Source organism: Epinephelus fuscoguttatus, linkage group LG9 (assembly GCF_011397635.1).
Source record: "Epinephelus fuscoguttatus linkage group LG9, E.fuscoguttatus.final_Chr_v1".
NCBI lineage: Eukaryota > Metazoa > Chordata > Actinopteri > Perciformes > Serranidae > Epinephelus > Epinephelus fuscoguttatus.
In genome coordinates, this window is record NC_064760.1 from 33,066,776 (window position 1) to 33,133,736 (window position 66,961).

Consider the following 66,961-nt stretch of genomic DNA (forward strand, 5'->3'; position numbering starts at 1 on the left):
CTGTTACCATAGCAGTTTTGGGGCTATATGTGTGTGTGTGTGTGTCAGCCTGTGCTTTATGTATGGCTTGGGAGCACTGAAAGGGACAAAGTCATTTGTCACTTGCGGCTTCACATGTCTGGTATTGAAATTGATGACAAATCTATGAGGTGTGTGTCTGTGCGTGTGTTCATATTTGTTGGCTTATGTGTGGGTGATGTCATGCATGAGAGCTTCTTTTTCTCACACTTTATGAAACCAGCCATGCCCCTGTAGACTCTCTCAGTTTGCTGACATTGCATGCAAGGAGTGTGTGTGTTTGCGTCTACATGTGCATGTGTGTATTTTTATTGCTTTTGTTGGACATTTGCTGCAGACCACAGGGAAACACTGGCATTCAAACTCCATCATGCACGCCTGCCATCCACCATTATGACGCCTGCTGCCTCTGTGTGCCTGTGCACAAAAACATGGGTGTCCATTTGGGTATGTTTTGCTCTTTTCAGCCTGAGACACACAGAAATTCTACCTAGCAGGCTTGTTAGAAAGTTTGAGACGTAAACTGGATGGACGGCAAGTTTAATCTGCCGTTAATCAGCTCCTCGGAAAACTCACTCAAGCATCAGACACTGCAGATTGCTCTGCCTCTCCCTGTAACTCCCTCTCTGTTTTTCCCAGTCATCACTTTACTCTCCCCCAGAATCACTCCATTACACCCCCACCTGCCTCCTCGCTTCTCTCCCAAATCATCCCTTGTTTCCCTCTGGAACGAGAGTGCGGTTGCCTCCTGGCCCCCTCCTCAGCTTTTTTTCCTCTTCCTCTCTTGTGTGTGATGCTGAGAAGCCCTCAGGATTAAATCTAAGTCTTTTGTTTATCATCTCAGCTATTACTGCTAATGCTGGCTCTCCTTCTCTCTTGCTGCGTGTGTGTGCGTGTGTGTCCACGCATGCATGTGTGGGCAAGCTCTCAGATCAAACACAGCGTAAGACGAGCCCATAAACAAGCCTTCAGGACCACTTAGGGTTTTCAGGCAGAGTCAGTTTGGGGGGGTAGGCGGAGGGGGAGTTAGGTACAGAAATCAGCTGCTCTGTTTATGTACCTTTCAGTGGTGATTACCGGTCCAATCTGTCTGTTTAACAGAGGAAATATCATAGCCTCACAGAGTGCGTGTGTGCTTATGTGTGTGTTTGTGGGACTGGGAGATGCATATGGTACAGTTGCAGCACAGAGGGCTGGAGAGATGCCACAGAGTTGCGTGGAATTAGAGCGCTGGTGCAGCAGTAAGTGTTTATTTACTCATACATACAACCTTAAACGAGTCAGGAGAGTGAAAGCAGAGGAAGCAGAGGACCACCACAGACCAGAGGATTGAGGATATGTGTCAGACATACAGTATAGCCTTGGCACTGGGTTGTGTTTCCACACAGTACAGTGAAGGCGGCGTACTGTGTGTGTCAGTGTGAGTGGGCAGACACACTGGCAGGTAGTGCCCGGCCTGTAGGAGGGGATATATTTACAGAGTCAGTTTACAGAGTGGAATATTCACGGAGATGAATGGGCTACTTTATACACTCCAAATATTATTTTCATTACATTATAGTGCAGTCAGTGCAAAATTGAGTCATTTTGTGTCATGTGCTGTACAGAGCACAGCAGGTAAAGGGAGACAAGCTTAAATTAAAGTGTAAATAATTCAAGTCTTGTGGTATTAAGTTCAGTCTAATCATGAGTGTTGTGATGGGCAGCATTTTCAGTACACTAAAATATAGGTAACTTCCACCTGTGGCCACTAGATAGCGCCAAAGCTACACAATGCAACTCTCAAGAGAGGCTACTGGGGCAATAAATGAGGCAATAAACGGTTTTAGTGGTTACAGTCAAACCAATAGCCTAGTAACACTCTTCTAAATTATCGCAGGCGTCATCTGTTTATATATTTTATGTAGCTTGAAGTTTAAGTTGTTTCTCCAGCTTCCGTTTCGGATGTCATCCTAATCCCCTCCAGTGACCGGAAGCTCTAGATAAAGCCGAGGTTGCAAAGTGCGTCATAGCGCGGAGCTGCTGAGAGTAACCGAGCCTGCAGCCCAGCACCGACACTCTCTCCCTTCTTCTGTTTGCACAAGAAACCTGAGCTGACGTTTTCCACTCCAGCATGGTCAAGATTGCTTTTAACTCGGCCCTGGCGCAGAAGGCGCTGGGCAAGGAGGTGCCAGCCGCTGTGAAGGTGAGCTAACGGGCTTCAGTGCGGCGTCTGAGCCCGGTGTCCGCTGGTAGCAGGCCTGCACCGGCCGCAGGCACTCAGCTGCGACCGTGGACTTCATCTCTTTGTGATTTATACAATCTTTATGTGTCCTCTTGCATTTTGCACATTTGATATATGAAGAGATTCGCGGTGATTTTCGCCAAAAGGCACAAAGAGCCATATTGCACCTGATGCAGCGCACAGCGGGACCGCCCATCTTCTGAGCATCACACAGCTGTTCTGCAGAGGCCAAACACACTGCAAAATCGCAGCTGTATGACTTGAATGTTGATTTTAAATGCATGCATCATGATGATTCACAGACGTGCTAACAGCATTGCTTCGATGTGCATGTGTGTGTGTTTAGGATCCTGAGCTGGCCATTGCCCCGGCGGGCAACGAGGGCTCCACAGGTCGCTGTCTGCTCACCCTGCTGGGCATCGCCTTCATCCTCAGCGGGCTCATCGTTGGGGGAGCATGTCTCTATCGGTATTTCACCCCAAAGGTAAATATGTGTTAGCTTGTGTTTTTGGACATTGGTGGAATCAGCATTACCACTTAGGGCTGCAGCCAATGAGTATTTTCATTATTGAATAATCTGCTGATTATTTTCCGGATTCATCAATTAAATGTTGGGATTATAAAAGAAAACAGTGAAAATGTTATGTTTCTCAAAGTCCAAGGTGATGGTCAGTGCAAAACCCAGAGAAATTTAATATGAGAGAAAATAGAGAAAAGCAGGAAATCATCATATTTGAGATGCTGAGAACAGCATGTTCGGCCATTTTTACATGGAAGTACCTTAACAATTCATCAATTATCTAAACACTTGACAACTATTTTTGTGTTGATCAGCTTATCGTTTAGCAGACTCATCACTGCAGCTGTATTTACATTGCTATGCTACTAACCTATAGGACTTATTGGAGGAGTTTACCTGACAACTTTATCAAACAACTATATTCCATGTGCCACAGGTTATGTCATATTATCCATATAGCCTACTGTTCACACAATCTGTACAGTATCTGTACAGGCTGCATCATGGTTTAAATTGACATCACAAATCGCTTCTCATTGTTTCATATGCATTTCAGTCAGCATCAGAATACACCTAGATGGACAATCATGGGATATAAGTATCATTTTTTCCATTAAAGTAATAGCAGCAGGTCAGGAAATTGATATTGTGTCATATACACTTCCGTATGCAGCAAAGTTCAGGGTTTGACTCCAGCTGGGGACCTCGTCCGATGTTTCCTGTCTGTATCTGCACTGTCTCTGTGTAATAGGGGCAAAACGCCAAAACATAATCTTAAAAAAGAGCCCTGTTTTGAAATGTGAAGAAATACATTAAAGCTGATGTTTCACAGACCCTCTGGCTGGATTTTTCCAAACATAGCACAATGCAAAGTATGTGGTTTCATTAGGCCATGAGAGCGAACCAGTTGCTTCCACGAGTCACCCTCCCAACGTTTTCTATAGCCGGAGTGAAACTGTTTCAGATGCTGATACTCTCGGTCACTTAGAGCAGAGACACGTGCAGGCGGAGACGGGCGGAGGGGTGTTATTTGAGTTTGGGAGGAATTACTAAAGCTGCTTGTGCCTGCTGAGGGGACACTCTTGCCTCGGTGGGAAACTAGAGTGCTGACTCTTGCTCACTTCCATCTTAAGAGAAAGTGCAGACTTCACCTTTTCTTGAATTTTCCTGTGTTGTCAGCATGAGGGTCTAACATTCAGAATAGTATCTCAGTGCTCAAAGGGGTTTCTTCTCTTATGCAAATGAAGCAAAAAATCACTTCTTAGAGTATTAATACAATGCATAAACACTTCTTAGTTAAAAAAAATTAAGCTTTGTTTGGGAAATTCATGCTACTTACACATTGTGACATTTAAGACTTCTTAATGGATCAAATTCTGATTTATTCCTATATCCTCTGTCTTGTTCAATTTTTTTTTCAGCAACAATTTTGATATTTTTCTAAAAATCATATCACATTAGTCCCATTAATTTGATTCAGATCAGTCAACAAGGTTATGTCTTCTGGTCGCTCTCAGCTCATTATTTTGGTTTGGTCTCAGGATAGCACTCTACACACCCCAGTGATAGAGCGACAATCTCAGTCGATGGTCAATGACTCGAACATCTGGCAAGCTTTTCTATTTCTGTCACAAAACAATATAAGCATGACATACCTGCATAAACATACACGGTTACAAAAAAAACTATAGATACTTTTTTTAAAAAGTAGGAAACACTACACAGTATTGAGTGTACGCTCTGCCCCCTAGTGGTCGAAAAACATGCAATAAAGCTTTAAGCTTCATTAGCAAGTGCTGACTCTTTACTGTCTTATGATTCATAAATCTTAAACATACACTGAACTGTTGCCACCCATGAGCAAACTGTGCTTTATTAATTCTTAGGAAAGACTGGCTCAGTTTGTTTGCAGAGCAAACAGGTAGACAGTGCAGGAAAACCACTGGCTGTGCAAATCAAGAATGTAGGTGCAGTTGAGGCACTTGTGGTTACAGATCCAAAGACCTACCTCACCACGTGTTAAAAACAACAGTGTACCTTGGTGGCATGTGTTGTTTTTGTTCGTGTATGCAAACGTTGCCATGTGACACCTCAGTGGAAATATTTCCAATGTTGCTGATTTTCCAAAGCTTGAAATACAAGTAGTTGAAAGGGGAGAACGTAAGGACATTAAAAGACATAAATTAAAATGTTTCATCGCAATAATAATACATTTGTCAGCTGTGAAGTCATGATATCGAAAAATGTGCTTGTATTTTTATTTTTTTGTGCGCAAAGTGATTCACTTTGCTGCTTGTTCGTGTCCTCCAGAGGCTGTATCACGGTGCGATGCAGTTCAGCGACGTATCAACTGGAGCTGGAGGAGAGAGCCAGCCATACTACCTGCCCCGGGTGGAGGAGGAGGTGGAGATCTCTGACAGCATGGCCGTCATCAGCGTCCCCCCTCCCCGCTTCAGACCTGGAGACCCTGCTTACATCCTCCATGATTTCAACAGGGTAACACACTGAATACTCCAAATACAGCACTGTAGAGGCTAGTACTCTCCTGTTAGTGTGGTTTAAATTCCTCCCTGATTACTTCATATGTGTGTGTGAGTAGAAGCTCACGGCATATCTGGACCTGACCCTGAGGACCTGCTTCGTGATTCCTCTGAACACCTCGGTGGTGCTCCCCCCTCAGGACCTCATCGACCTCTTCTCACAGCTGATGGTGAGTAGTGATCAGGATCTCAGGATGCAGCTGCCAGTAGGAGCGACCTGTGCAGTGCTCTCACTCATGCTCATGCATAAGCCCTAATATGAAGAGCTAAATATTACCTGGGGAAATCCAGGGGTTTAAAATAATTCCAGAGATTGTCCGTGCTTTAATCCTGTGCAAATCTGTCATGTCTGTCATTTGTAAAGTAAAAATTTCCAGATCACATCATCTTCCACATCCCAGACATCCTGCATTACTAACACTGTGTGAGTAATCTCCACCAGAATTTAGTCCTCATGTTTTCTTCCCTCTTTCATTGTCGTTAAATATGTGATAGGACAAAAGGTTTCAGTAAAACACTAAATTAAATCTGTAGTGGATGACTTTTAATGTGTTTTCTTTGCTAAATCATAAAGACAAAAAAGTCAACAGCCATGCTAGTGGCTCTGTGAGGCTACTTTGGCACAGTGGTGCTTGGAGCTAAATGCTAACATCAGCATGCTCACAATGACAGTGCTAATGTGCTGATGTTAAGCAGCAGGGTGCAACTAATGATTACTTTCACTATGGATTATTCTGCCCATTGTTTTCTTGATTAATAGTTTCATCAATAAAATGCCAGGAAACAATGAAATGTATAATTTTCCAGAGCAGAAGGGGACATCTTCAAATGGTATGTTTTTTTCCACCAACAGTCAAAAAATCCAGAGCTGTTTAAAGGGCGGCTCCATTGATTATTATTATTAATTGTTATTATTATTTTTATGAGGTATTTATATCATTCTGTAGCTTTCCCGTTATGTTCCTGATGTATTCAAATCCATAAATTCACACTTTGCTCAAGCCCTTCCAAAAACTTTCCCACATGACCTGAAGTAGCTTTCTGCACAGTGCCGTTGCCACATATAAACTGATGCTGTGAACACCACGGCAGTCAGTTCTGAAAGTCACACAGTAATAAACAAACTGAGTAACAGAAGCAGTGGGTAGACCAGTGACTTTAATGTGCTTTAAGTAAAAGTTGCTGTTTCTGTCAATGGAGTCTTGTGGAGCTGAAGAGAGCATAGCTAACAGTTTCAGTTCCCTGTTGGAAAGGGCTGTTTGACTGTAAAGTTAAGTGGTAAAAATAATCTAAGTATAACTGATGTTGAATATTGGGTGGTCCTTTTTTTAGGAGGCTAATATACATTTAGCTGCTGCTCCCGTCCTCAGCCACCAGACACCTTTGACAGAAGCAGTCATTTTACTTTGCCCATTTTTACCCATGAGTATTTGTTGACTAATAAAATTTTCACCTGATGATGGTGCTAGATGAAAGGTTAAGGAAACAGTCATTTCCATCAGTAGAGACATGTTGCTAGTGCAACTAGACATGATCACACTTTGATCATGGACAGTTATTTCTTCAGGAAATGTAGTAATTGAAAATACTTATGGTGTTTTTTTGACCTGGTAAAATATTTTATCTGTCTAAACAATAGCTGAACAATAGTATTGTTTGTTTTTAAAGTGATGAGTTTCAGTAAGACTGGAACACGGTCAGTAAGACCCTGTTTGAGAACAGTCAGGCTGAGTGTATGTAGGCACTGAGAGTTTAGTTGCTTTCAAAAAAATATTTTTTTCGCTGAGTCCTCCACCGTGACATGCTGTACAGCATTTGGCGTCTGGTGGGTGGTGGTGCAATCAGCGAATTTCATTATCTGATGTGGAAATGTTTCATAAAATGCAGAAGTTTGGGGATGATTCATTAATTAGACAAAGTCCTTCCCACTCTTGGCTTCACACTTGGCTGCAGTCCTGTTCACTGAGCTGCTTTTCTTCTCCTCAGAGTGGTTTAGAGATGCATAATGATTCCATTATGATCCCTTCTTTTTGTCCCAGTCTGGCTCCTACCGCAGCTACTTGGTGCACGAGGACCTGGTGGTGACGGAGCGTATTGATGACATCAAGCCTCTGGGCTTCTACATCCGCCGGCTGTGTGATGGAAAGGAAACATACAGAATGCAGCGCCGCTCCAGCCTGCCAGGTCTGGATGTACTGTATAGCTAAAACTGTCATTTTGTCATGTTTGTAAAGCTTCATTCACATTTTTGTTTTATGCTTCCATCATTCTGTCCTAGTTGATAGACGTCTCAAATGGTGGATAAATCATTTTTAACAAAACGCTGCTCTGTCTTAAAGACCCCCTCTGGTGAAAATCAAGTTTTTAACCTTGTTAACATGACCATATGGTGTTTGTCATATGCTAGCAGACATATCATCAACTGCAAAACAAGCAGTTGACAACCATGGCTGAGTATTTCTGCCTTGGAACTGTACTGAACCAACACCAGTCTCAAAAACACAAATTCAGACAGCCAGGGTTTGTTACATCACATAACTCAGGAATCAGTCCTGTCGATTTGTGGGGTGAAGCTTTCCATATCATTAGCATAACAGTACAGCAAAGTGAGGGGTATCAGAGGAAAAGCAGGTGTCGCCTTGTAGCTATGGAGATGTGGAGCAAAGTTTATCTAACATTAGCAACAAGCGGACGGCTCACATTATCTATGACTGTTATATTTATAATGTGGATAGCGATGAGCAGAGTCAAAGGTGAGCAGGTACGCTTGAGCTGCAGGCGAGCAGCTGAGGGGTGAGACTTATTTGCATATTCGTTGATCTGCACTCACAAAATGACGTAAAGGTGCACAGTTACATCTAAGACATTTTAAGGCATGAGGGGATGTCTCTCATTGTAAAAACAAAAACAAAAAAAACAAACATCTGATATATAATTTTGATGAACAGAGATGAGTTTAATCAGTGTTCAGAGAGGAACTTAAAAGTGAAACTGAAATTGGAATACTGCTGCTATTGTTCAAAAGTGGATTTATTTATATACATGGTGTCTAATCTTCAAGTTTTTGCAAGGTGGCTGACTTCACACGGTTAATCTATTACTAACACAACTATACTCGGTGCAGCTAATTTAAATGGAGCTAACTGTTTTTATCCACTGTTGTCTCACTTGTTAAGGTTTTGCTTCCTCTTCCGAAAAACCACAAACGTAGCTAGTTTAGATTTTGATAGAACTATTTACAGTATCTGCTCACACAGATGTTGAACAAATCACATTGCCAGTACAAACAATGTTAGTTACGCCCCCTGCAGAACACTAATGTAGAGGGGGCGATAAGAATACCCAGTATGTACTGATTTCTGAACAAAACTGAATTCTAATTTCAGTTTGACTTGAAAAGATCAACATGCAGTAGCTTCAGCATTCAGGCCTAATGTTTGTGTGTCTTTGTGTCTGTCAGGTGGAGGCATCCAGAAGCGCTCTGCAGACAACTGCTTCACCATCCACCACTTCGAGAACAAGTTTGTGACGGAGACCAAGATCTGTAAGGCTTGATGGGAAAGCACGAGCGTAGGTCAGAAAGCGAGTGATAGGGAATGATAGTGAGCCAGAGTGACAGAGAGAGAGTAGGAGGGAGTAGGCGAAGGAGGGAACAGCTTTCAGCAGAGAGTAACTTTTGTATAAAACTCTAACTCCAGTTTTTGCCTCCCTTGCTTTAACCCCAGTGATAAGTGAATTTAAGTTACAGCGTTCTATAGCCTAACACCCCTCCTATGCTGTGTTCCCCTGAACCTTTATGAGTCATAGCTCTCTTGCTCAAGTATTCACTAGCTAGTCTTGTACTAATAACCAGCGGCAGCCTGCTTACTAACAATACACTAAGTTTCATTTGTTATGTTGGTCTCTGTTCTGTTGCTGTAGCTTCCTGCTGAATTATCTTATCGTTGTTACTGTATTACAACATCCAGTCACCTCCCGAGACGAGAGTTGTTAGTCCTACTGAATACCTTAGTGATACTGAGAAGTCATTCATATCAGACCTGTCTGTGTGTCAGCCTACTGTTCCCACTCTTAATGGGGTTTATAGAGCAGCCTTGACAAGATATACTACATGTTATAGTGTGATATAGCACAAGTCACCCAGGAAATGTATGGTACAGTACAGTTACAGTACACATGTAACATGGTTGTCCATGTCTGTTATGGATGGTACTTTTTGTAGATATTTCCCAGAGTGCCCTGCTGCTCCCAGGGGCCTCTGCCGTGTGATAATTTTATGTAACCAATGGTGGCGAGCAGTCCAGCACCCTATATGACAAGTGTTTGTGTTTGTGTTGAAACCTCATTTGTGACGATAAACTTGAAGGATGGTCGATAAGCTAAAGAAGTGAATGTGCTAAAGGGAAAATTTTTACCAAATTTAAAAACACTTATTCTTTTCGTCACTTTTAAATTCTTATTTATGAATTGGAGGTAGCTGCGTTAAATAGCTCACTAGGTGGCTGCAAGTTTTGCAGAATGCAATAAATTTAAAATTCTCACAAGAAGAATATGTTTTGTAAAAATCCTTCAATAAATCTGCATAAAACGATTGTCCTTGATTTTGAGAGCCCCTAAAGAAAAGCTTGAACATATGAAAAAATGGCCGTTTGCCAAATGACTTGAAGTGATTTTCAATTGTTTCCCACTCGATGCCTGCACAGAGAGACAATCAGACAGGAAGTGTGTGTGTAAAAATGTGTTTCTGTCTCAGCTTTTTAACAATACTAGAAGATTAGATGAAAAACCAATGTTGTGTGCAGCTACTGAAATGAATTCACTTTGTTGCTGAATAAAGTTTCTTTACCTACTGAATATTTAGGCTGTTTGCTTTTTATTACAGTGACAATAAAAGCCGCACATACACATCCTGCACTGTTCGTATGAATACCTTACCCACAAAAAGTAATGCACCTGGTGTGCCAGTACCAGTTCGCAAAGTTTTTCCTCATATAAATGGGTGTGTGCCGCACACCCCCATTTATATGACAGTTCTAGTGCCCTGCACTCTAATAAAATAGCAGCACTAGCTAGCTACAGCAGTACTAGCTAGCCGGAATGTACCGGTGACTCTGCTATCCCCTATTGCGCGAGCGATGTATTGCATTTCAAGTGTCCCCTGTATCGCTTGCGTTCAATGTGTTGACTATGAAAGGAAGTGCATTGCTTGCGTAGCTTGCTCGCGTTGTGTGCGTCGACTGTGAAACGGCCCTAAAAGTGTCTGCAGTGTTATTTATATGCAGATTCTGATCTCTGTCTGTATTTTCTCACCATGCCTTCAAAGTGGTGACAGCCGTGGAAGGAGGCATTACATTTTCAGATTTTGTGTCCGTCTATCCCATTGTCTTGAACGCGGCATCATAAGAACTCCTTGAGGAAATTTCTTCAAATTTGGCAGAAACGTCCACTTGGACTCAAGAATGAACTGATTAGAATTAATGGTCAAAGGTCAAAGGTAAAGGTAACAACAAAAAGGTAGCAACAAGGTTCCAGACAATAGGCAACAAGCATCCAAGAGACACAGTGCTGAAAAAACTCAAATATAGCAAGGTGGAACAAGTTGGAATAAGCGCAGCTGGAGCAGCTACATAACCAGCCCTGTGGCTACATGATTTGCCCACCATAACCTACACATCAGTCCATGATCAGCTCCCTTTGCTCCTTGGCCTGGAAGAGGTAATCTTGATGAAACTGCTAAGCTAGCAATTAGCTAGCTATGAGGTATTACATCAAAAGACAGGTGGTTATGGTTGGGATAAGGGTAATGGGAAGGCTTCATCTCATTACCTATGCTAAAACTAAATTAGCAGTTAGCTAGGTTTGATGTATTACATTAAAAGAGAAGTGGTTCAACTTAGGATAAGGGTAATGGGAAGGCTACATCGTGTTACTTATGCTAAAACTAAGTTAGCGATTAGCTTGCTATGATGTATTACATTACAAGAGAGGTAGTTTAAGTTAGAATAAGAATAATGAAAACGGTTTCATTTCAGTACTCATGTGAATCACGTCTTCATGTATTATGAGTTGTAAAGTGGATTATTGCCACATTTGGTCTCATTTATTCACCACAGTGACATTGTAGCAGGGTTCAGATAACCGTAGTGTTCGTACATGTGGCTTGTGCCAGTGGTGTGCGCGGTTTGTAGAGGCATGTTGTAACGAATTGTATTTGCAGCTATACATGTCTCAGGTGGAACACCAAATGAGAATAAATCTTGGGTTGGCTTTTACTTTCACTGGCAAAAGCATTTGCACTTGAATCTTTCCTTTGCAAGAAGGACGTTTTTGTTTTTTTGTCGACCGGATATGGAAAGAGTGTAATCTACGGGTTAGCTCCGCTGGTAGCTAAGCTCTGGATACGTCACCCCGTGTATTGTTCTGATTGGTCGTAGTGTTATCCAATTATGTGCAGTGATATTTTCAAATGTATGCTTGGTGCCGCCCCTCGAGTTGGGCCATTTGCATTACTCATAGCCAGACCCTAAATCTTTCTAGATTTGGGTCTGGATTTCCAGACTACCTGTGAAGCATCTTAAGAACTCCTTGAGGAAATTTCTTCAAATTTGGCACAAACGTCCACATTTACGACAAATACTAACCCACAATCCTGCGTAGTCCACCTTTAATTACATGTAACCAGTTACTCCCCAACATTGTTCGTGTATAACCCACATTCGTGGAAAGACTTTCTCAAGGTGAAGGGTGTTAAGAACCCTGTGAAACTGAGTGAACTGTCAGTTATTTATTTAAGGTACGTCATCACCACAATTCTTTTCCTAAACCTAACCTAAGTAACTTTGCTTGCCTGATAAAATCTAACCTACGTAATTTAATGTTAAGTTTGTAACGTCACTCATGGGACGCTAACTCGTTAGATATCATACAAACCATTCTATGAGGATATGTTCAGCTGTTAGCTTCTCATTAAATTGAATCTATAAGCAAGTTTAGGCAATTTCCTGTATTCTGTATTTCCTAATGCTTATTAGAGATGTTGACACTGATAACATGTTCATTCTTCGTAACAGGAACAGCTGATTTGCCACCAGCGTCATACAAATGTAGAAAGAACAGTTTAATTTTTTATTAAAATATAAATAGAAAAAAAATCACAGTTTAAAACGTACACTCATATTTTCAAATACTAGTTTGCATGTAAGTTACATTTCCCTGGTTTGTGCATAGTCTTTATGCTTAGTGGTTATGATTAAACTGTTCAGCCTTCCTTCGGCAAGAGAGCTTCGAGGTACTTCAGTCCTCCTCTGTGTCCTCTCCTCCAGTTATACATGACAAGCGTCTGCTGAATGCCATGCTCTGTGGTATCTCTGGCTTGCTCAGTCGCCTCCTGAATTCATCCGTTGTGAAATAGTACATGAGGGGGTCAAGGCTGCAGTTCAGGCTGGCCAGGCAGAGCGTGACAGGGTGACATCTCAGAATCAGGTCCCTGAAGGTGCAGCTGCTCACAGCATTGGCTTTAACCAGGAAGTCCAGGGGCATTGTGACATGGTAAGGAACGAAGCACACTAGGAAGACCACAGCACAGCTTAGCACCATCCTTAACGCCCTCCGCTTTTCCCCTCGGTCAGGAATTGCCCCTGCTGTCGGCTTCTGGAGACTCCCTGCGGTCAGACAGGTGCAGGCTAACACCAGGATGAGGGGGATGATGAAGCCCATCAGCTCGGCTAGGGCCAGAAGGGCCCAGGCTGCTGGGATACTGACAGTCCTCATGGGCAGCTCTGAGAAACACACCAGGTCATCTGCAGTGGGGGTGGCGCTGCCCCCTGAGGTGGGAAAACTTGAATGAGAGTCTGATCCACTGCTGGGGTTCCTCAGCAGAGGGAAGGGCAGGCAGCACAGGCAGACTAACAGCCAGCCAAGGGCACATATGAGCAAGTCCCCTTTTCTCTTGGAGGAGTTATACCTCAACGGACACATGATGAGCTCACAGCGACGCACGCTGACACACACCAGGAAGTAGATGGACGCGTACATGTTGACGTACTTCAGGTAGAAGCAGATCATGCAGAGAGGGTGGCCAAAGGGCCAGGTGTTGTTCAGGTAGTAGTAGATCCGCAGAGGCAGAGAAAGAACCTGAAGGGAACAGAGAACATCAGGATGGTTGTAGAGGAACTACAAACAATGTGGTAGATGCCCACTTGATATGGATAATGACCACTGAAACTTAATTTTTGTTTAGACTGAACTTTCGAATGCATTTGCACACAGCTTCTCAAAATCATTGGACATTAAATACCCTTGCAGTTTGAACTGTAGGTCGAACAAAAGAAGCAACCTGATGATGTCGCTCACAACTTTGGCTTGCAATTGGCATTTTCCGTATTTTTTTTACATTTAGGTTAAACATTATCACTTCATTTTAACCCTTTAAACAGAATATAAACAGTCGAATAAGGTTTATGACATAACATACGTTAATGTAGTTGGGGCTTATTGTCTGAAAAATTCTAAGACCAGTATGTAGCTGCTGAGATAGTGGGCACGTCACAGGTTGTATTAAATCAAAGAACACTTGGTGGTTGGCTGCAAGCAAAACCATACAAATAATCATTTTTCTCTCGATCTGGGTACAAAAAGAGTCAAAGAACTGTTGGTACCACTGGATACTGGGTTATTTCTGTTGATACCTTAAGGGTTTTGAATACTGATACCCAGTCCTAAGGCCTATATAAAGGCATTTTAAGTGTTTATTAATGTAGTTTTCAGCACCTATAACTCCTGTGAAGTACCCTGGAAATCCAGAGTTCTCACGAGAGCACAATTTGAATTTGCTCAGCTAGTCATTCTGGCAATCAGTAATGATGCTCATTACCCATGCCCTTGGAGCCGAGCTGCACCAATCACATCGGTGTATCTGATATAGGCGAGCCAGAGGTGAGCTAAACAGATGACGACAGCGCTGCGACATCGAAGTCCGAAATCAGTCAGTAAACATTGCAAGATGGCTACGGATGAACACCAGTTGTTTGAAACGGCTTTGGCCTCTACAATGAACGAGTTAGACTTAACTTTTTCTCTTAAAGAGGAACAGAAGACGGCGCTTGAATCTTTCCTTTGCAAGAAGGACATTTTTGTTTTTTTGTCGACCGGATATGGCAAGAGTGTAATCTACGGGTTAGCTCCGCTGGTAGCTAAGCTCTGAATACGTCACCCCGTGTATTGTTCTGATTGGTCGTAGTGTTATCCAATTACGTGCAGTGATATTTTCAAATGTATGCTTGGTGCCGCCCCTCGAGTTGGGCCATTTGCATTACTCATAGCCAGACCCTAAATCTTTCTAGATTTGGGTCTGGATTTCCAGACTACCTGTGAAGCATCTTAACTGGTGTATAAACAAATAATAAATTATCTAAAATATGACACAGTTGTAATGGTCATAAATATTTCTTTGACAACTGAGCAAATTCCATCTGCAGATGAAAGCCATGAAATATGGCTGAAAGCTCTGCCAGAATTCTAGTATGTGGGGCTTTGGTGAAGATGTCTTGATTTGCACACGTGTGAACAGTTGACAGATGTTTAAATATCTAGTACAGAGGTGTCAATCATACGGCCCGTGGGCCAAAACTAGCCAGCCAGAGGGTCCACTCTGGCCCGCTGGATGACTCTGCACACCTTATATTGGTGCATTTGCATAGGATAAGATGTGCAAGGTTTGCTGCTGCTTCAGAAGCTTTTTCACTTGGACCAGAATACACATCTCTAAAACAACACTGAATACTTATTGTGGTCATATTTAGAGATATTAAACATTGTTCAAAATGTTGTCAATAAGCAGCCTCAGTAGGCCACAAAAGAATCTGTATCAAACTTCCATCTTAAAACAATATTGTAGAAACCCTATTGCGAAGGCTCAACCAAAACGTTTGATTGGTAAATGGTTTATAAGGCAGAGGATAACTTAACCTGCTTCCTTAAAGCTGCCACCTTTGTTTGATGTGGTGATGTTAGCATCACTGCACAGTGGAAATACATGGAAAAAAAATTACATGTTTATGAACTTGTACTTCTTTACATTAAAAAAAAGGGAAACATTTGGAGGTGTTGTTATTTTTGGATCATTCTACAATGGTTTTACTGTTCTGGCCCACTGGAGATCAAGCTGGGCTGTACGTGGCCCATGAACTAAAATTAATTTGACACCCCTGGTCTAGTATATAGGTTTAAGTAACAGTGAGGTTGCAAAACTGAAACTCCTCCTGTGTGCCAAGCATGTAGGAGACATTCGGTGGTCAACATGAAAACACAAAAACACAAATGCCCCATATAGCACCAGTGTTTTATTTTTCACTCGGTGTAAGAGGACCTGCTCTGCATGTAGATATATATATAGCTCATGCTAAAGTAATGAAAACACACTGATTCTCACTTTCAGGTGATTCTACACTGATGGAAACATAGTTATGAATGTTAAACATCATCTCCTATGCACTGGGCCTCTAATATACAAAGTAGAGCGGTTTTTCAATTGTGTTTGTTCATATATCATTAAATGTCATTACAGCCGAGTCATCAAACATTCATTAACTGTTTACACACCAGTTATGGATGCTTCATAGAGAGGAGGTTATAATTGTTGACAAATGCATTACACACTTAAAAATGTGCTTATATCTGCTTGCAATTGCATTATAGTGTGTTATAAACAATCTAGGAAGTGATACTTCTTATAAATGCTTATTAGGGCAGTTAAAGTAAAGTGTGACCAGTTTAGATAGACAGAAAGATAGAAAGATAGATAGATAGATAGATAGATAGATAGATAGATAGATAGATAGATAGATAGATAGAAGTCATGAGAGGCTTTTTACCTGCAGGAGGTCGGCCACAGCCAGGTTCATCATGAACACCACAGCCTTCTTGGTTTCTTTGATATAAACCTTGAACACCCATAGTGCCAGCACGTTTCCCAGCAGGCCCGGCGCTAAGATCACACTGTACACCACCGCATACACACGGTGCTGGTACAACTGGAGATCTTCACTGCTTTGACAGCTGTGGTTGGCAAAGTTCATTTTAAGCGTGTAACGGTTAAGACAAGCTGCCTTGTGAACCAACAGGAAGCTTGAATTAGTAGTAGAGCCGCTTGTAGTTCGGTGACGGGTTTGTTTTAGCGTCCATGCTGTCCAGTGTTGAGAGGAGTAGTTTGTGCTTCTTTAAGTTAAAGTGTGTGTCCAGCACTGGGAAACGGTTGATGTGTCAGACCACAGTCAGTCCGAGGAACACAGCATCCTGACAGAGCACAAAGAAAGAGTCAACAGGATGATATTACTGTCACTGTAAATTCACTTTTAATGACAGCATGTTTTGCATGTTGCACGGATAGATATCAGGTTTTAAGAAAGAACCTTTCTCTATCAGACACACACGATATTGTACAGCGCTCAGTCACATACACACATGCAAACACACCCACACCTGTCAGCCAGGCCCGCAGCTTGTTATACTATCTGTTTTAACAGTGCATGACATATAAAGTCATTTGCGTGTGATTGCAGCTTTTGCAGTGGCATTTACAGTAAATATGCAAACCCACAGAGAAGTTGATGCTACAGTCTCCCACGTAATGTATCTCCACCTGCAGGGCAGCCAGCAATAAGCCAGCGTGCACCGCCTCGGAGCAAGGCATCACTGAAACTGGCGTGGTTAGCATAGTCAGACCAGGCGTGTGGTTAACGGACCAGACAATATGAAGAATGAAATGTTATGTGGTGATTTTACAGTTTCCAAATAAGTGACACCTACATTACTATTTCTTTGTCACAAGAGCTCAAAATGAAAGCAATGTAAGAAGATTTTAAAAAGCCCTAAACCCTGATCAGCTTCAGATATTGATTGTAACTTTGAATGGAAACGCACAGTAATGTCTGGAGCTGAGTTTCCAGCTTGTAGGTGTCATCCACCCACTGTTGTAAACAGTAGTAGGTGTATGCCGGTTCAGCACGGGGTTCCTCGCTTTTATTTTTAAGAACACACAGCGAGCTTTGAAGATTCGTCCTTGCTCTAACAGTTTTGTCTCTTTTTATTTTCCAATTTGACTTTGACTAAACATTTACTAGCTAATTATGGAACAGGAAGAGGAGAGATTGTTTAGTTTTCATTGTTCAGGTCTTTCACACATACAGTATTTTGACAGACATGCCTTTAAATCTTTTGTCATCACAGGAGAGTTAATTTAACATGTTAGAGCGTTGTCACTTAGGGAAGTTTGATGAGCAGCAAGGGAACAAAGTGACGTAAATAGTATCTGTTCAACATCTGTCTAAACCCTTTTGCGGATGTACTTTTAACAGAGTCAGTACGTTACTGTTTTAAGTATTTTAAGGGAATTGACACTAACTACACCCAGGATGAGGTTTTTACTATTTATAAGTTTATTAACACAACGCCCTCTTTACAAGCTAAGTACACAGATCCTTCGCTTAAGTAAAAGTATCAGTACAACAATGTGAAGATACAAGTGAAAGTCCTGCATTAAAAAGTAAAAGTGCAGAAGTATTGTTAGTAAAATGTACTTAATATATCAAAGGCAGAGTAGTCATTCTGCAGAGTGATGTTGCCTTATATATGACATCATTGGATTGTTAAAACTGATCTGCTGACCTGTTGCTAACTCATATCTATGACACTTACTGTATCATCATTGATAACAGCCATTCAATGGCCTGATAACAGCCAAATCAGCCGTGAATCATTTGTTAGCAGCATTTTATTGTTATAGCTGGTGACCTCACTACCTCATATGTTAGGTAGTTAAGTCAGGTGGTTTCAACCAAGGGGTTGGGCTCCTTCAAAGGGTCACAAGATAATTCTAAGAGGTCATGAGATGATTTATGGGGGAGGAAAGGGGAGCATATCTATGTTTCCAGGGTTCTATGTTCCCCACTTAACCCTGCAAAAAAGCTTCTATGTTTCCCGCTCAACCAAGCGGGAAACATAGAACCCTTTTTGTGTAAGCGGGAAACATAGAAGCTTTTTTGCAGGGTTAAGTGGGGAACATAGAACCCTGGAAACATAGGGATGACCCCGAGGAAAGTAGGAAAAAAAGTTCTGCTGCATAAATTCATATAAAGTTTTTGAACTTTTGACATGAAAAGGAGCCTGGCTAGTCACTTTGTGAAGAGGCCACAAACCAAAAAGCTTGGGAACCACAAAAGACAACTTTGCAAACGTCTCAAAGACTTTAAATTTGGATGAAAAATTAAAGGTGAAAAAAATCTTTTTTAGGTTGTAGATAAAACAACTTTTAAAACCATAACAGGACATCTTGATTGGATTTTCATACAGAGGTCATTCAACGCCTCAATGTTTGCTGGGTTCCTACAAATGTGATGTGATTTTCATGGCTGTTTTGGGTTATACATGGTCCAAAACAGGTGTCCACCATGGGCTAAATATTGGGACAACACATAAAAAATAAAAGAAGTAAAATGTTATTCTGGAAAGTAACTATAGCTGTAAAATAAATATAGTGAAGTAAGAAGTAAAATATTAACTCTTGAAATGTGGTGGGATGGAAAGTATAAAGTAGCATGAAATCGAAAAACACTCGTGTAAAATAAAATGCAGACACAACAGTACTCAAGTACTGTACTTCCTGCAGGGGACATTAACCATAGACTGTATGGACCTGGCTACCATGATGTCGCCCACTGGATTGTTGAGTGCCGTTTTGAGGCCTTAAGTTCGGCATTTCGACCGTCACCGCCTTGATTTTTTGAAACCAGAAGTGACCCTATCTGGACAAGAGGGTGGAGGTGTGGAGGAGCGAGGGGTGGATCTGACTCATAGGCTGTAGCAACACCACAAGCGGCCCTACCCTTAAATATGCAGAACTTTAAGACTTGATAAAATGTAAACAGGTGAGTTACATAAAAATTCAACCCCCCCTTACAGTTGTCATGAATGGGGAAAATAGCCATAAAGACCAAAATTGTTTTTTTATACCAGCCTGTAAACATGTTTATTTCTGCTAAAAAGTTGGGCAATTTAACATTGAGGTCTATAGGGAGTGACTTGTTCCTGGAGCCAGCCTCAAATGGCCATTCAAGAAACTGGAGTTTTTGGCACTTCACTTTGACTTCATTTTTCAGCCCTGGAGGGTGCAGCTTGACGTTAACAAGCAGAAGAATTTTGGAAAACTAAAGAGGGGATTTTTTTTTTTTAAGAGATAGAAATTCTTCCACAGCACTCTGGCCTCTGCCTCTGTCTGCCTTTTATCCCACTTAATAGCACTGAGAAAGATCTCCCAGTGGACCCTCAGTCCCCAGGCTTCCTTTTAGCCTCACTGACCTTTGATCCATGTTAGACTGTTTTAGTGTGAATCTTCCCTCATTACTCTCACTTTTGCACGTACGATATGTGTCTCTCAGAGGCTGTCTAAATGGTCTCTGTGATGACCAATCACTGTTCTTTCATTTCCTTCTTCCAGCTTATTGCAGTGGTGTTATATGCACAGTGATGGCCTATCAAAACCAGCCCTTATGTGATGTCCAGTAACTACACAACAACATTGTATGCCTTTTGATCTTGTTGATATAAGAGTTATATGAACGTTCTGTGTTTTGACAAAGAGCTGCAGCCCTACCTTAGGATTCAGCAGTTTTACTCATCAGATCTTGCCAATGGAAACACATTATTTTATCCGCTGTGATTCATCCTTTTGTGGGTTTGTTGGCGCCTTATAGCTTTTCCGCTCAGACACGACATCTTGCCTCGTGTATCAGCACCCAAAATGTTAGTGGCCTGCACCCGGGTCCCTCACGTGCACTGTGCCAACACACAAAAACATGTCATGATCTTCCGTCCCAGATACACGGACAGATACAGGAACACCCTGACGCTGGCCTACAGACACACATTCACACCCTCAACATAACAGGCATTCCACACATTGGAGAAACATGCAAGATCACCCATGAGGCTACACGCTGAAGGCTTCCCGCTGCTAAAGCCTCCCACACAAAGCAGCTTAAACTCACTGTCTTCTGAAAGGAATGGACAATTAATATCTCACCTCTGTGTTCAAGCTTGAGGGTGCGTCGCGTCAAAAAGCCAGAGGGTGAAGCATCAGCCGACACACATGCCATCCCCTCCCTCCTCCCCCATAACAATATTCACTTTCTCTGTCCCACCCCCTCTTTTCCTCACTCGTTTTTCTTGCTGTTTTGCTTCGTGTATCTAATTTCTACTGATTCTTCCTTCTCTCATCTAAAGTTATTTCCTGTTTTAATTTTTCATTGTGGTCTCTCTGTGCATCTGTATGTCTATCTGTCTTTGCTTCTCCGCTGTACTGGGGGTTTCAGCACACACACACAGAGCTTCCTGTGAGTGTGGGGGTGTGGTTTACAAGAATTTTTGACACCATGACTTCTGCTATTATGACTATTTTCTCTCTTATGAGCAACATTGATCGGCTGTCCGCTTCTTTTGATGACAGTTGAAAACTTAATATAATATCAGGACTGAGAATCAGTACTAAAAGTAGAAACAGAGAGGTACATTTGGGGTCTTTTTTTTTTAACTGTTGTTGGTTTCTTTTTCTCACATATTCAACTCTGAGATCCTGAGATCACTCAACACAGTATTGTCAGTAGCTTGATAGCAGATAAAGTTTAATGCAATGCTGGTGGTATGACAGGGAGAAGTGGGTACATTTTGGTGGGCGGATCAGACAACTGGCAGTTCTTCCTAAGGTGGGCAGCACACATCTGCTCGGTGGTGGGGGTAGCCTCAGAGTTGGCACAGACTTAGATTTAGCAGATGCAAGAGGAGGTGGGTGGGGGGAGATGACTTTTCGGTTTGAAAGCCGACCTCAGAGCCTGGCAGTTACAAAGCTGCTGCAACTGCTGCCAACTGTCTTCACTACTTTGCATTGTGAGAGGAAGTACAGCCAAAATGAGTTGGCACCTGTTTTCATTCGATGTCACCCAAAGGAAACCTCACTATGAAGCTGCACAAACAACACAGCACCAGATAAAACAGATAGCGCTTTTATTTACAGAACATTTACATACAGCATTGACATTTATGATGTAGCTTATTTAAAGTTGTTGTATTTTTATAGTAAGATAAACAACCAGCTGTAGCTTATGTACACAAGGCCACTGTGATGATGTTCACATAGATATTACTGTACACACACTCATGAAACACATCCGTTCAGTTGCTGATTGATGATTTGTTTGTTCTAAAGCGGTGTTGTCTGGGAAGTCTTCATGCTGGGGTCAAAGCTCTTCGGTCAGTTTGTATTCAGACAGCTGTAACATGTGAAATCATCTCATCCAACTTGGATCTTGTCAGTCTGTTTACAAGAGTGCACTATCTGTCATCTTTAGCCGTGTCATTCTCCTTAGGAAAAAACAAATTAGCATCTGAATAATGCTGCTCCCTGTCTGAGCAGCTACTCTCCATGCTCGTCATTCTGTGCTGTGTGGGACGCTGGATCGGGGAGCTGATCGGGGAGGAGAGGAGCGAGGCGGTGAAGGAGGAGGTGCGCCTGGTGAGGTGCAATCTGAACTCTGCATTCAGAAAGTAATAAAGCAGAGGGTTGAGGCAGCAGCTCAGGCTCGCAAGGCACAGAGACACCGGGTGGAACTGACGCACAGCCAGCCTCGTTGCACAGTGGGACACTACGTCCTGCGACACCATCAGGTAGAGCAGGAAGTTGAGATGGTAGGGGGCAAAGCAGAACAAGAAGAGGGCAGAGCAGCTCAGCACCATCCGTAGAGCGCGCCGCTTCTCAGCGTTTATCTGCTTTTCGTGGTATTTATCTGTGTGACCATTGGAGGTGACTGACTGGATTCGGCTGCGTGCTGAGGAGTTGAGTGTGGTTGAGTTTGCATTCTCATTTTTTTGGTTGAGGGAGCGGGTGATGCGGATTGAGCTAAAAGTGATGCAGGCCAGAGGAATAATGAAACCAAACAGCTCAGCAAGAGTTATCATGGTGACAGCCAGAGAGAGGGACAGACGACGCATGGGCAAATCCTTAAAACAGCTGACTTTGGTAGAGCTAGGACTTGAGCCTGGCCCGAGGCTGCTGGGGCTCATACTTGTAGGTGGCACATGAAGCTTGGTGTAACCTACCTGCTGGGTAGAACTGGCATACAGAGAATAGGACATGTTATAGACTGTCTGTGTACTAATGCTAGGACTGGTGGAGCTGTTACTGCTGCTGCTCCGCATCAGGATGAAAGGTGAGCAAGCCAGACCGACCACCACCCACACTATAAGACTGATCAACAGGTCATAGCGCCGCCTCCACCGGCGAGCTGAGAATGGGTCAAGCAGGAAGACACATCTCTGCACGCTGATACACACCTGGAAACAGAAAAAAAAGTTGCATGAAAATTCTCAGCCACATTCAGAGCCACATGAGGTAAATTTGTTCCAAGAACAGAGAAGAAGGGAGGCTTAGACATGAAGGACTTCCTGTTATAAATTAACATTTGACTCCTTTTAAATAGATGAATTAGCTGTGGTTTGAGTTCCCATGCTCCCTCTAGTGTCCTCACAGAATTTAAGCATTACTTTTCCTTTACTGCCTGCTTACCAAAAACACTATAGCAGCGTACATGTTGAGGTATTTGAGGTAGAAGCAGAACAAGCAGATGCCTCGTCCGAAGGGCCAGGTGTGTGTGAAGTAATAATATATCCTGAGGGGCAGAGAGAGGATGTGGGCCAGGTCTGCTAGTGCCAGGTTTATCATGAAGATCACAGCCTTGGTCTTCTTACTGTGGAGCAACATGCAGAAGAGTTAGCCATGTGCAGACCCGTCTGTGTGTGTGTACTTGTACTTATGACATAGTGGGGACAGGACCACATATTTAACAAACAGTGTGAGGACATTTTTGGAGACTGAGGACATTTAAAGTGAAGACATTTTGGCCTGTCCTCACTTCTTCAAAGGCCATTTAGAGGGTTAAGAATCGGTTTTAAGGTTCAGGTTACAATTAGGGGGCCACATCAGGGGCCCGGGCCCAGATCAGGGTACACTTGAACCCATTGTCCTGTTTGTTTGATTAGTGTCAACACTGTGTATTTTACCCAGGCACAGTATGCCACTCTGTGCCCAAGTCTGCTTGAAAAAGGGGTCTGGAGTACAGTACGGTGTTTGGCAGGCATCAGATGTAAACATCAACTATACCAAAACACGGAAGTGGACTGCTTTTAAAACAACTTCAAGGAGTTTTAAACTGGTTATAAACCAGTCTCAGTTCAATACGGATGCCTATTCATCAGAGGGCAGTGAAGCTGGGGAAAAGGGCGGAAAGCTCAGAGCCCGACAGCAGTGGCTCCTCATCTGACCATGAGTAGAGCTTCCCCTTGCTGGTCAGCTGGTCCCCACAGATGACAGTCTCTGCAGCAGTGTCTGTTTGTGGCGCCCTTTTAGAAAATGTAGCACAACAAAAATGTTATGAAGATGATGACGCAAGTTTTCTTTGGGTACGAAACAACATCAGTAGGGTGAGAGCTGAGTGGCGTGTGAGTGGAGAGGAGTAGCGAATCGTACTTGGACATGATATGAATCAACTGTACCTAATACGAAAATGGCAATGCCCTAGTTTGGAGTTAGGGTTAGCCATTTAGATGTGGAGATAAGGGGTTAGGGTAAGGGGCTAGGAATGAATTAATGAATTATGTGTGTGTGTGTGTGTGTGTGTGTGTGTGTGTTTACCTAATGTGTCTGCAGAGGACCCAGAGAGCAGTGGTGTTGAGCAGCAGCCCAGGGATGAAGAGCAGCAGGTAGAAGTAGGTGTACATCTTATCCATGCGCTGGTCCCAGCTGGTCATGTTGTGTCCACAGGAGGAGTTGGCCGGGGATGCTCCAGACATATTCAGAGTCATTTCCTGCCTCATACAAACACTGATGGCATAACTTAACAGCAATTTCCTGTGATCAGTCCTTCATCATGTCACTCACACACCCTGAACACCTGAAAGAGAATAAGGAGAGATGATTGGTAGTGGAATGGATACTACTGCATAAGCATTATTTTCTAACATAATATTTCCAGAAAATCCCAATTTGTTGCCACCATTTGTTAATAAGATCCCCCTTTGCAAAGAATGTATATGTTATAACTAATGGCCTTTTAACACAATTTAATAATGGTTTGTGGATTGGTTATAAGCTATTAATAAGGACATTTGGGTTGCTAGGTTGTGAAGAAACTCTCTTGGTCTCACATAGGGTCCATCAGTAGCTGTTCTGGAGCTTTTGGTTGTGCGCCATGATCCTCCTCAGCACATGAAGTTTGTCCAATTGTCACTGAATTGAATAATAATAAAATGTCCATTTTTTCTGAGTATTGTAAGAACTGCTTAAAAAGCTGGAATTGAAAGTTCATTTTTTAAAATTGGAAACAGCAGTCTGCAAAACAGTCTCTACAGCCAACTGCTTCCCAATTTCAAAAATTAACTTTGAGTCTCATTTTTGGGTAGTTTCCTCCTGTGGTATAACACTTTTTTTTTTTTTTTTTTTTTTTTTAGCTTGCTCTTTAGTTCATCCCCCCCAATGGTCTGTTGGACTACTAACCTTCTGGAAAAAGGCTGCAGGGCATCTGGACCACAATCTGTTTTTAACATCTTATTAACATTTACAAATGCAGACAGAATGTTTTTGGATTCCTTACTTTCTAAAGAAAAAACACTGTTATGTTTGCAGTTTCAAATGAAACCACTATTAGAGGGGCATGAGTTTCACTTTCTTATAAGCCACCTGATCTACTTATATAGATAGTCATATACAAAACTGATATCAAAGTTGTAAGACTGCAGAAGCTTTGCGTGTAAGTGATCAGAAATGTGCTCTGCTAATAGTAAGTATAAAATATCTACAGTTATTTATTTTTTACATCATCAAAGGGATGCCACTCAACCCTTAATAACGTTTTTTTTTTTTTTTTTTTTTTAAATATTTCATCAAGTCTGCAGTTGTAAATGTTGATATGTAACCTAGTTCATAAATGTATTTCAGCCAATATGCAGCCTTTTCCAAGATGGTAAGTGGTCCTAAAGTCTATTGGAGTGATTTCCCTGATGCACTGAAGAGCTAGCAGCAAACAAAGAGCAGGTAATCATGCTGGTGGAGGATAAACAGCAGCCAATGAGATTTACAAAACCTGGCAACCCAAACGTTGATGTGATGGCTCACAGTTGAATGATTTGTCAGATATTAATCAAGCCATTAGTTGAAACTAACTGCCTTATTATAAAACGGTGCTAAAATATCACATGAAATATGTTATAGGAAACAAATTAAACATCAAATTCACATAGTTCACAAAATTTAACAGGAGTATGCAGAAAGCTGAGGTGCCACAGTTCTGGTATGTATCATCTGGCTGAATCATGGCTTGGCTTTCTTAAAGTATGACAGTGTTTGTTTTTGTCTGTGCCATGTATTTACTGGGTGCCAAATGAAACAGGGTTATGAAAAAAACTGATAGAAAGTGTAGTAAATCAGAAATGTCTCTTGCCAAAGATTGCAGCAGGAAATGTGTGGAAACAAGACAGACCATTTTCTCTTCTTATCACCGAAGTATCACCCTTCCTTCTGCCATCAAGACCACACCACACCCTTCCTTTGCCAGCCCTAACCCTAACCCCTAACAGTTTGTTTTTTAACTGCTTCACATTAATTTTCACCACTTCTGACTCCTTGTGTCATTTTGGCTGTTGGGTCTGTCAGTGTGACGCAGTCAGCCAACAGATTGCCCCACGTTACCTACTCAGTTTGAGTTGTGCAACAGTGAGCCCACAAACTTGAATTTCAGGAAGTAATACGCAGGTTTGAGGGAACTTGAGAGGATAAATTGGTGACTTGCATTTTCTCAGCGTTGTTGCGTGATGAAAAATTTGTCAATTTTAAAATTCATTTGTTCAGTTTTTCAAACTTTATGTTTCATTCTTTAAGTCAAATCACTGATGAAACCACCAGATAGTGCCGCAGTGATATGATTTAGTCTGCATGACAACAAGACAAAAATTCTTTTTTTTAACTTTTTTTTTTTTTACCTAATTCGAGTTTAATAATGCCTGTAACATGAAGCTCGTAATATGTGCACACTGATACATTTTGATATGCTGTGAAGTGAAAGAGGATTTAATACCAAACCTCCTATCATCAGCAAAATGTGAAGCATGACATTGACCACAAATGCTCAGACAAAGCACAGAAGTGCGACTGCTTCACAGACATTATGTCTCTGAACAAACACTGTGTATTTACCTTTTGCTTCTCTGTCATCTCCCTAAATGATCAGCATGGATGGAGGGGAGAGGTGAAAGCCGGGAGTGACCACCAGTGACCGCATGCTCCAGCAGCTTCACGTTTCTCTGCAAACAGCAGCCTGATGCACAAACGCACTCTCCTCCTCGTGCTGTACAGTAGCAAACGAGGTCAACGGCAAACCTTCCTGTCGCACCAAAAGCAGCAGAGACCTTTCTGTCAGTGTGTTGATGTGAACAAGTCAGCTTTTACGCGCCACTGATGTGGTTTCTGCTTGAATGCACAACATGATGGCGTCTGCTGTGGGCTGTTCTCGGTTTGTTATGTATGGTGATGAGGGGAAGGGGAAGCTCTGCCCTCATGCATGTGAGTGTTTTTCTACCGTTTGTGACGTCACTCCGCCCCTAGCAACTCAGCCAAAACTAAAGATGCACACAGTATTGGGCAGGCGGAGGGTAAGTGAGAAAGAAAACAAGATGACAGCAGTTACTGGTAGAGACATTGATGTTAAAGAAGACAGATGGACAGGAAGGAAGATGTTAGTTCCTCGTATCTCTGAAGTTTTAAAAATGCAGGTGACTTGGTCAGTGGACACAGCTTAGTCTGGGGACATGCAGTTTATAGGTACGCATCTACACTGTTATGTGGTACTACAGGTTAAATTTAGTCTCACTTGCATGCTGCAGTGTTTGGAGATAAAAAAATGCAGCCACCCACTTCCCCTATCAGATGCTACACTTCCTTTTTTAAAGCTGTTGTTTATCAGAGTGTGATTTTGTAAGGTAGATCTGTCAGGATGTTTCATTTGTGCTTTAGTCCTCTGAAACCTTCCCTGAGGTCACTGACAGCAGCAAGTAGCGATTTGCCCTCTCGTGATACATGTATGGTTTCAGTTGTGTGTCATGTAGAAAGATTAAGTTTTCACATGTATCTGAAATGCAAAACCACAGTCCCACAAAATGGCAGCAGTTTAATCATCCTGTTAGTTTCACACCGCCCTGTACGCATGAAGTCACGCCCAGAGAAAATGACTTACTGACAGGTTCCCAGGCCTGTGCCAGGCACATGCACATCGTGTCTGTGCAGTTCAATATAGAGCCAGGACAGACAAGGTGATAATCAGCACACATGCTGAAGGCAGAGGAACATAGTTAACAGCTGGTAGAGTCTAATCTGGTGCTAAACTTTCTGTCCTCACTTATGGCCACTAGATGTCAGAACAGGCCAGTACTCAAGAGTTAAGTCAGAGTATGCATTTTTTTCCCCTTACAATCACAAGAGCAGATTGCTCCATTAAAGGACACATTTAAGAGCTGAGTGCCTTCTGTTGCAATATTTCAGTACATTCTTGACATGAACCACTTGATGGGTAAAGGCCAGTTCTTTAATATTTTTCTACCCTCCCACTTTCCTTACTGTCCTCTCTACAGTACTTCTCCCCACTCCAGTGTATTAGTCGTCCTCTCTGCTACCCTTGACCTCAAAATCCCAGAGGAGTCTATCTACTGTTGTCTCTCTGTCTCTGTTGCTGGATACACATGGTCACATCACTCACACTACCAGAGAGCACTACTAGAATTACTAGTTTTTTTCTCTCTCTCTTAAACACTCTATACATACTGCTGCTGGAGGTATAGGGGCGTATGACATTTCCAAGTAAGGCCACGAATCTCTAACTATGCATGGCTCTATGAAAGTATGGATAAACAACTTGTAACAACATCGTCTTGTATAATGTCCCAGTCAAAAAAAAAAAAAAAAAGGTTTCCTTTCCAGTGGGAGTCTTTAGTATGTATACAGAAACCTATAGACACTCCTGCTGCTGGCCCTTATGGCAGCTCAATTCACTGTCACTGTTAAAGGCTAACACACAAGCAAGCCAAGAACATGCTAGTGACAGACCTAAAAGCTCCCTGGGCTTCTTTTGCTTTCTGTGTAGTCAGTTAGCCAGCTTGTTAGCTCAGCTGCTGATGGGAAAGATCTTAGTTTATTAAAAAGTATTTGTACCATTGACACCTGTCTCACAGCTGTGTGTTATTGCTCTCTCTGAGAATGGTTAAAGGAATACTTCACCCACAAAACAATCATTTGTATATATTAATTACTACCCTTTACTTACAGTAAACAAAGAATCAAAAATCCTAGAAAATTTGATGAATTTAGGCAAAAGTAGGCCACTTTTAACAACAGCAAAACTATATCAAAACATGCAATTACAAACTCTCACACAACTTGTGCAGTATAATCCAAGTCTCTCTTGGACTCTCCAGCTCTCTTAACATTCAAAGCAGAATCCAGTAGTCTGCTATCGGTAAACAAATTTGCATGTCAGAGTTCACCAAAGTTGAAGTAGGTGTGAAAGCAAAGACAATGCCCATTACAATTAATTTGATTTAACTGTGATTTTGCCATTTTAGTAATAGAAGTTTATGTACTGATGACATACTCAAAGCCTTTTGGATAAAAGTATTCACCACTCATCCCACAAATTCATACACGCGAACTCAGCAAACAGTAAGATTTGCTGACATTAGTGTTTTGCTCTACGTGCAGTGTTAACACCAAGATTTTGGGTATTTAGTCAACAGTGTTCACCCGTACTTTGGAGTGTGTGGCCATTGCTGTGTGTAAGAGACTTTGAGCAGATCTGCAGTCTAAGGCCAGATTAAGACAGAGAGACCTCATTCAGAAGCAAACAATGGACCATTGCTCCAGTCATAATAAGCATTTGGCCTGTGACACAGCACACAGGCCAAGGTTCTCCACTGGATCAGAGCTGTCCTCTGCTCCAAGAACAAGATCGCACTGATCTGCTCCATGAAAATGAAGAGCCGGAGTAGAAAAACTCATCCATGAGTTCAAACCTACAGTCATGCTAACAAAAGCCAGGTCAGACTCTGTTTGACCGCACCAACGGGCACAAGGCTGTGGACAGAAATAATAAATGTGGCCATGAAAGGGATTCAAAACAGACATTTAATGGCCTCAAACGTCAACATGAGACACATTTAACTCAGTAGGTCAGCGCGCTGCTGTGTTATAATAACAATGGGTCTCACCACACTAAAAGTGACATAACATTAATGTCTAACATGATATAATGTGCTGTGGAAGCTTGAACTTTATGACAATAACACTTAAGGGCTCAGTGTGTTACAAAAGAACTAAACAGCATATTTCAACAATGTGGACGGAAACCTCCATTCTGTCCACAATCCAGTGCATTTGTGAGTGTTTGTGTGTGTTAAGCCTGAGTGATAATGTGTTGCAGTCTCTTTTAGAGGCTCTGCGTGTCTCTGGACAATAGTCCTGGTGTGGCTGGGTCTCTGATCCCTGTAGTGTTCACTCATAATAAACACACACAGATACATTCCTCTGCTCTCCAGTGGTGGATTAATCCGTAAAGCCCAGGCCATACCTCAGGACTTACCTCAGGACTTAACTAATCTGCTGAGTTATGTGTTTGTCACTTCCAGGACCAAACAGCTGATTGCTTTATTTTTCAAATTCAGGGCTCCCGTCAAACCCAAACTGTCCTTCTTTACCTTCCTTCTCTCCTGCTGAGTCAGAACTGACTCTCAGACGTCTTTGACTCTTTCCCATTGCTGGCCAGAGTGTGTGTGTCTCTAGGGAGAGTGTTTCCTGTGTCTTGGGTCTCAGTGTCGCTGCGGGGGATACTCTCAGGCCGGGAGCCTGTCCCTTTGCCTCCCATGGTCAAGCTTTTCTGGAAGCTCTCTGATGTGAAGTAGTAGACAACAGGGTCCAGGCAGCAGTTGAGGCTGGCCAGGCACAGAGTGATGGGGTAAAGAGTTCGGGCAAAGCGCTCCACAGCGCAGTTAGCCAGGGCCTGGGTCCGCACCAGGGCATACAGGAAGAGGATTGAGTTATAGGGGACGAAGCAGATGATGAAGATGCCCAGATGGACCAAAATCATCCGTAGGACACGTCTCTTGCTGTTACAGCCGTGACCAACAGTCATTGGACGCCGCAGCGTCCGCAGAACAAGCGAGGAACATACCAAGTTGGCCAAGAGGGGGAGGAGGAAGCCCACAATCTGTGAAATAAATAAATTGCATAAGAAAACTTTATGTAAATGTGGAACATCTCTACTATGTTTCTGGTTTCCTTAATAAAAGAAGTGTATAAATGGTGTATAAGGTAAAATGTGAGACTCTCAGAGTCTGTCTCTCCTCACTCACCTCGATGAAGATGGTGATTTTGGATAGGTAGGTCCTCCAGGTGCTCTTGGAGAAGCCCTCAAAGCAAGTGGTGGCTCTGTTTGTGCTGTTAATGGTGGAGAAGAAGGTCACTGATATTCCTCCCCCTACGATGGTCAGCCACACAGCGGCACACACCAGCGCCGCGTTCCTGCGTGTGCGGATGGAGCGGGAGCGGAAAGGGTAGACTATCGCCAGGAAGCGGTCTACACTGATGCAGGTGAGGAAGAGCATGCTGCCGTAGATGTTGGTGATGAAGGCTGTTCCTGATACCTTACACAATCCATCTCCGAATGGCCAGTGGCGGTTAACGTTGTAAAAGACCTTGAATGGCAGCGTAAAAACAAATACCAAATCTGATAACGCTAAGTTAGTCATAAACATTGTGGTCTCGTTTCGCATCTTCATCCGGAAGCAGAACACAAAGAGGGCCGCGCAGTTGGTTATCAGGCCCAAGACAAAGACCACACTGTAAACCACCGAGTACAAGTTGTACTTGAAGGAGTCGTCAATGCCACAGTCCTCCATTCCGGTCTCGTTGAGCACCAGGCTAGCCATGCTGACGGCTTAGACAGGGAGGGGGGCTCTACGAAAAAAGGGTGCACCAAAGCTGTAAGGAAAGGGGGGGAGTTGGGCGGATATCTGAGGACAGGAGGTGTCAGCAGGGGATCCACCAGTCAAGTCTCCTCCAAGTCATCATGGACATTCAGACACACAAATGGAGGCAGACAGTCAGGATGCACGGTTGCAGGGCTGGTCAGTCATCCTGTGGAGAGAATAGGAAAAGCACACGGTCACTTCCTCACTATAAAAGTTACAGCAAAGCAAACAACTCCAGTTGTCCATAGGATGAAGCATATGGTCTATGCACACGCCTTATGCCATTATACCTAAGGTATACCTTTGTTACATTATTCTTTATAACAGTAATCAGTGTGTCTAACATCCTTTACAGTGAAGTAAAGTAAAGCAGCATTCAATCTAAATCAGTTGTAGAGAGGACAGAAATATTAGAGACGCTTGAAAAAACACTTTTTAGCTTGTTATTGGTAAAAATTTCAATGTTTTTCACAGCTGTAACATTCAGTGTATCCGCATAGCTGTGAGCGTGTGCGTGCATTTTTGCAGTTCATGTCTTATCTGTCAGTATAAATAAAGTCCCATCTGTCCACAGGGGTTTAGTTCACATGGTAGTGTGGCACGGGGCCCTCAGGCTGTCATCAGGACTATGAGTGGTAAATGACAGCCAGATACAGAGACATGTACTGTAGATTAGGAGGTAAAACACACTTCATCTTCTTTCAATCATGAGCTAATGTTAAAGAGCTCAATGTAAAATCCACTTTAAACCACAAAAGTATCTGAGACTAACTCCAACTAGAGAAAGCAGCAGGAAATCGTCAGCCTGTTGGTACAAGAGCAGAGCTGCTCCCACCACCACAGAGCAGTGTTGTCATGAAACACAATAGATTTGCTGTCAAACATGAACAATTAGAGGGATTTGACATTGTGAAAGACAATTCATTTTCTAGTTATTTACTCAAAACAAGATGTGTTTGTGAGCGTGTGATGTCAAAACAGGAACTAGATTGTTTTGAATGTGTTGAGTTTGAGCGCTAACTATCTTATTTGTCACAGTGTTATATGAACACACTTGATATTCTACATCCACAATAAAGTTAATTGTTTTATTGCAGAAGTGATGCCCAAAGATTTGTTGATCACCTCATAAAAATGCACATTGTGTGTTTCATAATGAGCACTTCTTCATGTTTCAAATCATCACATCTGAACTTTTTCAGGGCTATAGGCAAAATAAGACACAGCTGTTCTGAGTCTGTTCTAAATCAATATGTCTTCTCAATAGTGCCCAACATCGTAGTTTGTTGTACTTTGCTCTGCTCCACTCTTAAAACTCTAGCAAAACAGGTATGTTGGCATGACTACGCATCTGTGTGGACTTAATAAGACGTTAGATTCAGGCAGATACGTTGGTCTCTAGTGACTCGTTAGAAGAAATCGGTTGGAGTGGACACAATGTCACACTGAAGATGGAAAAAGAGAGTAACAAGATGACAATTCCTTCTGATTTCAGGCAATACTTCTCAAATTTGTTGCTTACATTCACATAAAAACTTTAACTTGATTGATTGAGATTACACAGCTAAGTACACAGTATATCACACCAACTATTTTTAGATTTGTGTTTTAATAGGGCAACAGTAGGGCTGCGTAGGTCTTTGAGTGTTGCAACATACCATTATATATGAGGCATTGTGGAACCACAGAGGTGCACCCACCTACAAATCATATTTGACACATAAGGGATCATGCTTGTTTGCTACCTCAGCAAAAATCTCATCATCATATTTATGTGTATGTGTGTGTGGGGTGGGGTGGGGGGGTTCAGTGTAAATTATATGCAAAACTTACTATCCTCACTAAAATTGCGACTCATATCGCAATTACAATATTTTTCAAAATAATCGCAGTGTGATATTTTAGGGGTTTTTTTGCATATCATGCAGCAGCTCTAGGCCCCAAAAAAGCCGACATGTAGAATCCTTGCGACTATAGCATCTTTCAATTCCTGAACACGTCAATGACTCCCAGCCAAAACAGAAGTGAAGTAACACCTCTCTCAATCTAAAAAGGAAATTCAACACATCTATTTCAGTGGTCAGGCTCTGCACAGCATGTAAACAGTTTGTTTTCTGTGGCCCTGGACAGAGGTTTCACCCTAGGATAAGTTTCCTAACAAATCCTGCATTAAAAACTGAAGATCTGGAGTTGAAAACATGGCTTTTAACCAGGCATGGAGAAGGTGGGATGAAAAACTTTTTTTGGAGCCTGACTGGTGTTACACACTAAAACCTCCAGACATCTCGGCCTGTGCTGAATTGATTTTGACCCTTCTTTTATCTTTCTTTTAAAATCTCTCTCCCAAGTCCTCCAGCTTTATGGGAGTGCAACTCTAAATTGCTACAGCACCGGATTTAACAAGCTAAACTGGCCTTATCTTGGGTTATGCAACAGAGCTAAAGCGGCAGCGAGGTGGTCGGCCCTTTGGCATCGAGTGTAAAAATCCTGAGTACCCCTGGAAAGATTCACTCTATCGGTCTTTTCACCACACAGACACACACAAACACACACAAAGGCAATGCTGTGAGTGTAAGCAGTCCATCAGCCCTGTCCTGTGCCAGCTGCAGTGTGACATCTTTACTGCGTTTTCACACGCCTCCCAGAAAGCCTCCACCAGCCCTCACAATGCCCTCACTGTACCCATCTGCACCAAACACACACTTACATATGCACAAGTCTCCACACGTGCACACACAAGCAGGCAAACACTTACATGTGCCAGTCCTCACACACACACACACACACACACACACACACACACTGTAGGGTTTTGTGTACCGTGGCTCAGTCCCAGGACCTCTGACAGTGCTGGCTTCATATTCAGCTGATGTTGTTTCTGCAGGGAGCCAAGTCTATAGAACATTGGCTGCTATACAGTTTATGTGTAAGGAAACAAGAACCGCCTCAACTTCAGAGCTGTAGCAGAGATACATTCAAGCTTGTTGTGGATTTCTAGGAGTCCTGCCGTGGGATTTTAGACCTGATTGTGTGTGTGTGTGTGTGTGTGTGTGTGTGTGTGTGTATGGATTTCATGTACAGGTCGTGGACAGCTGCACAGTTAAAGGGTTTCCCCCCGCAGTCGGCCGTGGCAGTGACAGAAACAGGCCTCTGGGACCCGCTGATCTGAACGGATCGAGTTCAGGCTCAGCTCACATCCAGCTGTTCCTTTCTCTCACATGCAAGGAGGAAGAAGACAGGGAGAGGGAGAGGTGGACGACGACCAGGCGTACAGTGTGCGAGAGGACGTCTGCGCTGCTTACAGAGCGAATGGAGATGGTGTAGAGAGTAAGGTTTGTTAAAATTAGTCTGAAATTACATCACAATCCACCAATATTTCAATGAATATGAAGTCTTACAAATACTACTTTATAAGGTTTATAATGTTGAGTTTTACTGGAGTTGGTTCAAGAACAGAATTGTCAAAAAATATATATGATTTTTGTACAGACTGTGGAGAAAATTTAGATGCTGACTGGAATGGGATTAAATCAGCACCTAATACTTGAGGCCATTTGGAGTGATGTTATCATCAATTTACATAAACCTCAGAGGTGTTGCTCTGTGCTTTAACCTGGTGATTCATATTAAATCTACAATATCCCTTATATGTATCAATTTTTAGCAAAAACAAAAAGTTAAGTTCTTGAAGGAGCTCTCTAGAGATCATATAATATGTGTAGTAAATTGCATTAGCCTGTATTGAAAGCTGTTTATGTTATATGTAACCACAGCAGCCTTCCTACAGCCTGCAGCTACATTTTGTCAGCTGTATACAACTGGTATAATTGGGTTTTGTGGCTGAACCAGCACATTAGTTCTCCTATGTGGACAGCAGCTATTCAGAGTTTTTCTTCAGCTAAAAACAAAACATGTTTTTGTCAGCTCTACACAAAAAAGTTATTGTCTAAAGACAAAGCAGAGTGGACTTACTGGCGGCTGACTGGATGGTGACAGCTCACCTCCTGGTCACTGATGTTTGTCAGTCTGGCAGCAGAGCAGCTGTCAAAGGAAAAACTCCATACTTTCTTCTCCCCAGTGTCTTGGTGCTGCTCAGCCTGCTTGGCTCCGAGTTTCCAACTGTCCCGAGTCAAACTGGACCAAACTAAAACGAACAAGTCATAAAACCGCTTTTCAGCCAGTTAGCGACAGCAAACTGTGAGAGTTCTCCCATTGAATCCTGACGACTCGCTCCGTCCGTCCGCTACTAATGGGACCTCATCACATCCACCGCGCCTGCTCACCCGGGGGGTTTGTGCGTATGCGCGTGCGTGTACGCGGAGAGCTGCTCGCACGGCCACAGGAAACGAGACAATAGCACCTCGGCTGGGCAGCAGGGAGGGGGAGGAGGAGGAGGGGAGTGTGAATAGGGGATTGTGGAGAGGGAGGGAAGGACAGAGGGGAGAGAGAGAGGGGGGACACACAGGCTGGTGTCATCAGCTGGAGAGCTCACAGCTTAGTAAGACCACCACAAATAACATCAAAGTATATTAATATGATAATGAGCTTCTCTGCTGTGTCAGTGACCAGTGGTCAAAGTAACTTTACTCAAGTACTTCAGTAACACACTGAGGTACTTGCATTGCACTTCAACATTTCCATTATATTACTTTCTACAGCTTTAGTTACTAGTTTCTCAGATCAGACTTAAGTAAGTAGCAACACCACAGTGTCAAAATACTTTGTTACCAGTAAAAGTCCTGCATTCAAAATCTTACTCGAGTAAAATTACAAAAGCATTAAATGTAATTAAAGTAGCAAAAGTGAAAGAAGACTATTTTTTCTGCAGAATGGCCCATTTCAGAGTCATATTTATATATGATATGAGTGCATTGTAGTAGCTGATGCATTACTGTGTTCATCACTTTAATGTTAAAGCTGGTACAGGTAGGACTCATTTTAATTACTTCATATCTTGCTTATTTATCAGTCAAATTGTATTTTGTATAGATAATAATAATGTCTGCAAAACAACTTGTAACTAAAGCTGTCAAAAACATGTTGCCATGATTTGAATTAGTGGTTAAGTCCTCATTTCATCACTGTATGTTAGGGCTTATGTGCTTTTGTATGGTACGTTTTCCTTTATGTGCTTTGGTTTTATGGTGATGTCACTGTTTTGCTAATTGTGTTCGTGTGCTATTGTCCTTGTGTATGTGCTCTTGTGTGTTTGTTTGTGGCCATGTGCTTTAATCTATGCTGTGTTTTATGCTGGACTTTTGTATAGTACATTCTTAATGTTTTAGGTTACATGGTTAGGTCATTGTTTTATTAATAGTGCTTATGTCTTGCTTTTTTTTACCTATGTGCCTTGCTATGGTTATATGCTTGCTCTGTGCTCATGTGCCCTTCTATGGGCATGCCATTAATCTGTTTTTATCTATGCTTATGTATCTCTGCATGTGTATGTTATTTTGTCTTTTTCTTATATACACTTACACCATCAACCTGCCAGGGACTGCAAATTAAAATTAGCCTGCATGGCTAAATCTGACACATTGACGTGACTTAAACGATCATGTTCATCAGTGTGCAATGTCCCTTTCTAAATAAACACAAACATAAAAGAATGGTCAGGCAGTAAAAAGGTACAATATTTGCTGCCAAAGTGTAGTGGAGCAGGCCTGTAAGTATGAAGTAGTATAAAATGGAAATACTCAAATGACGTAGCCTGAAAGTACATCTAAATTGCACAGTGCCTGAGTAATTGTTCTCAGTGACATTCCATCATGGATTTTACATAGTGCAAAACAAATGATCGACATATACAATTTGATGTATCGTACGTTAACACATTTTATAGTATAGAGTATATATAGACTCAACCAGTTACATTTAAATGCTGCTTTAACACTATTAACAATAATAATACAACTATGAACATTACATTTTTGTATTACCACTTTATTTAAGTAAAGGATCTTGTGGGCTACTTTCCAGCCTCAAAGGGTTCATAAACTCTATCTGACAAATAGTAAAAAAAAAAAAAAAGTTGAGAGTAAGTGCATGTTTACATCAGAGAATAACTGAGTCACATCCGATCATATGAATGTATAAACAATAACCCACAGTGAAATAAAGAGGATGACACTATAATTAAAGTTCAAAATTGGGGTGTGACATCTTCAGAGTCTCACAGCAGCCAAAAATACTCTTAACTGTGATGGGTGATACCTTGCAAAAACAGTATAATGCTATTTTTGCTGATCAAAGTCCTGCCAGACCATTGTTACAATACATTCTTCATGTCTGAGGCTACCGCAATGGCTATTTTTAGTCAGGTGACAGGGCGGTGTTGGACAGGTTCCCATTGTGTTCAGGCTGGCATGGGACTATGAGTGTGTGTGTGTATGTGTGTGGGTGTGTGGGTGAGTGACAGAGAGAGAGAAAGAGGCACTTGACAGAGGGGAAGTGGTCTTTGGGGGTAGCGTCTGGCTGGCTGACCACTCCACAATAGCAGCCGGGAGGACAGGACATCCTGCTTACTGCATAGGCTGCCACACACACATGTGCATGCACAAACACACTCACGCTCAACATGCAGACACGCAATCCATTACACATCACCAGATGTCTTTAACCTCTGTATTGTTAGTGTTGAGGTGCCTGTGTTTAAAGATGCATGAGTCACGCATCGTGATAAAAACATGTTTCCTTGATGATGTTTCATAACATGTATCCAGGACTTTCCTTCATTTAGTCAGCTGTTACTTCATAGTCATTACCTGCCACGACAATATTGTGACGGCTGTTTTTCACCAGTCTGTGTGTGTGTGTGTGTTATCATGGCAAAATGTGGTCCTGGTGACAACAATTGCAGCGAGAACAACAACAGAAGTACTTGCCAAGTGTTTTAATGTCTGTCTATGGAGTCGCAACTATGCAAGATGCAGTCACAAAACTTTACAGGTGTGTATTTGAGGTCAAAATGAAGGTCAAGTTTGAAGACGGATGTTGTCTGAGCAAAGGAAGCTGGGAGTAGGGGGGTAGGAAGTTGGGAAGGGGCCATTGGTCACCCCACTTCATGCCCCTGGCCGACATTTGTTTTAAGTAGCAGATTGTTGTATGAAAGCTGGATCCCATCGCAAGATGGTCTCTAGTTTTCAAATCTTTTTAAAGAGCTTACTGGTTGGGTTTGGAAAAGACATCATTTCGGCAGCAGTGACCCAGTATGCCCATTATGGGGGAACCGGCAATGGAGTTAGGGGGTAAAGTGTAATATTCATATTCACATGTAAAATAAGACAATATTTTCATTTCAGAATCCATAAAAGGCTCCAGTTTAATAATTTTCTATGCAATCAGTATTTTCCCCACTCGCACTTCCGTCACCTTACCTTTCAGTGTTGTCCTGCCATGTTTCCCCCAATACCGTCAGACACCCTTAAACAATAATGGCGACTGGCCGCATATGATGATGACATGAAAGGACAGTTATTTTCATCAATGTCTGACACCAGAAAAAGCGTCAGTTTTTTGACGACCTTGGAGTGAGACCAGGTTGGTGCAAGTGCACGTTCAAGAGCTTTCCAAGATGGAACACGAGTTACATTAGTGTTGTACAGATCATGTGAGTTACTACTTTAAATTGGCACTATCCAGTCATGCTAACATAATGTCACATGTGCCCAATATCATTTGCCATGAAAATACTGCACAGAATGTATTGGCTAGTTAATTATACATCATTACAACATGAGATCAGTTTATTCAATGCACATCAAGTATCGAGGCATACAGAATACATACTATCTATGCCACCCTATAATTTGTATATTAGGTCTTACGGCTATGTAGGCCCACATGGAAACTGCCTCAGATACCTGTTTGGCATGATGCCAGATACTATTGATATCAGAAAATAGAACCCTCCCATCTGAGTAAATTTTTGTTGCTAGATATAATTGAGTCCATCTAAATTCAATATATTTAGGACTATTTAGTTTCACAAATTTTCCAGTGTAACATTATGATGGTTGTTTTGAATTTAACAGCAGTCAGGTAAGTCATTTGAATATCTGCAGGTGGATGTGGTCACAGTTGGCAGCCATGCCAGCAACACAATGAGCAAAGATCTAAGATGTATCTTTGTGAATCAGTTATCGCAAAAAATAAATAAATAAATTAAAAAATCTCTGTTTGAAGTTACAGTTAAGTGTAAGATCTAATCTTTGGGATCAGGAAAAGATAAGGGAAATAAACAGCTTTTTAGGGTACAGTTTTGCTAGCTTATCCCAAAAGTAACGAGACAACCAGAAGCGAATTGACAAGGGCACGTATCACGCACACAACACTCAGGCAGTGCCCCCGCACATGTTTTTAGGGAGTCATGACTTAAACTCAGTGATACTTTAAGTCAAATGCTAATGTCGGAATGTTGGCATGCTCACAGTGACATTGCTAACATGTCAATGTTTTGCAGGTCTAATGTTTACCATATTCAACATTTTAGTTTGGCCTGCTAGCATGCTAACATTTACTAATTAGCATTAAACACAAAGCACAGCTGAGGCTGAACAACGTTATTATTGTCATGACAAGCATTTTGGGTCAGTTCTTCAACTTAAGATTGGGCAAAATACCTTTGCCCTGTGACTATGTGTGACCATGTGATTCCCTTCTTTTCATGCATGTTCTTTGTTTTTGTACAAAAAAGGTACTGCATCCATTTTGATGAGGTTTAGCTCTTTGACTGTGTTCTATGACTTCTGCCAAAACACTCCTGTCAAATGTGAGATGCTGTAAAGAATGGTGTCACCTGTCAGATACTCCTGTAACTCCCAGATGACCATGTCTAACATGATGATTGTACAACTGCAGCGTAATGCTGGTTGCCCGTGATGCACTGATAGTCAACGCTGCCAACTGGGGCAGAAAAATAAACCCAGCGAAGGCACATGAGAAAAAGCTGTGTTGAAATTTCATGACTGGATGAACCAGAGGACATGTAAGGTTTGATTGGGTTGCAGAAACATCCCCCAGTTCTTACACACACACACACACACTCCTCCCTCCTTATTCTCTGTGTTTGGTAACGGTAACTAAGCTGTGTTGCTCGGGCCAAGGCTTTGTGAGTCACACCAACCAGAACAAAGACCCCATTACTGCACCTCCCTCCACCCTCTCTCTCCCCCTCCCTCCATCTCCTCTCTTCTTCAACCCCTCTGTCCTGCTCTCCTTTAATGCGATGATGAGTGTATTTCCTCTGCTCTCCTCCCCTTGCCTCTGTCCATCCTCTCATTCATTGGCTCCATTGGGGTTTAGGGGGCAGCCCCGTCGAGCCATACATACCTCTGCCCTGACAACAGAGCCGGACAAAGGCAGCAAGGCAGTACAACACAGGAGTCTTGTGCTTTGCAGGCTTTATGGATTGATATTAACATGACAGCAGTGTGGTGTCCTAAGTGTGATGTGTATACATCTACAGTTGACCTTAGCCCCTATGAGCCAGCACTCAGCTCTGACCTGATTAGAGACCAGCTCATCCACAGTGGAGTGGATTCTGGATCAATGCTGTTGGCTGTGACTGAGGCCACAGAGGGAGACCACAGACACTCTGCAGCTACAGCCGGAGATTGAGCAGCGGCTGTTTACCCCACAGCACTGATAGGTGCAGCTTGAGCAGCCATGGGTAAGCGCTCGTTCTCTGGACTGAGAGACGAGGCAGACAGGCTGACCAGGCTGACCCCGGCCTGTGCAGACAGTGCCGGCTGTTTGTCTCTGTGATATAATGGGCTGATGTACCTTTGCCTCAGAGTACATGCGGCAAAAAGTCAGCTGTCAAAGGTTTGATCAGTTCATTTCCAAACATGGTCTTCTTGGTAAGGCAACTTAATCAGAGCAATACTTTTCAACAACAAGTGCTTTAAGTAAGACATAGGAGACACAAAAAGACACATTTAAGTTGGATTTAAAAGAGTAAACTAAAAGATAAAAAGAAGACAAAAAAAATTAAATAGGAGAATAAAAATCACAATGCAATGCAAGATATGAATAAACACCCCCAATCTTTATTTAATAAAAAGCAGTGAGTTTATCTAAGAAATGTGGTGAATAAAACTGAACACTGATTCTTTGTGTGTAGTTTTGACTCTGGAGAAAGTAAGCAGACATATCCCAGATGACCTGAGAGGTCTGAACGATTTAAAACATAGCAGCAGACCACAGATGTCCTTTGGCCCTAAATCATTCAGTGCTTTATAAACAGACAGTCGTATTTGGAAATCAATTCTTTGACAAACAGGAAGTCAGTGTTAAGACCTCAGACTTGGAGTGGCATGATCCACTCTCCTGGTCTCAGCAACAACTTTCTGAATCAGCTGCAGCCGTCTGATTGATTATTAAGGAGACCTGTAAAGACACGGTTAGAGTAGTTAAGGCTACTGAAGATAAATGCATTGACAAGTTTTTCAAAATCCTACTGAGACATAAGGCCTTTAATCCTTGATATATTGTTAAGGTTCTGATAGGACAGACTTTGTAATCGTCTTACTGTGTTGAAATTCAGGTCTGAGTCCATGACGGCACTGAGATGTCTGGCTTGGTTTGTGGTCTTTATTCATGTTACAGATACTAAGCACTGGTTTTTAATTGTTTTTATTTGGCCCCAAAAAATCATTTCAGTTTTATCTCTGTTTATCTGAAAGATGTTTGGGTGCATCCCATCACTGATTTGTTCAATGCACTTATTCATCACTTGTATGGGACCATAGTCATCTGGTGGTATTGTTATATTAATCCATGTATCTGCTGCATAATTATAGTGAGACATTTTATTGTTTTCTATAATCAGAGCTAGTGGGAGTATGTAGATGTTCAACAGAAGAGGCCCAAGAATGGAGCCTTGGGGAACGCCACAACTGTATTCTTGTATGCTCAGATGTCTAACTGTCATTTAGATAGGATTTAAACCAGTTTAGCACTGAACCAGAAAGTACCACACAATATTCCAGTTTGTCTAGTGATATGTGAGATCTAATAATACTAAGACTGAAACTTTTCCTCAGTCTATGTTTAAGAGGGTGTCATTCAAGACCCAAACAAGAGTCTGCTGTGGTGTGGTCGAATCTGGATGGGAAAACATTATAAAACTTGTTTAGGACTATTAAGGTGTTCAGTTGTTGAAAAACAGCAGTTTCAATGATTTTACTTAAAAAGGAGAAAGTTTGATATGGGCCTACAGTTGTTCATTAGTGACACATCTGGATTGCTCTTTTTTAAGAATGGCTTAATAACTGCAGTTTCAGGTGATGTGGGAAATAGCATGAGAATAGAGAGGTGTTGACTATTTGCAGAAGATCTGATCAATCACTGAAACCTCAGAAATGTTAAGACCCCTGAAGATGATCCACCGTCATCCAGAATACAAGACATTTCTTTCGTGCTCCTGTCCTGGAGGTTGTCAATACAAATGTTAAAATCACCAACAATAACGTCACAGTCAAAGTCAAAGAAGATGTCAGACAACCTTTCAGCAAAGTTATCAATACATTTTGCACAGTATATAGGTGGCCTATTGCAAATGCTTAAAAGTGCAGTTCGACAAGAACAATTCAGCTGAAAGCAACATACTCAGAAGAGGAAAAGATTCTGCTTGTTTTAGAAAGAATTATAAAACTCCCACTCTTTTCTCATGCACTCTAGCTTCGCTCTGAATTTGGGATGCCTTGACTCAATAAAACCTGCTGCACTGTTATCATGGTCTGACCTAGTTACAGTTCAAAACATAAAAACAAAATTGTGCAGATGATAAAATCATGAATTAGACATGATTTGTCTTCCAAAGATCTTATATTTAAATGAGCAAAACTTAGTAAGGTAAACGCACTTTGCCATTTTAACAGTTTATGTAACAGGGCTGAAGATGAGGAATGGATATAAAATTTGATTAATTTGCAGAATCGGTTAAGTGTACCCTGTTTCCATATGGTATAACCAGATTGGATTATAGAATAGAGAAAAGAGGAATAGAGAAATCTTTCTGGGGAAATCATAATGATTTTATAATTGAATTACTTCAGTTCTAATCTGCATTATTGGTGTGACACAGCAGAGGTCATAAGTCAAAGTCCTCCCAACAGCCCCCCAGACATTACATACAAAATCTTTTTTCCCCCTTTATTTGATCGATTACAACAGTTCAATTACTTTTATGTAAGTCTTATATAAATTAAGCAGCTCCCTCAAGGGAATTTCTCTGGAAATAATTATCTGCTTAGTAAGCTAAACTAAACTCCAATTACTGTCTGAGGACTTTTTCCTGTAATTAAAACTAGATTGAATAGAAACAAAGTTTATTGGTGGATAGCCCCTTGGTTATGAACCGTTTCATTTTCAAGGGGGTCCAACAAATTTGCTGTATTACTTAATACTAGTAATACTTTTATTAGATCTATTAGAGTACAGGCTTCAGTGTCCTTAATGACCAAGAAAAAAATTCAACTATAAATTATTTTTGTGTTCTACACTTTTTCCCCATGTAATTGAACTGAAATCAGTGTATCACGATCAAGGACACCGAGATGGGTGTGGGTGTATTTCTGATAATTTGACAAATATGCAAACGTATTCAACTATTTCACTCATATTGTCTGGGTTGGGATGATGAAAGAACTAGATGGTGGACACAATGGCAGCAAATTATAGTTTTCTTGTATATATTTAAAGGTCCCATATTGTGCTCATTTTCAGGTTCATACTTGTATTTGGGGATTTGACTAAAACATGTTTTCATGCTTTGATGTTCGAAAAATATAAATATATATTTTTTCTCATAGTGTCTGTCTAAATATACCTGTATTCACCCTCTGTCTGAAACATTCTGTTTTAGCTCCTGTCTCTTAAAGCTCCCCTCCCAAAAAAGCCCAGTCTGCTCTGACTGGTCAGTTTTTCCAGGTCTTCCACATCTGTCCTCTTGGTCACTGCAGGCACAGATGCTGCAGCAGCAGTTTCCACCTATATATAGAATAGTTGTGACATCACAACTTCCTGGAACTCCTGACAGCTCGTTTTAAGGCACAGTTTCTGAATATGGACTGGATGCATTTCTTGATACTTTTCACGGTATTCACTGAGGACCTATAATGGCTTTATAATAAAAAACACATGGAAATCTGGATTCTTACAATATGGGGCCCCTAATTGCCCTTTCAGGTGTAAATGAAGCTGCTTTAGGGTTCTGCTATTGTGCATGTTGGCTCACTGTCACACTATCATGACTCACTGGGATGCTTGAATGGAACAGAGCAATCATTAATGTTATTAGAAACACCTATGCTTTTTTCCGACAATTACAAGTCGAAATGTCTGCGGTGAAAAAGGCAAATTAAGAAAGAACACGGACTATAACGGTGACAAGAAGTAAACACAAATAGATGTCCCTTTATTCGTCATCTGGAAACAAGGATTTTGACAATCCCTGGGTAATATGGTGCATCTCACAACTGCACATACTAACAATGTCAAATTTAAGTCCATAGTAGCTGCTACAGTAGAGTGGCATGTCAAAGCAAGAGGACATAATGTTCTCTAAGTTAATGATTGGCCAAAAAATGGGATGCGGTCTTTTATTCATGGTGAACAACATGTAAATTTAATAGTTTGGCACTTTTCTCCTGTATATATTTTTAGACACATAATTAATTATCACAGCACATGGTCGTCTCAGGGCACAAATGAACCTTGACTTGTTGAAGAGGACAAATAGGATCTATTGTTATATTTAAAAGTCTGACCTCCCACATTGTTTACACGTGACTGACAGCACTGGTGCCAAAGTACATTGTCCAGGGCTACCACTGCCAAATGGGGAGCATCATGGGAAGGAAGCCGCCACCAGTGTTCCTCCTCGCTCCTCTTCACACTGTTGTTCCTCGGTGTTCAGCCTTAATTGGTTAGTTCCAGGAACACTCGAGGTTGCAGCTACACACACAAACCAACACACACTGAAGCAGCCATATTAATTAGCCCTGTGCAGTAGCTGTGTCCCTCCATCCTCTGCGGCCCTTTTCACTTTGTCAGGTGTTTCTTCACAGACCACAGAACATATCAAATGCAGACTCAGTTGCTCTGTGCCTCCCTCTGCTGGATGCAGCTCACACTACAACAATTAAATCCTGAATTACTCAAAGTAAAGCTGTTACTCACCTGAACCTGAGAACATAAAACGGCTCCATATCAAGAGTTTTTCTCCTTGTTAGTCTTGTCATTTTGCATCAGTGTCAAAGCAGACGTCTCCCAGCAGTGACAGTGTTGTGTGATGTGGTTAAGTCACAGATTCCCACACAAATGCAGACAGTTTACTCACAGGATACATCTTTGATCTTTCATATCCTCTGTGACAGAGCTGTGTAATGCAGGGATGATTGTTGTAGCTGATAGCTGTGCTACAGCTCAGTGTGTCTGGGCACAGCCGTCAAGCCTAAAGCCTTGTGTCTCCTGTCTTATCAGTTTGACCAACGTTTGACTTGTATACAAAAATGCTCATGTGCGTGTATTATCTGATCAGTAGCTTGCAGAGGAACTGGGTGGATGGCAGCCAATAACAAGCTGGATATGTTTCCATTCATTAGAAAAGAGTTTTGCTGCTGAACCATCCCAACCTGTGTTTAATGCTCTGCATCAGTTTTACTGTGCAAAGGATTCGCTGCAGAAAAATGTAAACAGAAATGTGTGCTATTGGTCAGCAGGAGAGATATGACAAACAAACAGAACACTCCCATTAGAAACTGTGAAGAACAACATCGTATAAAATCCTACTTAAGATGCTGCCGTGTTTGGTTTAGTACTGCAAACATTTGCTGTAGCGGCGTCTTTCGTTTTAACATCTTATCTCTGGTTGTGTGCTAGATCAAACAGTTGAGAGACTGCAGGATGAGAGCATGTTTATAATAAGAACATGATTATAATCTCTTTCTGCAAAAATGTGCCAACAGCAAGCATTTAAAATGTAAACTGAGGAAACCTTTGATTGAAAATTCCACATTAAAAACATTTTACAATAGCTATCAGCCTACTGTGACATATTCATCATACTACATGTATTGTTTTGTATATTTTTAATACATGTTACAGGTTTATAAACTAAGATGGCATTTCCTGGAACTGCCTCTTTACTGAAAGGGAGACTATGTCTGCCAAAAGTCAGCCATTAGTAATTACAGACAGCGGTACAAAATTTTCCAAACTAGGCTCCTTATCCACACCCTCTCCAGCACCACCACCATGAACCCAGTGTTATACAGCCATCCAGCCATGTTCTGTTTTGCGTATATATTGAGCATAGTGTTAGTTCAGGCAGGACTCGATGTCAAGCTCAGCTCACATCCCAGCTACATCAGCTGATCTCCAACAGCCCAATCAACTGATGGAGCAGCTGACTGATGAAAGGGAGTCAGCTCATAGATCACATGACTCCTTTCTATGCAACCAACTGGCAAATCTCATTCAGAGCACCCTATTTAAACTGCTCTGGCCTGCCTACTGTTGCTGCTTCGTCTGCAAGCTGCTTCACAACCGGCCTCCACCCCAGCTCCTCCTTTTCATGCTTTGACATTGGCTTATCAATGTCATTTCTGTTTGTCATTGATGCTGGCTCTGTTCTGCTCCTGGAGGGTCTTTGATGCTGTTCTCCCTGCCTTAAGCCTACACACTACACAAGTTTCACCGCGATTTTGACGTCGCAGAGGATCTTGAGAGCCACCTTGGGTCGGAGGTGAGTCAGCAGATAGTCTGACACGACGAATCCTCATGTGTGAAGAAGCCTACGAGCAAGTCGCCCCCTCGTCTGTGACTGGGATTGGACATCTGGCATGCTAGAAAACTGGAGAAGTGTGACATGACTGACAATGAGAGGCGGGATACGTCCCACGTCAGCACGCAGGAGGATGGAAGAAATGTGAGGAAGACAAGCCACAGGGTTGCCACTTGCCAGGTCCCCTTATTAGCCATGACTTTGGGCTTGTTTCTAAAGTGGAGTTGCTTATTTGGGCGTGCTCTCTAAACATCACCTTCCTCTATATATATCTGTCTAATAAGTTATTTAAATGTATGATAGTCGCAAGATCTGGCAACACTGACAAGCCGGCAAGCAACAACAACAAAAATGGCAACGTCCACAGGATCACGGGGAGCGCCTTGTGTTTGGACCCAGGCCCTGGAGGCAGATCTGATTCAACACTGGGAAGAATATCCATGCCTTTACAATGTGTTGTCTCCAAGTTTGGTGACGTCACCGCATTATCTGGGGCTCTGTCGGTAAGGGCTCGGAGGTCATAATGCAGTTGGTGAGACTCCCGCTGACAAAAATACACATCGCCAGGTATGAACACTCAAAAGTTTACAATACTCTCTGTGACGCAAAATCAGGGTGAAAATCTTGTCATGTCGGGGCGTTGGTGGCTTAGTGGCAGAGCAGGCGCCCCATGTACAAGGCTGTTGCCACAGCGGCCCGGGCTCGAATCCAGCCTGTGGCCCTTTGCTGCATGTCATCCCCCTCTCTCCCCCTTCACGCTCACCTGTCCTGTCCAATAAAGGCAAAATGGCCAAAAAAATATCTACAAAAAAAAAAAAAAGAAAATCTTGTAATGTGAACTGGGCTTTAGTTTGTCATGTTGGCACATGGAAGGGCAGGGAGGTTTGCTCTCTCTGCCTCAGGCTTTCCTTATTTGCACATGAAAGGGCAGACAGGTGTCCTCTCGCCGCCTTATGCTTTCCATGTAGGCGCATGGAAGAGGCTCTCTGAGTAGGCCTGAGGAAAGGCAGAGAGGCCCCAGAACAGAGCCATACGGCCAAATACCGCAAATGGAAATAAAGTTTTCTTGGACTGAAGTGTTTCTGACTGAAATATATTTAATATGACTTTGAAGCACAAAAGGTCAAGTCAGTTATATCACATTTTCTTTCAAAAAGGGCTGTGACAGAAGTGATAAAAGCCCTATAATGAATGATGATAAAAGTAAAATCAAACACTGTTTGAAGAAGTTTCTGCAGTGCATTAAATCCTATCAGAATCATAAGTGAACAAATAAGTTAATTCTTCATCTATCACCATTTCCAAATCCAGTGTTACAGACTCATCCATTCCGAGTACTGTTTTGCACACATACACTCAATATTATTTGGCATTTTGACTTAGCTAGTCAGGCTGCAGTTCATTTAACATCTTTACATGTTCTTTTCACATCTGATGCCTGCTGTTATTGTAAAAAGCTGTGCAATAATTGCTTGGTGTAATAATTAGTGTGATGAGGAGTATAAGATGACATGTTGAAATGTGTTGTATTGAAGTAAGTCAGTAAGTAAGTTGTTGGTACTTGATCTAATTTAAAATTCAACCATTGACCTGTGCAGGAGGGCCAACGGGGGGCTGGGGTCATCTGTATCCTTTGACAACCCCCCCCCCCCCCCCCTCCCGATGGCGAGGCTGACTGTCTTTTGAGAGAAGACATAACACAGTGTTCTTTTTACTACAAAGGAAGAGTGAAGTTCAAAGGAATAAAAAGCATATTTACTCTATTCAATACACAACTACAGCCTCAGTTTATCTGGTATGACCAGCTGTTCACAGTGTCCTGTACTTGTGCTACTGTTACACTCTGTTTTAGTCTGACACACATAAACATTTCAGTGATTTTATCACAAAAACAAAAAGGTCATGTAAACACACTGTGTTAGGTTGTGTGAATTTTTAGCCACAGGGGCCATTGCTCAGTTAAAGTTACATAGTCTTGTTACAGGCCCCTAAAAATTATTATTTACTCAGAATATCTACTATTAAAAATAGTTTTATTATATAAATAAAATATAAAAATACCAAGGAATATTGTACAGAAGACTTTCAGTGAAAGGAGCTTTTTCTCCTCTGTGGTTTGCTGTAGAGGACAGCATAATGCAGCCATAAATTTACCAGCCATAATGACCTCCTCAGGCAGGAGGAGAAAGCTGAAAGGGAGAGAAGAGGCTCCAGGCCCAGAGAGGAACTCTGGGGATTTTGTAGCGTTGGTGAATAAGTCTGAGGCCTGGAGTCTTTTAAAAGTTTTGAGTGAAGTGAGAAGAACAGTTCTAGCAGCACAATTATCCAGACCAGGCTGCAGCTGAGCTGAGCCCAGTAAGAAGTCCTGAATCTGCGAGTCTGCTGAGGCCAGCGAGACACCAGCGTGGCCTCCAGTCCCAGCAGCCCCAGCAGGAGCAGAGAGGCCAGGTGGTGAGCATCAAGCAGCTGCTGACAGAGCACACTCACAGCCTCCCTCCACCAAAAGGAACTCCCCTCCCTCATGTGGCCCATCTCAGTCTCAAAACCCACCTCCTCCTCCTCTTCCTCCATCCACCAGGCTCCCAGCTGAAGCATCCAGCGCAGCAGCAGGAGACTGTCTGCGAGAGCCAGCCGGCCCAGCAGCACAGTGGAGGGCTTAGTGGAGATGTGAGGGGAGCAGAGCAGTAACAGGGCCCGCAGGCTGAGCACACAGCCCACCAGTAGGGGGAGGCCTGCAGCGTGGGGGAACAGCAGAACCATCACCAGCTTCAAAAATAAGAACCTTCGCAGCCACCCTCTGGACGCTGGGACAACTCCTTCTTTGACTGAGCCAGGCCAGCACCAAGAGCCCATCTCCCAGACTGACTTCAAAACTTGGTTTGATCTGCAGAGTTCAACACGTGGACATTAGCTCTGTACCTTGATTTGGACAATCTCTTTAGTATAAACATTCAGAATCTCTGCTCCACCCATTAAAAGGTGCACACACACACACACACACACACACACACACACACACACACCCTGGATTATCTCCACCACATAACTCTCTTTAAAGCTTTCTTCTTCATTATGAGTAAGCCAGTGTTGAGTAAGAAGGCAGAGGCCCAGGCAAGAAAACAAGCCATCAGTAAATTCCTCAGTTTTATAGGAAGCATTTAACATGACTGAGGTTGAACATCACCGAGCCTTACCTAAGCTAACTTTCACTGAAAATGCATCTCTGGGGCATAAATTTGATTTACTTTAAAATGAATAACCCTCATAAATCTTAAGGAACATTAAAATATTCATGAAGGAACATAATTAAAGTTTAGTTTATGTATGACAACTATTAAAAAGAGTCAGAAAAGTGTGTTTTATATCAGCCAGCATAATAATATTTACATTTCACTGAATTTGATACATGTAACTCATCTTAATGTCTCTATTACCATATACCATATGGAACACAAACATGCGTCGCCTTAGCTCTCTCCTCCCCACTACCCCTCAGCTCCAAAGATGACCTCTGTGTTATTCCTAATATCTAGAGGAGTTCTTCATATTCAGAACTTCATAGTTAAACATGGATTCTACTCATCTATCTGCCTTTAAACAAAGCTTTGAATCTTGTCTGTGTGGGACTCACCTGCGTTCTGGCAGGAAGTTGAACGTCATCGTCCTGCTTCACCTGGATGTGGGCTGGTAACTTTTTACCTCCATGCCAGTGCCTCCTCTCACAGAGGCTGAATGAGTGTAAGAGTATCTCTCTTCTCTTTATTAGCGCTGGTTGCTTCAGCTCTACTGGTTCCCGCTCGGCAAATGTCATCATGTCTCGTCTGGAGGAGAGCCAGACTGCATCTGACTCACGTTGGTGGAGGATTTGTGCCTGAGGGTTTTCCGTGCATCATTGACATCAGTGTAAACCTGTATGTGTGTGTGTGTGTGTGTGTGCGTGTTTCCGTGCAATGTGGGGCTTTGAATGGGAGAAGTGGTGCCAGGGAGTGAGTTCCCAAAATACCTTGCATGAATTCTGTCAAGGAACTGATGGTGAGGAGGTTTTCATACTGACTAAGATCAAATGAATATAGATATAAAGCTTATTAAAGATGCAGAGGCAATGTAATAAATATTTCCATAGATTTCATTATTACTGAATGATTTACACGGTCTCAGTGTGAGTGTGACAAGCGACATGTGTTTTCAGTATTTTGGGTGCTGTTTCCACAGCAACCTGGGTGCGATCTCCATGATATCTGGCCTTTGTTAACAAAGAATGTGACTCTGCTCTCAGTTGAGTAATCACTCGACTCACTCAGGCGTAATGATCTGAATGCATAATTCATTACTCCCATCTTTGCTCTGATGGTTGACTGGATACAGGTGGTTTTTGTTTGTCACACGTGACAGCTTTTAACAGGTGAGGTGTGCGAGTAAGTGTGTATCACACAACATGATGAGTATATGTGTGCAAACATCTGTCAGAAAGAAATCAACACGGCCTTCTCAAAATTGAGTGTCTGTGTCAGCAGGGTCAAATACGACACTGGCAGGCCACAGCCGGCCCACCAAAGGCTCCAACCTGGCCCACTGGATGACTCTGCACACCTGATATTGATGCACCTGTGAAGGCTAAGAGATGTCAAGTTTCAGGAGCAAGTTAAACAGTGGTTGACTTCATGTAAAATGCTGCTTTACAGGAGTGGAAGTTTATGGAAAAATGTACATGTAATAACAGTGAGTAATAGACTGCACTTATTTTACTGAAGACATCTCAGGCTGTTCATCATCTGTTTTGTAATTTCTATTAATGGATTCTGTATATGTATGCAGACTCTGGAGAACAAGACTTTGGCAGAGAAAGAAGCAGTCTGGTTTCTGTTTCTGTTCTGTAGTCCACGGGGTGTCTACCAGGCATGTCTGAACGGCAGGTAAGCAGTCTGTTTGGAGAGGCGGAGCACATTGGCTGAAATGCAATCTCAGAACCCTTCAGCTATTGTCTGACGATGATGTAGCTTTATATTAGCTTTTTAAAAAAGTGTAGCTGCACTCATACGCAAATGTATTTTTATACAGTTTAGCTGAAAGGGCTGGCAAGAGTAAGCCTTGGCCTGGATATCACTGGCTACACCAGAGAAAATAATGGTGGTCGCATAGCTATGTCACCACCATGACAAGACTGTAAAGCTGTGTTCGGTGTAATGACGTGCTGTTGTCTCCTTTAGCCACTTGTCAGCAACCACCTTTTTTAAAAAACACATAAAAGCTATAAAATTCATGAGTAGGGTGTTTACTGATGTATTTTATGTTTTAGAGCAAAAAGTGATCGTCTCTTAAACTTAAATGTCTGAAGGTATCTGTTAACCACAGACCTTCAGACATCTAACCAAAAAACTATTCAGAAAACCCACTGATTTGAGACAAGGGAACCGGGAGCACTAAAATGCTAACTCATTTCCAGGTTTTAGGATTCATTCCTGCAGCACTCTCTTGCCCCCCGGAGGCTTATCACCAGACCGCCAGCCAGAGGCTTCCAGTATTGTCTGTTTTGTAAATGGATGAATGTTCTCAGAATGTACTTGTACTTCCTTATTATATAATGGTTTTACTGATGCGGCCCACTTGAGATCAAATTGGGTTGTATGTAGCCCATGAACTATAATGCATTCTGTATGTTTATATGTACTAACTTGCTTTTGAAGGAAAGGTAACTGCAGCCTGGATTATGTTCACTGGAAAAAATATGACAGATAGTTGTAGAATGTGCACATTTCCAAACTGTATATATAAATGAGTTGTCTTGCATGTTTTTAACTCTAAATATGCAGATTAAGTATTATGCCAAAACAGTTATTTTGGCTTATGACTCAAAATAGCATTTTCAAAGCATGTTATGTTTCCTGAGGTCTGAGTGGAAGTGACCGCAGTCATGTCAGACAAAAAGCCCAAACGTTGTGTTCATATAGGCCTACGAAGCCTTTTCCACAGCTCTCTTTGTGTGTCCAGGCCTACAGCTTCACAAAACCAGATCATATTAATAAAGACACTATTTACAGATAATGAGATAACTACCGTGATTAGTGAATCTCTCCTCTCATTTATGTGGAACACGCCCATGATGTCTGGAATTACTACTGCATGGAGTCACAGCTGACACAGACGATATCATACAACCGTTAAAAGACTCGAAGATTGCCTTGTGACTCACGACCTGACCACGATCACTGATAACATCCAGTAAATTAACTTGCAATTAAGCTATACTGGAAAGCGCTTATAAAATAGGGATCACCTCATCGAGTGCTCATCATCATATAAACAGTACTGGGAAGCTTTTTGAAGATGTGTGCTCAGGGGAGATAAGCACGGGTCTCTTTGTTCCTTTTTTTAAACACTGTCAAATTGATTTATCTGTGTGTTTGCAAACACTCAACTTTTTCTGTGTCATCCTGGATAGGTGTGGGAGGTTATCTAAACAAGGTCCGAAGCAATTCCTTTGGTGAATGTTAATAAAATGAAATGTAGCGGTTAAGGATCATTTGATTACATTATATTTTCCCATGTACAGAGATGATGCACTATGAGAGAATTTTAATTATGTAATTTCAATAAATAAAGTGCTATTCTATTATGTTATGTGTGCTTTGCACATACGTCGTTTATGAACAGTCAGACATACCGCTTTTTCTACTGACCTGAAACAACCAGGATGTTTAAAACAATATCTTTACATCACCAACACTCTGAACTCCTGCACGCACGATGTCAGCAACTAGGAAACCACAGAAGTTTTTAAGTTGTTTGTTCCCCTCCAGTGTTCTGGTTGGGTCCTATCTCTGAGAACTGCTTTGTGAAACACTCCACCAAAGTGCTGAGGTAAACGGTAAATTTCAGAGATAATGTGACCTAAATAAACATCCTAGTCTGTGGGGTATTACGAGCTCAGTCAGAGCAACAAAAAAGACCATCTGAATCACAGTAGATCTCAAAGTAAATAGACCACCAGGGTATTAATAGTCTTTGACTTAAATAAGACAGCTTTTATTATCTCAGCTTCATATATCTGTCTGTTGAATTGTGATAAATCTGCTGAACTAAACTCTACTTTACAAGTAGGCAAGGAGTGCTGGGAAGCTTAACAACTACCCAGCGGTGTAAATATACAAATTATAAAATTAATCACACAGTGATAGTTGATGTGTGTGTTGACTCAAGGGAAACAGCTGCTCTCACTTCCATGAAAGGAGCGGTGTTGGAGCAAAGGCTGAGAAGTTGCTGGGCCCCGATCAAATATGCAGGGTATCTGTATCCAGTAAACACAAGTTAACAAGCATTCATACCTAAATGATTGCATAGGTGGTTTGTTGGGTCCTTCTAAAACAACTCATGTGAGTGCTTTGTGATCTACTAACTCCATACTTTAAGTTAAAGAAATTTCAGACAAGCTGTTGTAGCCTACATAAAGGAATATTTAGCAGCTCAAGAGTCAGATATTTCCTTCAGGAGTTGGCACAGATAAAGACAAAGCTATAAGGAGAGTGAATGTTGGACTTACATGATCCTGTCTGGGTTTAGCTTTTCCTGTGGCCCTTTTTCATTGGAAACAGCTAAAGAGTACAAATATCTGGTTTGATCTTAACAGAATACTCAGATTACAATGAAGCTGTCAAGCATTTAGCAATGCATGCCAGTAGAGCTCTGGGTGCAGTTATAGCCAAATGTAAATGCATGGGTGGTTTCCCTTTCAAATGTTATACTAAACTGTTTGAACACCAACAGACCTTCAGGTAAGTTAATTAACGTATTGTTGTTAACCTAACTTAATGAGTGGTGTTTCCCAGGCTTGGGGGTCCACAGGCTATGTACATGGTTCCAAAAAAATGTGTTGAAAATGATATACTATGGCGCTGTATTAGATTATAGCCGACATTCAGCGCCCCCACGACAACCTGATTATGTAAATGTTTATTTCATCTATCTATCTATCTATCTATCTATCTATCTATCTATCTACCTTTAAAGTACACACAAACTTCAATGCTTCATAAATGCAAATGTTTCTCCATAATTGCTGAATAAGTTTAGGGACAGACTGTGTTCACATTTTGAAGAAAACAATGTTAGTGTCAGTAGGAAATAGCACACCAACCAGAGTCTCTGGTGTCAAGTTACACACTTGTTATCCACCACGGCCTCCTCTTTAAGAGAGTTTGCAGCAGCATTAAGAGCATCACACTGCAACATGTCTCTTGCTAGAGAGGACAGTTTCAAACTGGAGGTAGCATGTTCCATTTTAATTAAAATTCCCCCCTTTTTACATTATTTGGAAGGGTCCCTCATGAGTGCCAGTTGCTGCTGTTGTGAGTGCAGTGCAGGGTTAGTCCAATTTATCTGAGAATTAATCCATATTAACCAATTCTGACCAATTTACTCAGTGCCATTCCAACATCTGTATTTTTCATGTCACAGCCAACCAGCCAACCAACCAACCAACCAACCAAACAACCAACCAACCGGAAAGATGTCTAAATGCAAAACAAAGGACCCACTTCCCACCCACACACTGTCAAGCAGGTCTTTTTCACAGCACATATTTGACTTGACACACCATTAACCAAATCAATAATGGCTGCATTCCATGTAAGTGTGACAGTGATTCTGTTATTGTGCTTGCTCACTGCACCCTTTGATATGTTAACAACTGACTGAATGGGTGTTATCAGTGGTTATTAGCCTCACAGATATGGGTTAGAAGCATGGCTTTTATAAACTAATGGACCTAGCAGCCATGATGTCCCCCATTGGTTTGCGGACTCCATTGTTGAAGCCATCTTTTTTTTTGTGGAACCATGAGTGACCATAAATGTGACCAGAGGGTGAGGACTTGGACCATTTCAGATGTTCCTCTTTACCAGTTTGACACGAAGGGGACAGAAGTAACAAGGTTTCCAAGTAATAATAATAATGTTTATTAAATGTATGAACTAAAAACAAGATGTAAGAAACAATGTTCGTTGGCAACCAGAAAGACTTATGTGACAGTCCCAGGCGAAGCTAAAACTTGAGCATACAAAAAATGTGGCTGTGTAAGTTAAGAGCTATTAGTCAAGGGGAGGGTTGCAGTGTGCCAAGCCAGGGGAAATATTAGGGGAAGACCAACTCAAGCCAATGCAAAAAAAGGGGAATGTTGTTACATACACACACATGCGAGACACACAAAACTAAAGATATGTGCAAGGTGAGAGCACAGCAAACAACACTCAACCGTGCAACAGGAGTGGATGCTTGGAGAGCTGGTCCCCGGCCTAGACAGGCCCTAACCCTCCCTTCCTCAGTCAGGGTTCAGCCTAAAAGCAAAGACAAAAAAAAACAAACAAACAAAAAACCCACATTCAAATGGGCAGGTGTGAGATAGCACTGTTTCCTCTACTGTTGACACAACCTGTTACAAACTCTCAGAAAAGATAAATAGATTAAAAGAATAATCCTAGCACTTGACAGTCATGAAATGGGTTAAATCAGGTCTCACTACAGAAAAAGACAACAATGTTGTAATTTTAAATAGTGCAAAAAAAAACAAAAAACAAAACCTCATACCTCCTCAAACACCTTCTAGAGCAAATAGTAGGCGTTTCAGGAAATAAACCCAACCCAAGGTTTGCCCTCCTTGTAGCCCTACACTGGCTAAACAACCCAAACTAGATTTTAATCTTGGACAGCTGCAGGCTACAAGAAGTGACAAGGAACTTATGGAGCTTGTGGCTGGATATGTGGTGGATGACATGTTGCCTATCTCCACAACTGACTCTCCATCTTACAGATAGATCCTTGGGGAAAAGACTGGTCACAGGCAACAGAAGACCCTCAGGTAAAATAATCATTTGCAAGCTATTTAGCCTTAGCTGCACTTACTGGTGGCAACCTTGACATTCACACGGAGGCGCACATGCAATGTCGGAATTTTGAGGAGAAAGGGTGCAATTAGCCATTTTCTGGCATGTAATCAGGAAAGTAATATCCCAAGTAGTGTAACCAACTATTGTTGGCAGGGAAATGTATCGCGATTCGCAAGTAAAAAAGCAATAAACTACATTTTCTGAGTAAACCTAAGACTGTGGAGGACAAGCCTTGACTAGGACAGAAACATCCTCTGAATTCCTCTGGTGGAGCAGAGGATCGGGGGAAGGGGGGGTGATACAGGTATTTAGACTGTATCTGTGTGTGCTGGTGTTCCCGCTTCTCTCTGCGTGCTTGTTTGGGTATGGCATCTACAGAGCATGATGTAGGCTGGCAAAGAGCAATCTGCAACCAACCACGTTTAGATGTATCCCATCAGGCTTAAAGCTTTCTGTACAGTAGAGCTCTGAATCTCTGCCTGAGCTCGATTGAGTCCAGTCCAACCCGCCAGGTTTGGGCCAGAGTGGGCTGCAAGGCAATTTAGATGGTAGGATTACCTTCTGCCTCCCAAGGAGTGGGAGTGATGTGTGTAACATGCAGCAAAGAGAGGTGATCATCATCTGTGTGCTACACCATGATGAGAAGTAGTGTGAGGAAACTTAACAGGACATGTTTTTTCACCTAAGAATTCAGGTTTTTAATCAGGCTCGGGCCTAAAACTGCTACAGTTTGATTTTCAGTCATTGCCATTCTTACATGCTTTGTTACCCAGAACAGTGCCTGGCTTATCAGATGTGAAGTTAGAAACATAGACTTTTGGTTTCATGTGAGACACAAACACCATTCTCCTGGGTCAGAGTCCTGTGTTTGTTTGATCCATCCATTACCACGACCTTCACCGTATGCAGACTTTGTTGCTCTTTATACTACATCATCTGACTTCCTCCTTTGCTCCCATCATGATTACTACAGCCACTAGAGGTCACTGCCTATGCTCCTGATGACAACTGACAATGGTCATTTGATGGGCTGATTATAGCCTTCTGAACCTACCAGTAGGTGTATCCGTCCCCTTCACTATGAGGCTGATAACTACTGATAACAGCCATTTAATAGACTGTACCTAAATGGTACAGAGCTATCATTTTTTTCCTAGATCTTTACTGAAAGAATCACATCACAAACAGTCAAAAGTGTCTTGGAAATGAGGTGTGTAAAGCCGACTACAGGAGTTTTAAGACAATTTATTCTCCCCTCACAACAATTGGAGGAGAAATCTGGTCTGGGATCTTGATCTGTACCAGACTATCTGGTAATGTGAGAAGTTAACGATCCAGTCTGGAGCCTCCTGGACTGCTTGCATGCTCATTGGGGTCACTTCAATAATTCCAAACATGTCTGACATTCAGGAGTTAAAATCTGGATGGTTACAGTTATGATTACATCAGTAGCCCTTGAGGCTAATGTTAGCTAGCATATTACTGTTGACAGATATTAAAACTGACAGTTATAATCTCACCTCCAGTTCTCACTGAGGAATAGACAACCCATGTTGACTATCTCTCCCCAACCATTCATTTAGCCTTCTGCTTTTGTTTCTCTCAATGCAAAGCACTGTTAACATTACAGCAAGTTGTCACACTATGTCAGTCTCATAGACTTATAAAGAGAACCGAATACAGCGTTGGAGGCAAAGCCCAATTTATTTCTATTAAAGCTGGCACATGAAGCCAAAAAAGTTTGATTTCCGCATCATTCATTTGTTTATTCATTCATCCATTTTTCATAACCGCTTAATCTGTTGGGGTTTGCGGGGATGCTGGAGCCTATCCCAGCTGACATCGGGTGAGAGGCAGGGTACACCCTGGACAGGTAGGCAGGGACAGAGACAGACAGCCATTCACACTCACATTCACACCTACGGGAAATTTGGAGTCACCAATTAACCTGCCTGTCTATGGATTGTGGGAGGAACCCGGAGTACCTGGAGAAAACCCACGCTGACATGGGGAGAACATGCAAGCTCAGTACAGAAGGGCTCCCCCACCCTGGGTTCAAACCAGGAGCCCTCTTGCTGTGAGGCGAGAGCCACTGCACTACATTGTCGCCCCGTTCCAAATGTATCCATTGGTTTTCAAATGTCAAATGGAAGTTGTAGTTCCACGGACTGACAATTATGTGAAACTGGCTTCTCAGCTCGGCGCTCTTTCCTTGGGGCTTAGCTCTTCCTGCTCACCCATGAGATCACGTGAAGTGGTGTATTCATGCTCCCTCTGGCACGATAATCTTAATAATATCCTGTAGTGTGTGATGCCCCATTATTTTCAAATCTTGTAACGGACGCATGTTTGAGATGAGAGAGACCATCTCTGTTTCATAAGTTTCTCCTTATGTATGTGATGCAACCCAATTTCAGAATCAGTTAGGATTTTAAAATCCCTCTTTAATAAAAACATTACATGCAAAATGGCCAGTTTGGTCAGTTACTGTCATATTTTGACCACATTGAGATTTTCTGTTCCCAAAAGACATTCAGCTGTAAATCCAGATGTAAGCTTTTTCAAAATGTCTCGTTAAAAAGCCTGTAGTGACTTCACGAATGCTAAACACTGTGCAACTGTATCCACTCCTGTAATCAAAACAGTGGTCATTGGCATGTTGTTTTACAACATGCCAGTCTACTCCCTACCATTGTTGATGACTTAGCTGCCTATTTCTTACAAAGAACTTGTGAGGTGCAATGAAAGCTCAATCAGCAGCTCAAGACTAACCAGACTAAGGTGTAAATAAGCACAAACTTACTGTGCAACACAGAATAAATAGAGAAAATCCACTTACAAATAAAAACTGGATAATGCCTGGGATGATGCACTTAGTCTATTAAGAATTTCGACTTCCCACCCACATTATTGGATTTTGTAGATCACTGCAATTATAATCGACACAACAGCAACCACAACTGCTCCTGAAACTGCACTATACTCAACCCTTATTCATTGTCTGCCACCTGTAGATGCAGACAGGTAGTATTCTTCACTGTGCACCTATATTTAAATAAGCTGCTTATGTGTTACAAGTACTGTTTAAGTTGTTGATGACTGTACTTTCCTTGGCACTTTCCTTGGCATGTTTGATGCACTATTGCTGCTCTGATTGTGGAGAGTATCTATTGCCAACAATAAGGCTTCTGTGCAATCAAACAATTAAGTCATACCACGTAGAGTTATATATGGAAAATGTACTACATATGTGTGTGTGGAGAAATAAAAGCATTGTGGTTCCGGCCCTTAGCTGACCACTCAAGATAAGTTAAGATGGCATTATCAGAAATTACAGATGCACTTCCACCATCTCTCAGAAGGGTCAAAACACTTATTGTGGCTTTCTGCCCCTGCCATTATTATTTGCGTTGCACTTATTGCACTGTTGAGCTACTAGAGTAATAATCCTCTGATCATGCAGAGCCAGTGGTGTTGATGCAGACGACTCCTGAGAGCAAGTGGGGCTGAATGTTTTTCTTTGCTGGTGCCTAACCACTAAATGAGTTACAGATGAATTATCCTGCCCTTCCACCACACAGGCCTTTCAACTGCAAAAATGAGTTTGCCCATTTCCACTGCAGTATCCGCAGTCCATTTACTAACTGCATATCACAGTCATTAGCAACATACAAAGGAAATGCGGTGGAATAAACAAAAGTCTTTCATCATCAGTCAAGAGGAATCATGTTGGTTGATCCGTGTGTCTTTATGTCCGCCACGCACCTCAGGCTACAGACTTGTTTCCACAGAACGTGACATGGTTATCAACATGAAAAAACAGTATTCCTCTATGTAAATACTTGTTAAAACCTACAAGACTGTTGACAAGTACGTCAGTGGTTCCAGAATAAACAGTTGAAGTGGAACAGGTCAGACAAGTTAATACAAGGAAATGAGACCAAAGTATGAGCTGATGCATAATGAAAAGAGGGAGTCTGTCTGTCAACTCATTCGATCCTGTGTGGACAAAATGCCAGATGAAGTATGTTCAGAATGGAAACAGGTCTGCAGGAGTTTGCAAAATGAACAGTAAGAGTGCGACTAAGGTGAATTCAGGCAAGTGTTTAAATGGAATAGGATCAATCATGTCCAGAGCAACCAAACACAGTGGCGAATGCATTCGGATCCTTTGTAAATAAAACTACTAATCCCACGCTGTGAAAATACTCCACTACAAGTATAAGTCCTGCATTCAAAACCAACAAGTATGTCAGCAAAAAGTGTCAAAAGTAGTCATTGTGCAGTAAAATGCTCCTTGTCAGTGTTTTACCATTATCTATGTATATGTATATATATATATATATATATATATGTATATATATATATATATATATATGTATGTATAGGATGTTTTTACTGTTGCACTAATGTGTATGTTGCAACTTTTCATGGTATCAGAAAACCAACCCTATGTTCAGCTTTGTAACAATGCATTTTCCAGCTAGACCAAGAGGGTTTTTCAAGAGTTTATCTAGCCACACAAGTCAGACAAAACACAAAAAGGAGCACTTAATCCTTCAGTTTATCGCAAACATTCGAAATCACCAAATTTGGAGATACATTGTTTTGGTTGGACAAGAAGGGAAAAACAAAAATGTCATCTCTAAGCTGTCAGATAAATGCAGTGGAGTAACAAGTACAACATTTATCTTTTAGATTAGGCAGAAATACTCAAGTTAAGTACAAGTACTTTGCATTTGTGCTAAAGTACAGTACTCTACAACAAGAGCACAACTTTCAGTGTTAATGCAACTCTTTTTTTTATCCTCTGTTCTTTTTACCGTAAGTGCGTGGCTGCATGGTCTATGATGTCATTGTGCTCGATGCTGTTTGTGCTGCAGAGTAGAAGAGACAGACCAGTCCTACTTTGAAAAGTTTCCCACCAGCTGAGGTTGTGAGGAAGCAGCCACCTGCTTCAGTGCCCTCCCTCTACTGCTCCGACATCTGGCAGACGAGGCAGAGAGGCGAAAGAGACACACACTACTCAACAGCCTCGACAGAAGATCAACAGACTGGCTGCACCGCTCTGACACCAGACAGAAATACAGTGGTAAGTAAGGGAAACTTGTTAGAGAAAGATTTGATTAGACTGAAAGTTTTACTTTTGTTTGTTTTTTTATGTTTAATTCATGTTTTCATTATTGTTGAGGGGAGTTGACTTATAGATGTAGCTGTAATGGAACATGTTGCATCCTGTGTTGAGCACATTATCAGTTTGTATAGACAATCTTTTATGGAGCAAGCTTCACATATCTCTCTAAATCAAAAGGCAAACAAAGGCGACAATGCAAATAGCCATTCAGCATGACTGAATTAAATGAATGGATCTACGCTTTCATATCATTCATTTATTACTCATGACGCAAACTGTGCATCAGAGCTACTCAGATCATTTACAGTAAAGCACATAACACTCTAATTCTCTGAATGCATTTTACATTATTGATGACAGTGAGAAAAACATTTCAATACATTGCCTTTGTATTTTCAATTGAGGATGCCAGTTAATGTAACAAGTATGCAAATTATTAAATCATTTATCACCTGAGGTACAGATATATAGACGGCAAAAGAAACATCAGTATGCTGCAGTCTCCTTCAGTACAGAAAAATCTATCAGAATGTCATCAGTCTAGGGGATTTTCAGTGTGTCAGGTTCAACTCTGAATTCTCCAAAAGAAAAAACAAAAGAGTAATTGAGGCTTTTATTACCCAGAAAAAAAAACCAGAACCTTTTTTCGTAACAGGATGACTGTCTAAAAAGTTTATCAACTTCCTGAGTTTCCTCCAGAGTCTGCACAGCAGCAGAATATAGAGTCAATCTCTGAAACGATCTGCCACACTCTGCAGGTCTCTTTTGCTTTTTCTTGCACAACGGCATGTTTTTGTTTCTCTCATTCACATGCTCTCTTTTGCACACACCATCATATCATCTTTCTCTGTGTCTTTGCAGCTGCAGGTGTGACAACAAATGGAGCCAAATCTAACAGACAGTGTAGAGAGCAACTCTACCATCTGTCAATCCATTGATGACTTCCGTAATCAGGTTTACTCCACATCCTACTCCCTCATCACTGTGTTGGGCCTGGTAGGGAACGGCTTTGCCCTGTTGGTGCTGATCAGAACGCACCGCCAGAGCTCACCTTTTCATGTCTACATGCTGAACTTGGCTGTGTCTGACCTGCTGTGTGTCATGACCCTGCCGCTGAGAGTTTACTACTATGTCAACAAGGGTGAATGGAAGCTGGGGGATTTCCTGTGTCGCATCAGTTCCTACGCCCTCTATGTAAACCTCTACTGCAGTATCTACTTCATGGCCGCCATGTCCGTCACACGGTTCTTGGCCATTGTGTTCCCTGTGCAGAACATGCGGCTGATGACAGAGAATCGTGCCCGTCTGGTGTGTGTGGGTGTCTGGGTGTTAATCTGTCTCTCATCCTCACCCTTCCTGATGGGTGGCCAGGATTTTGATGACAAAACAAATAAAACCAAGTGCTTTGAGCCCCCAGACGAAAAAAAAGATATGCAGAAACTAGTTGTGCTGAACTATTTGTCTCTAGTGATGGGCTTTTCCCTGCCTTTCCTGGTTATCCTGATCTGCTATGCTGGCATAGTCCGCGCCCTGCTGTCCCGCACCAATGCTGCCCGACGCCAGCGAGACACAGGCACCAAAGCCATCCGAATGATTGTCATTGTCCTGCTGACCTTCCTAATCAGCTTCATGCCATACCACGTGCAGCGAACCATCCACCTGAACTTCCTGTCTCGGCAAGACACCACCTGCTCAGAGCGGATTGCTATGCAGAAGTCTGTTGTGGTAACACTGTGCCTGGCTGCTGCCAATTCATGCTTTGATCCACTGCTTTATTTTTTCTCTGGAGAGGGTTTCCGCAGTCGCTTGACCTCCTTGCGCCAGTCAGTGAGGGCCAGCACTGTGCACCATGTAGCCAGGATAAAGCCTGTTACAGACTCAGAGCCTGGGGAAAACCACCAGCTGAAGGCCAGTTAGTTCACGGCAGGCAGGATGGTCATCAGACAAGCAGCTTAGGATATCTTTAAAGAGCTCAGGATGGCATGTGCAGGGAAGGAGTTGAGAGAAAGATTAGAGGAGGATGAAAGGCAAAAAAAAATGTTTTAATTAATTAGGGCTGGTTTACAAATGAACAGAGTATTTAAACATTTAAAGGTCCAGCGTGTAGGATTTAGTGGCATCTATTGGCATAGATAGAATAGAATACAATATTCATAATTATATTTAATTACCTGGAATCAAAAATCGTGTTTCTTTATCTTAGAACGAGCCATTTACACCTGCATAGGGGGCTCAAGAGAGCCTTTTGTGATTTTACATTGAAGTGGCAGCTCAGAGGCCATCGTAGGTTCTCCTACACACTTGGAAAGGGAGAGATAACCGAAGGTATTCAGTTGGTTGCAATCTGCAACCTCACTACTAGATGCCACTGACTCATACACACTGGTCCTTTAAGTTACAAATCTCAGGAGAATGTTTTCCATTTAAATTGATATTTATTATCCTAAAGGATGCATAGTGTTAGTTAGTTAAATGATTCTGCATTATATTATGGCAGCAACCAATTACAAATATAAATATGCAGTATATCAGTGTATGAATGTATGTCTTGTTTGAATCGATGTCTTTTTATTGAACCTGCATATGAATGTTTATGAAGAAGGGCTACACTCTGCTGTCTACTGTAGACTTTTGCTTTTCTAAACTATTCTTCTTCTCCTTATTTTTCTATCACTGTTTTTTTTTAAGTATTTTGTTAATTAAACTTGTTATGCTTGTTATGCAAAAAACTTTTACTCAATTTGGATTCACATTTGTCGATTTTGAGCTGTTGATTTTTAACATTTGTGTGCATCTTTTTTGTTAAATTATGATGATGGTAAATTAATAGTTTTGTACGCTGTACACTTTGCAAAAATATGCGTCAATGCTGTCATCCTAAGAGTTAGATGAGAAGATGGATACCATCCTCATAACAGACTGTAAACAAGGGGAGACAGCTTGCCTGGCTCTGTCCAAATGTAACAAAACCTGCCTACAAGCACTTGAAAAGCTCTGAATAGCACGTTGTACACAATTTGTTTAAGCCATACAATTTATGATTTGTTTCCCCCTGTTTACAGTCTTTGATATGCTGCTGTATTCCTGTTGTATGCAAACTACATTTCATATTATGTATGGTAACTGCATCCAGTGCATGTCAGTTCACACTATTTCAAACTGAAAATACTCAACTGAAAGTAAAAGTCCTGCATTTAAAAACTTACTGAAGTAAAATTATATAAGTAGCAAAATGTACTTTAAGTATGAAAAGTAAAAGTATTCATTGTGCAGTAAAATGTTCCCTGTCAGTGTTTTACTTTGATATGTGATATTTTTGGATGAATATTACTGCTGCATGAATGTGTATGTTTACATTTTAACTCCTTTATATTCTGCTTGTTAGATTAATCTACAGCGATGCATCATATTCTATGTTTGTTGTGTGGCTGCCCTGTGACAACTTTGAATCTCTAAAAAGCCAACTTTTCAAGGTGTCAGAAAAACAGCCGTTTTCTGCTTTGTGACGGGGCATTTCATCCAGCTGATCTAAGAGGGTTTTATTATTTAACAAGAGTTTATTTAGCTTAAGAAGAATACATAAAGGAGCACTTCATCCTGCAGTTTTTATAAACTTTCAAAATCACCAAATTTGGAGATACTTGGTTTTCACTGGACGGGAAGGAGTACGAAAAAAATGTCATCTGTAAGATGTCAGACAAATATGGAGAAAGGAGTACAATATTTTTTATCTGAGATGCAGTGAAGAAGAAGTATAAAGTTGTAATACTTGAGTTAATTACAAGAACCTCTTGAATTTGTACTTAAATACAGTACTTGATGAAATGTTCTTATATTCCACAACTAATAACTATGATGGCAAGTTCACTGTGACTGCATAAAGAGTTACAACCTCTGTCCACTGGGTGTCGCACCTGCACACTCAATGTTGTGGCCCTCCTCCCAATGATTCAACACTTCAAGACTGCTTTTCTACGATTTATGAGTCACTGAAATGAGAAATCAATGAACTGCAGTACTGCAAGAAGAGTTTTGTTGTACCGTTACAAATTGAATTTGTGCTTAATGTATAAGTCATAAACTGTATGATATATATACCTAGTAACTGAGGCTATATAACATTTAAAAACAACCCATATTGAGCAAGATGTTCTACAGACCAGAGCAGGGAGCTTAAGTCACACAAATGCTAGTGAGTAAAATTATGTTTTGAGCCTGGATTTTAAAAAGTCAGTGGGGATGCTGATCCACAGTCCAGGTGCAGCGTAGTCACCCCCTAAGTTTAGGTTACAGGACAGCCAGAAGCCCCAAGTCAGCCAAGCTGACAGAACTGGAAGGAACCCGTTTAGGGCTTTATAGACAAACAAGAGAACTTTAAAATCAGTGCTGTGCTGTACCAGCAGCCGGAAGAGGAAGGCCAGAACGCCTTTTCACACCAAGTCCCTATATTTTAACTAAAACTGTTGCACGTTCTAAAATAAATACAACCTCATGTTGTGTGAATAATATTTACAGGCTGACTATGAAACTTTTTATCCGTCATTAAAGTTTTCAGAATGGGTACAATTTCCTGTTTTCTCACATGCATCAAAAGAGTTTTTTGTTCAAAAAGCAGTGAAGAAAATATGATGCAACCTGCAGGAAACACAGATCCACATCCAGAGAGAGAAAAAAGGACAGCAGTGGACAGCAGGCCAGCAAGAAAAAGAACTTGAAATACATGGAAGCAATGCCTGTCTTAGAATCTT

The 66,961-nt window shown here is 41.8% G+C and overlaps 6 protein-coding genes across 7 annotated transcripts; 2 read left to right on the top strand and 4 right to left on the bottom strand.

The window, feature by feature from the left end:
• Positions 1 to 1,819: 1,819 nt before the first annotated feature.
• Positions 1,820 to 10,156, top strand: LOC125894759 (integral membrane protein 2A-like). The gene is made up of 6 exons (XM_049586341.1): positions 1,820 to 2,203; positions 2,589 to 2,726; positions 5,073 to 5,258; positions 5,362 to 5,472; positions 7,342 to 7,486; positions 8,763 to 10,156. The coding sequence occupies exons 1-6, from the start codon at positions 2,132 to 2,134 to the stop codon at positions 8,855 to 8,857; spliced, it is 747 nt and encodes a 248-aa protein (XP_049442298.1). The 5' UTR covers positions 1,820 to 2,131; the 3' UTR covers positions 8,858 to 10,156.
• A 1,962-nt stretch (positions 10,157 to 12,118) lies between these two features.
• On the bottom strand, positions 12,119 to 20,665 carry gpr174 (G protein-coupled receptor 174). Of its 2 annotated transcripts, XM_049586337.1 has the most exons (4): positions 20,379 to 20,665; positions 19,950 to 20,131; positions 16,174 to 16,594; positions 12,119 to 13,435 (listed from the first exon to the last, which is right to left on the bottom strand). In XM_049586337.1, the coding sequence occupies exons 3-4, from the start codon at positions 16,375 to 16,377 to the stop codon at positions 12,596 to 12,598; spliced, it is 1,044 nt and encodes a 347-aa protein (XP_049442294.1). In that variant the 5' UTR covers positions 16,378 to 16,594; positions 19,950 to 20,131; positions 20,379 to 20,665; the 3' UTR covers positions 12,119 to 12,595. The 2 variants fall into 2 exon arrangements, with proteins under 2 accessions (XP_049442294.1, XP_049442295.1); XM_049586338.1 differs by lacking the exon at positions 19,950 to 20,131.
• Positions 20,666 to 21,316: 651 nt separating this feature from the next.
• On the bottom strand, positions 21,317 to 27,999 carry p2ry10 (P2Y receptor family member 10). Its single transcript, XM_049586333.1, has 4 exons — positions 26,595 to 27,999; positions 24,039 to 24,297; positions 22,914 to 23,094; positions 21,317 to 22,681 (listed from the first exon to the last, which is right to left on the bottom strand). The coding sequence occupies exons 2-4, from the start codon at positions 24,218 to 24,220 to the stop codon at positions 21,683 to 21,685; spliced, it is 1,362 nt and encodes a 453-aa protein (XP_049442290.1). The 5' UTR covers positions 24,221 to 24,297; positions 26,595 to 27,999; the 3' UTR covers positions 21,317 to 21,682.
• Positions 28,000 to 28,338: 339 nt separating this feature from the next.
• On the bottom strand, positions 28,339 to 35,772 carry lpar4 (lysophosphatidic acid receptor 4). Its single transcript, XM_049586336.1, has 3 exons — positions 35,384 to 35,772; positions 30,794 to 31,577; positions 28,339 to 30,648 (listed from the first exon to the last, which is right to left on the bottom strand). The coding sequence occupies exons 2-3, from the start codon at positions 31,367 to 31,369 to the stop codon at positions 30,160 to 30,162; spliced, it is 1,065 nt and encodes a 354-aa protein (XP_049442293.1). The 5' UTR covers positions 31,370 to 31,577; positions 35,384 to 35,772; the 3' UTR covers positions 28,339 to 30,159.
• Positions 35,773 to 48,439: 12,667 nt separating this feature from the next.
• Positions 48,440 to 50,960, bottom strand: LOC125894758 (uncharacterized). Its single transcript, XM_049586340.1, has 2 exons — positions 50,833 to 50,960; positions 48,440 to 50,085 (listed from the first exon to the last, which is right to left on the bottom strand). Exons 1-2 carry the CDS (start codon positions 50,859 to 50,861, stop codon positions 49,287 to 49,289), a joined length of 828 nt encoding a protein of 275 aa, XP_049442297.1. The 5' UTR covers positions 50,862 to 50,960; the 3' UTR covers positions 48,440 to 49,286.
• Positions 50,961 to 56,945: 5,985 nt separating this feature from the next.
• Positions 56,946 to 65,511, top strand: cysltr1 (cysteinyl leukotriene receptor 1). Its single transcript, XM_049586339.1, has 3 exons — positions 56,946 to 57,051; positions 61,963 to 62,171; positions 63,075 to 65,511. Exon 3 carries the CDS (start codon positions 63,093 to 63,095, stop codon positions 64,128 to 64,130), a length of 1,038 nt encoding a protein of 345 aa, XP_049442296.1. The 5' UTR covers positions 56,946 to 57,051; positions 61,963 to 62,171; positions 63,075 to 63,092; the 3' UTR covers positions 64,131 to 65,511.
• Positions 65,512 to 66,961: the final 1,450 nt, after the last annotated feature.

What these genes read in the sequence shown, in the direction of transcription:
- LOC125894759 (XM_049586341.1), top strand. Translation starts at nt 2,132, where the DNA reads ATGGTCAAGATTGCTTTTAACTCGGCCCTGGCGCAGAAGGCGCTGGGC. An exon ending in AGGTGCCAGCCGCTGTGAAG is followed by an intron (nt 2,204 to 2,588) that starts GTGAGCTAACGG and finishes GTGTGTGTTTAG; the next exon opens with GATCCTGAGCTGGCCATTGC. An exon ending in GCGCCGCTCCAGCCTGCCAG is followed by an intron (nt 7,487 to 8,762) that starts GTCTGGATGTAC and finishes TGTGTCTGTCAG; the next exon opens with GTGGAGGCATCCAGAAGCGC.
- gpr174 (XM_049586338.1), bottom strand. Translation starts at nt 16,377, where the DNA reads ATGAACTTTGCCAACCACAGCTGTCAAAGCAGTGAAGATCTCCAGTTG. An exon ending in CTGTGGCCGACCTCCTGCAG is followed by an intron (nt 13,436 to 16,173) that starts GTAAAAAGCCTC and finishes TGTTCCCTTCAG; the next exon opens with GTTCTTTCTCTGCCTCTGCG.
- p2ry10 (XM_049586333.1), bottom strand. Translation starts at nt 24,220, where the DNA reads ATGAGGCAGGAAATGACTCTGAATATGTCTGGAGCATCCCCGGCCAAC. An exon ending in GTCCTCTGCAGACACATTAG is followed by an intron (nt 23,095 to 24,038) that starts GTAAACACACAC and finishes GTTGCTCCACAG; the next exon opens with TAAGAAGACCAAGGCTGTGA. An exon ending in ACGCTGCTATAGTGTTTTTG is followed by an intron (nt 22,682 to 22,913) that starts GTAAGCAGGCAG and finishes TTCTGTTTCCAG; the next exon opens with GTGTGTATCAGCGTGCAGAG.
- lpar4 (XM_049586336.1), bottom strand. Translation starts at nt 31,369, where the DNA reads ATGGCTAGCCTGGTGCTCAACGAGACCGGAATGGAGGACTGTGGCATT. An exon ending in AAATCACCATCTTCATCGAG is followed by an intron (nt 30,649 to 30,793) that starts GTGAGTGAGGAG and finishes TTTATTTCACAG; the next exon opens with ATTGTGGGCTTCCTCCTCCC.
- LOC125894758 (XM_049586340.1), bottom strand. Translation starts at nt 50,861, where the DNA reads ATGACGTTCAACTTCCTGCCAGAACGCAG. An exon ending in AACTTCCTGCCAGAACGCAG is followed by an intron (nt 50,086 to 50,832) that starts GTGAGTCCCACA and finishes TGAACTCTGCAG; the next exon opens with ATCAAACCAAGTTTTGAAGT.
- cysltr1 (XM_049586339.1), top strand. Translation starts at nt 63,093, where the DNA reads ATGGAGCCAAATCTAACAGACAGTGTAGAGAGCAACTCTACCATCTGT.